This window comes from Lactuca saligna, chromosome 3 (genome assembly GCF_052625555.1).
Source record: "Lactuca saligna cultivar CGN05327 chromosome 3, ASM5262555v1, whole genome shotgun sequence".
Lineage (NCBI taxonomy): Eukaryota > Viridiplantae > Streptophyta > Magnoliopsida > Asterales > Asteraceae > Lactuca > Lactuca saligna.
The window spans coordinates 22,273,177-22,345,265 of NC_136419.1; the positions used below are offsets into that span (position 1 = coordinate 22,273,177).

Below are 72,089 nucleotides of genomic sequence, written 5' to 3' on the forward strand. Positions count from 1 at the left end.
TTTTAGGAACCGGTATGGTCATTATGAGTTTGTGGTGATGCCGTTTGGGCTCAATGCTCTAGCCGCGTTCATGGACCTCATGAACCGCGTATGTAGACCAATGTTGGATCGGTCTGTGACAGTGTTTATCGACGACATCTTGGTCTATTCCAAGACTTAAGACCAGCACGAGGAGCATCTGAGGGAGGTGCTAGAGACTTTGAGAAGGGAGAGACTTTTCGCGAAGTTCTCCAAGTGTGAGTTCTGGTTGCGCGAAGTGCATTTCGGTGGGCACCTCGTCAACCAGAAGGGTATACTAGTAGATCCGGCCAAAATAAAGACCGTGATGCAGTGGGAGGTCCCGAGATCTCTATCTGAGATTCGGAGCTTCCTAGGTTTGGCAGGGTACTAGATGAGGTTCATCCAGGATTTCTCCAAGATAGCAGTTCCGCTCACCCGACTAACTAGGAAGTTGGTAGTGTTTCGCTGGGGGCCTGAGCAGCAGGCAACATTTGAGACCCTTAGACAACGATTATGTGAGGCACCGATTCTTACCCTGCCAGAGGGAGTGGATGACTTTGTAGTCTACTGTGATGCTTCAATCACAGAGATGGGAGCAGTGTCGATGCAGCGAGGGCATGTGATAGCTTATGCCTCTAGACAGTTGAAGCCTCACGAGGCTAACTATCCGACACATGATTTAGAGCTGGGGGCAGTGGTGTTTGCCCTCAAGATTTTGAGACATACGATTCATGGTTTTATTATATAACATTTGATGTTATGGCTCATCAAATAACTGAAAGCAGAGGCCATACTTGAATCAAAGAAGGCCGAGGCGAGACCAGGAACCCTGTAGTAGTAGCGATCCCTCGAGATATATCAGTGTTTTTGACGTTTGATATGATGTGTTTTTAGAATGGTGGTTTTACGCCCTAGACCAGCAGGCGGCAGTTCAGGTGCCGGTGAGGGATCTGGATCAGGCTCGGGGGCCGAGCATTTGGATGAGAAGATGATGGAGTTGTTCTCTTCATAGATTACTCGTATCATACTTGAGAGCAGACTCCTGTGATCTATGGCCTATGGGGTCCGTTGTACCATTTACACGGATCTCAAAAGTTTGAGGTACCTCATGGATAAGCCGAATTTGAACATGAGGCAACGCCGATGGTTAGACGTGGTAAAGGATAATGATTATGAGATCCTTTTTCATACAGGTAAGGCCAACGTAGTGGCTGACGCCCTGAGCCGCAAGGTGGTAGCAGCTCGGATCAAAGATATTTGTTTGAGGATGACGGTGATTACTCTCTTGTTGGAGCAGATTAGATAGGCACAGGTTGAGGGCCTGAAGGAGGAGAGGCAGAAGTGTGAGAGGATTGTGGGCCGAGTAGCTTCCTTTGACTATGACAGTCGAGGATTTTTGACCCTTCATGGGATAGTATGGGTACCGTACTGGGGCGGAGTACGGCAGGTGTTGATGGACGAGGCTCATACATCTCGTTTCTCCATCCACCTAGGGGCGACGAAGATGTATAGAGTTCTTCGACCGACTATTGGTGGCCTTGCATGAAGCGGGACGTAGCTTGGTACGTGGAGAGATGCCTGACCTGCAGGAAGGTCAAGGCGGAGCACCAGAGGCCCCACGACAAGATGCAGCCATTAGACATTCCCGTGTGGAAATGAGAGGATATCACTATGGATTTCATCACTAAGCTTCCCAGGACCGCACGTGGAGTTGATTCGGTTTGGGTCGTGGTGGATCGGCTGACCAAAAGTGTGCATTTCATACTGATTCAGGAGAGTATCTCATCCGAGAAGCTAGCTGATATTTATGTGCACAAGGTAGTGGCACGACATGGAGTGCTTGTATCAGTAGTATCAGATCGAGACGTCCAGTTCACTTCCAGGTTTTGGAAGCGGTTTCATGACGAGATGGGGACTCGTCTTCATTTTAGCATCGCTTTCCACCCCCAGACGGACTGGCAGAGCTAGACGACGATTCAGACTCTCGAGGACATACTTCAGGCATGTGTCCTAGATTTCGGTAGTAGTTGGGATACGTATCTTCCATTAGTGGAATTTTTGTATAACAACAGTTACCACGCTAGTATTGACCGCCCTCCTTTCGAGATGCTCTACGGGAGGAAGTGTAGGACCCCAATTTGTTGGGGCGAGGTCGGTCAGCGAGTCATTGGGAGCACTGAGGTGGTGCTCAAGACCATAGAGTTGATCTAGCAGGTCTGTAGCAGGTTGCAGACTGCGCAGAGTCGACAAAAGAGTTACGCCGACAGGAGGCATTCGGACTTAGAGTTTCAGGTAGGCGATATGGTCCTCCTGAAGGTGTCACCCTGGAAGGGTATTATCAGGTTCCGGAAGCAGGGTAAGCTGGGCCCCACGTTGATTGGTCCCTTTAGGGTTTTAGCCCGGGTGGGTTGGGTTGCCTACCAATTGGGTCTCCCAACAGAGCTTAGCCAGACCCACAACACTTTCCATGTTTCTCAGTTGAGGAAGTGTTTGGTGGACGAGTTAGCAGTTGTACCCTTGGAGGATATTAAGGTTATAGCAGCCTGAATTATATCGAGAGACCAGTTGCAATCTTAGATCGGAAGATAAAGACCTTGAGGAACAAGGTGGTTCAGTTAGTGAAGGTGCAGTGGCAGCACCGAAAGGGTTCAGAGTGGACGTGGGAGACCGAGGAAGAGATGAAAGAGCATTATCCAGAGTTATTTTCAGATTCAGTAGCAACAGACTTCGAGGATGAAGTTTAAGATAAGTGGGAGAGAGTTGTAACGCCCCATTTCTGGTATGTGATTTAAATAAAGTAATTTTCATTTCTTAAGGGGTACTCGACGAGTCTGTAGCACAACTCGTCGAGTAGAGACGGGTTTTGCACGTGGTTTAGGTTGGCTACTCGACGAGTCCATATTCTTGGACTCAGCGAGTCTGCCAGTCTGGATGAAACCCTAATTTCAAGGGTTTGCACCCTATTTAAACAACTATATGCTCCCCAAATCAACATCCATCACCCTCAGAACGTCCCTTACTAAACCCTAGCCTTCCTTTAAGCATTCTTGGAGTATTTCTCATCTCGTGAAGGATTTTGGTGCATTTTGAAGTTAAAAGAAGAAAAGAGAAGAGGGGTTTTCAAGAGGAGCAAAGAAGATCCGAGTTTCTAATGTCATTCCAGTTTCCATTAAGGTATAAAGCTCAAATCTTTGCTTGTTATCATGTAGATCTCCTTAAAAGCTTGCTAGTGTTGTTTTTGAGTCATTTCTAGACATTGATGTCGATTTAAGAGTACTTAAGATGAATGGCTTCAGATCTAAGCATTTCAGAACTCCTTAAGCTCAATGTTGCCACCTTTATTGAGCTAAATTCTCATTCCATACCTAGATCTCCTCTTTTAGCTCATTATTGGGTATTTGAGCTTCTTATAGGTATGCATGCACGTAAAGTTAGAAACTTTACGTGTGTAACCAGTCCTAGGAACCCAGATCTATGAATTGGATGCACTGGAATCGAGCAAAATCGACAGTATAGTAATGGTATGCTTGGGACTCGGTGAGTTGTTCTTCAAACTCGACGAGTCGAGTCGCGAGTCCCTGATTTTTTTCCCCGTTTCTGGTATGTGAAACCATAACATCAAATGTTATATAATAAAACCATGAATCGTATGTCTCAAAATTCCATAGTATATGTATCAATTCAAAACTGAAGTCAATGTTATATCAAAATATCTGAAATAAACTCCCAGGATAAAACTGCAACTGTGGCGTATGCCATGCGATCAACCCGAGCTCTTCCCCTTGCTAGCGGAAGTACTTGAATCCAAAACTGAAACTATAAGCACAAAGCTTAGTGAGCTCCCCCAAACTACCACATACCATACAATAACACATAAAGCACATACCGAGCCTTGCCCACTACATCGGACCGAAATCCGAAAAATGCATCGGACCGAAGTCCGAAAAATGCATCGGACCGAAGTCTGGAACTAACCAGGGCCTTGCCCTCTGCATCGGACCGAAGTCCGAAAAATGCATCAGACCGAAGTCTAGAACTAACCAGGGCCTTGCTCTCTGCATCAGACCGAAGCCCGGAAACTGACTGAACATAACATAACATAATCATAATTACTAGCATAAACACATATACTGCATACTGCATCGGACCGAAGTTTGGAACACTTAACACAAAGACATCAAGCACACTGAACTACCGAAGTCCGGAACTACTGCTAACTAGACGGGCCAGCATTGTGGTCGTAGACCCGTTCCTACTGGAAGGAAAACTCACCTCGTAACGCTAGCTGCTGAGATGCTAACTCTGAAACTGGCTGACTGTTAATCCGAAACTCCCCGGCTACAATCCCATAAACACTAAATCAGATACTGATAACTGTTCTTAGGGTAAAATGACTATTTTACCCCTGGTCAAAGTCAACTTCCTGGTCAAAGTCAACTTTTAGTTGACCGGACTCGTCGAGTTAGGGCGTAGACTCGTCGAGTCCCTCCATTACTAGATCTGATCTCTAACTCACCGAGTCCATTCCCACTCACTAATTCACCCTAAACTCTCAAACGGGGAAAAAATCAGGGACTCACGACTCGACTCGTCGAGTTTGAAGAACAACTCACCGAGTCCCAAGCATACCATTACTATACTGTCGATTTTGCTCGATTCCAGTGCATCCAATTCATAGATCTGGGTTCCTAGGACTGGTTTCACATGTAACGTTTCTAACTTTACATGCATGCATACCTATAAGAAGCTCAAATACCCAATAATGAGCTAAAAGAGGAGATCTAGGTATGGAATGAGAATTTAGCTCAATAAAGGTGGCAACATTGAGCTTAAGGAGTTCTGAAATGCTTAGATCTGAAACCATTCATCTTAAGTACTCTTAAATCGACATCAATGTCTAGAAATGGCTCAAAAACAACACTAGCAAGCTTTTAAGGAGATCTACATGATAACAAGCAAAGATTTGAGCTTTATACCTCAATGGGAACTGGAATGTCACAAGAAACTCGGATCTTCTTTGCTCCTCTTTAAAACCCCTCTTCTCTCTTCTTCTTCTAACTCCAAAATGCACCAAAATCCTTCACAAGATGAGAAATACTCCAAGAATATTTATAGGAAGGCTAGGGTTCAGTAAGGGACGTTCTAAGGGTGATGGAGGCTGATTTGGGGCGCATAGAGTTGTTTAAATAGGGTGAAATCCCTTGAAATTAGGGTTTCATCCGGACTGGCAGACTCGCCGAGTCCAAGAATATGGACTCGCCGAGTCGCCCACTTAAATCGCGTGCAAATCATGTCTCTACTCGACGAGTCAGGCTACAGACTTGTCGAGTACCCCTTAAGAAATGAAAATTACTTTATTTAAATCACATACCAGAAATGGGGCGTTACAGTGACCGTCATCAGCAGCGCAATCGGAGGAGAGGCGATTAGAATTTGTGAAGCTGTAGAAGAGGTAAAATGGAAAGTGGTGGGTTACTATACCGATATATGGATCGGTGGATGTTGAATCGGTAACAGCAATCTTATTTCTATTGGGTGTTTAGGCGGTGGACAGTAACATCGGATAAAGAGGAACACATTAAAAAAATTAAAAAAAAGATTTTGATCGTATAGGAACAAAGAATTGTTCCTTAACAAAGATATGTATATAAATAATTGTGAGTAACATTCAAAGTTCTAACTATGTATCATAACTATAAGCATCATTCTGATGTTATTTATCAACTGGGATTTTTTATTATATAAATTAACACGAGTGCCAATATGGATTTAGATTATTATATAATACAAGACAGAATATACAAAGTGTACATTTGTATATAAATCAAGTTTAATCCTAATAATGAAAGAGAAGTAAAAGTAGCGGCTCTTCTTGCATGGTCCAAGGGGCAAAGCCCCTTACAGTGGGTGGTGATCTATTAAAATGACATGATTCAATGGATTAGCTCTTGGATCACCCATAAACCCATTCATGACATGTGTTTAAATATTTAAAACTAGAAAAGGATCCCCATGCGTCGCATGGGTCAAGAGTTTCCCTATAGATGCTTTGAAAATGATGGCAGCAGTTGGTGTAATTATGACCAAAATGACAATTTTGTCCCTTTTGTTGAATTGTGGGTACTGGATAAGAAGATTTCTGCAGCTATCAACAATGCTCCGCCAATGATTCCATGGGATCACCAACTATGGGGTTTCTTGGTGTATCCAAAGTTTTAAAGAGCTAATATTTTTTAATCGAGTTGGTGAACCCATAAATGTTCAATTAGATGACACACGTACACATCAGCTCTCGCATAAATTCATATGATATCACACACATACTAATCAGATATCAGATTACATACACATACAACCATTAGTTTCAAGCTATGAAGATAAAAGAATAATGGAGCAATTGCAGGGAATATAGATAGAGGTAGACTGTAACCCGTTTTGCATCAATGTTTCTTCTCGTGTTACATCGTTGATTTCTAGACCTGTTGTTTTCTTCCCGCGCATGCCTTATCTGGATTAGGCAATTTTGTAGGTTAGTTGGTTCGAATTTACAACTATAATGAACTACATATGAATGACATCTCTTATATGTTAATGTTAAACTGATTCGTTTGATCTTATTCTCTCCTTATATTTTATGATCTAATTCTTTTTGTTGTTTGGCTGTTTGGTAAATATGAGAAACCTAGGTTAGACTTGAAAAATGAAGTTCAATGCAGCTTCCCTACTCCAAAATAATTGAGTTTTTTTCTCAGGAAGTAAAAGATTAAGGAGATTTCTTTTATCCCTGGTGTTGTAAAATGTAAATTACTTCACTAATAACTTATCCAAGCAAAGGAAATAGTTTTCTTCAGTGTTATCTTTTAGTTTTTGAACATTGTTTGTTTTTCAATCATAGTAATGCCTATACTGTCTGTTTTTCAATCATGCTCATTTACATATATTCCATTTGGAAATCTGAGTCAACATTGTGATTTTTCCCACTTCATTCACTGAAAACCCTCAAGGCAATATCAATTTAGAAACAAATAAAAGATGCTGAATAGAAACAATTAAGAGAAGATGAAAGAAGAACCATAAGAAGATGAAAATGATTTTGCATATATATAACATCAGTTGTCTAAGACTTATAGCCTGACTTTCTTATCATGGAATCGACCACTCTACCAGGAGAAAGAAGCATTAATGGTGTCTCTGATCATGAAATCAACCTCTTCCTTATTCATCGATGTTGTTAAGAGTATCATCATCTTGAAACCATTAACCTGGAACCATCAATTTTACATTGTAAAGATTGAGTGTGAACATCATCAAGATAAAAAAAATTCCCATTTTAACACAATATGAAACCATCATAATAGAGCAAAAGAGACTGATACTCAATTCATAGTTATGTAAAAAGGGTATTTTTGGTAAAGAGAAAGCATACCAGCCGTGTTGCCTTCAATTAGGGCATGATTGTAGAAACCGGCAATAAGAACCGTGGACTTTGAGCTTCTATTCTACTGGAGTTGCTAACACGATCGTGTAGTGTAATTCATAAATGCAACGTAAAACTCAAAGATTAACCTTCAAGATTGATAAATGCAACATAAAACTCAAAGATTAACCTTGACAACCACATAATATAGGTAAAACGATTGTAAGAGTCGATTCGGTAATAAATTACAATTTACATTGAATAAGTTCGTCTGTAGCATAAATTGAAAACCGTACCTTGAACAGGGATTTATCCGGTGGGATGTCGACCCCGGATGGTTGCCAATCGGTTTAGGTGGTGCTGGAAAAGAGGCGGTGGGGAAGAGGGAAACAATACATTAGGGCAACATAGAGCCAACTGTAGGATTCTTGATCGGATATCCAAAGGAAGATGTGGAGAATCGGAATCATAGAGTCGACAAAGTTTTGAGGAACAATACATCGACCCTATGATTGTTGTTGTTCGTCTTCCTAGTCATTGGTGCACCGATGTGGAAGGCAGGTGAAATAGAACGAAGAAGAAAAGATAAGGGTATCGGGAATAAAGGTTGGAGAAGCTGTGAAGAAGTTCAAGAGAGTCGGTGGGAAGCACAATTGAGGAAGACAGATAATCGGTGATAATATTATAACGGAAACACGTATACAAGGCTCTCCAATTCATCGAGCACCATTTCTTTTAGATAGAAAGGTATTCTGACTTTATTGGATCAAATAAGAACCTAAGCCTTCTACTAGTTTGGACAGACTAAGCTCTATTTCATAGATTGGACTCTTTTACTGTGATTCGCCCCTACTAGTAAGAAGCTGTTCGTTCCCTGGATCCACGTGTTCCTAGTCGGGCCTAAATGGATGAATGAAGAAGCGCGCCCGGGTAGACTTCAAGAGCTCTTTCTCTGCGTATCCTCCTACTTCTTATTCTGGGGGTCATAGAAAGATACGAACCGCCTACTCTTTCAAGCCCTACCATTAGATTGAATAAAATGAAAGCTGCTTTCCCACTGTAAAGGGAATCAAAGGATACCCGTTCGGGCAGTGGGATAAGACCAAGAAAGCAAAGACGACAGCAAACAAAATTAAAATGGTTTGGTCTAATCAACAGAAGAACTGTTGAATTGTGAACTTTTTTTATATAAGGGTCGTGTTATTTTTTACCCCTGATTTTATTTTCCTACACCTAGTAATAATGACTTTATTACTAGTTCATTGTTTGTATCATAAGTTTTAACCATGTCAAGTTTGTATAGCTTCAGTTTTTTTTTCCATTGAAGACCTTATTTTTTATTTTTGAAAAATGTATTCCATTAAAAGTCTATGCATTTTGTCGATATTTTATTTTTTTACTTTTTAGCTTTATATCTTTTATACTTACTGCATGCATATATTTGTTTTAATAAAATACATCGTTTTTTGTAAGTTGTTTAATAATTTATGTGTTCTTTATATTTTTTAATAAAAACACCAATTTTATACCTAGTTTTTTAATAGATTACATAAATTTTAGAAATTGTACATATTTAATTTTTGTTAATACATGTTTTTTTATACCTTATAAATTTACATTAATAACCCCTTTGTTTTTAAAATATGACATTGTTTATCCTTATATTTATATTTTTATATATTACATAAACTTTAAAAATTATACGTAATTAATTTTTGGTGTTTTTTTAATAGATTACATAAACTTTAAAAATTATACATACAAAATTTCTAATTTTTGTTGGTATGACCTCAACTTGAACAATCTACGACATTCATTGTTTAAGCCACGGACAATCTACGACGTGTTTCCATCTTTGGAGAGTCCCAAAGAGTTCCAACCCCACCGATCCATTTTATATAAACTAATCAATGAAAATAAAATGATTATAATTAATAAAAAATTTAACAAATTTCTATGTCCACCAACCACCATCTTCAATATTGTCGGTATCTCACTACCACCTTTAACAACCACCCGAAATCACCTGAAACGTTCGCTCGCCACCACTAACCACCATCGGATTCAAGATTGTGTGTGTGTGTGAGTGAGAGAGAGAGAGAGAGAAAGAGAAGGTCATCGGAAACAGAATTAGAGAATAAGAACGAGCATTGGGCAGACTAGCAGTGTCGCTAGAAACAAAACAGTGAGAGAGAGAGAGAGTGGAGCTCGCCGAAAATCACGTGAAGCCATTACCGTTAGAGAAAAAGAGAATGAGAGTGAAACCATTGCACTGTTAGCGACAAAAATCGAGTGAAGGTCACCTGAGGGGCGATGAAATCACCTGAAGGTCAACGAAATCGCCTGAAGCTTGCTACGAAACTTTGATGGAAGCGTTGAAGAGGCTATCTAGTTTTATGATATTACATTTTATAACCTCACACTTATATTTTTTAAATTTCATATTATATGTAAATATCCTCGTAACAATCTTATTAAATACTATTAACTTGTTTTTTGTTTGCTCAATTCCTTTTTCTTTCATATCTGGTTAACCATTTTATTCATAATCATATAATCATATGCATGTTATTTTTCTATACTTTTTTCTAAAATATAAACATTAATTTTAAAATAGATTTTAAATACGTTATCTAAATTTTAAAATATAAAAATAAATTCTAAAAAACATTAATTTTTAACTTTTTTTATTATTTATTATGCGAAATATTAATTTATTATTGTTGTGTCGTATTTTTATGTCAAATAAATTTATTTATATATTTTTATATTAAAAATAGTGTTAATAAGTTATCTATAATAAACTAAATAATAATATAATAAATAGATTTATTTGTGAATTAAAAAAACTATTAATCATAAATTAATTATTAAACTAATGATGATTAGTAAAAATATGTAATCATTAAACTAATTAGTAAAAACAATGATTAGAAAAATGATTAGAGGGTAGGAAGAAGTGGAGGTGGGGTAGAAATAAATGAAGCCTTTATATAATTATATAATACGGTAAAAAATCAATTTCCAATAGAAACGTTTACCATGCAAGGGTAAATTTATTATCTGTCTACGGTCTAATACGATTTATCTTGTATAAAGATGTTGTGTTGAAAGATTTTATCCATTGTAAAGTTGCATACAAAAAACAAATGTGTTTTAAATTGCGGAGATGTTTTTTGAAATTAAGTTAGAAAGATAAATATACAATTTTATTTTATTTTATCTTATCATATAGCAACCCAAGATCACGATACTAATTATCTAAAATTGATTATTTGTTTTATAATTAGACGATAAAGACATAATTTATTTATCCATACACTAAAATTCAATTTATACAAACAGAAATAATAATAACTAGCAGGAATCAAGTGTGCGCCTTTGGCGCTGTGTTGCATTTAAATGATGATAAATATTTATGTGGAAATTGTGAATGGATAGTTTGACGTTATGTCGTGAAGAAAAACGCGAAGTCAAGGACTGTGAAATTGTTGTTTGCAAGAATTTAAAAACTCGATTGTGGAGTTGTTGATGCTCATTTTGCGAAAGTAAAACAATCGAGTGTTTGCATCTGTGAATCAATTTGAAGTCAATTGGGTTAATATTCGCATATGGGTTCAACATATGAATTTTTGATTTCGCAAGTTTAGAGTTCAAGAACTAAACTGTGTTCGCATCTGGAATGAAAATTTTGTGGTTCGCATTTGATTAATTAGGTTAAAATGCGAAGCTTCTTGTAATTTCGTCTGAGCTGCTTCAATAAGATCTGCTAGTAGGTTTTTTGGGACCAGTAGTTTCAATCGATTTTGAAATTGAGTATTGTTCGCATTTGTATGAGTGTAGTCGATGAATCGATAAAGCAAGAACATATGAGTTTTGATTCGCAATTGGATTGATGATTGAGGGATGATTCGTGAAGAAAAACGCGAAGTCAAGGACTGTGAAATTGTTGTTTGCAAGAATTTAAAAAGTCGATTGTGGAGTTGTTGATGCTCATTTTGCGAAAGTAAAACAATCGACTGCATCTGTGAATCAATTTGAAGTCAATTGGGTTAATATTCGCATATGGGTTCAACATATGAATTTTTGATTTCGCAAGTTTAGAGTTCAAGAACTAAACTGTGTTCGCATCTGGAATGAAAATACCAAATTGTTAGGCTGTTACGATTTCACCACCTAAAATATGTATATTTGTATTATAATATATTATCTTGTTAGTATTTCATGAATGCAATCAATAACACTGCTTTGAATGCGAAGTTGGATTTAGCTTTGCTATAAGTTTCAATCGATTTTGAAATTGAGTATTGTTCGCATTTGTATGAGTGTAGTTGATGAATCGATAAAGCAAGAACATATGAGTTTTGATTCGCAATTGGATTGATGATTGATTGATGATTCGTGAAGAAAAACGCGAAGTCAAGGACTGTGAAATTGTTGTTTGCAAGAATTTAAAAACTCGATTGTGGAGTTGTTGATGTTCATTTTGCGAAAGTAAAACAATCGAGTGTATCTGTGAATCAATTTGAAGTCAATTGGGTTAATATTCGCATATGGGTTCAACATATGAATTTTTTATTTCGCAAGTTTAGAGTTCAAGAACTAAACTGTGTTCGCATCTGGAATGAAAATTTTGTGGTTTGCATTTGATTAATTAGGTTAAAATGCGAAGGTGATTAATGCGAATGGATGCCAAGGGTGTAAGAATGAAGATGCGAAGTATTTCACAGTAGAATGCGAATTGGAGAAGAAAACAGATTTTCAAATATTGTCCCTGGAGTTTCGCATTTTTGGAAATAAATATTCAACTTCGCAAATGGGGGTCATAAAATGATGAAATTGCACAATTTTTAAAGAGATACACACAGACATACGTAAGAGAAGCTTGAGGAAGAATTTGCAAATTAATAAACCCCGGTGGGCGAATTTTATAGCGCTAATTGGGTTAATATTCGCATATGGTTCAACATATGAATTTTTTATTTCGCAAGTTTAGAGTTCAAGAACTAAACTGTGTTCGCATCTGGAATGAAAATTTTGTGGTTTGCATTTGATTAATTAGGTTAAAATACGAAGGTGATTAATGCGAATGGATGCGAAGGGTGTAAGAATGAAGATGCGAAGTATTTCACAGTAGAATGCGAATTGGAGAAGAAAACAGATTTTCAAATATTGTCCCTGGAGTTTCGCATTTTTGGAAATAAATATTCAACTTCGCAAATGGGGGTCATAAAATGATGAAATTGCACAATTTTTAAAGAGATACACACAGACATACGTAAGAGAAGCTTGAGGAAGAATTTGCAAATTAATAAACCCCGGTGGGCGAATTTTATAGCGCCAATTGGGTTAATATTCGCATATGGGTTCAACATATGAATTTTTTATTTCGCAAGTTTAGAGTTCAAGAACTAAACTATGTTCGCATCTGGAATGAAAATTTTGTGGTTTGCATTTGATTAATTAGGTTAAAATGCGAAGGTGATTAATGCGAATGGATGCGAAGGGTGTAAGAATGAAGATGCGAAGTATTTCACAGTAGAATGCGAATTGGAGAAGAAAACAGATTTTCAAATATTGTCCCTGGAGTTTCGCATTTTTGGAAATAAATATTCAACTTCGCAAATGGGGGTCATAAAATGATGAAATTGCACAATTTTTAAAGAGATACACACAGACATACGTAAGAGAAGCTTGAGGAAGAATTTGCAAATTAATAAACCCCGGTGGGCGAATTTTATAGCGCCAATTGGGTTAATATTCGCATATGGGTTCAACATATGAATTTTTTATTTCGCAAGTTTAGAGTTCAAGAACTAAACTGTGTTCGCATCTGGAATGAAAATTTTGTGGTTTGCATTTGATTAATTAGGTTAAAATGCGAAGGTGATTAATGCGAATGGATGCGAAGGGTGTAAGAATGAAGATGCGAAGTATTTCACAGTAGAATGCGAATTGGAGAAGAAAACAGATTTTCAAATATTGTCCCTGGAGTTTCGCATTTTTGGAAATAAATATTCAACTTCGCAAATGGGGGTCATAAAATGATGAAATTGCACAATTTTTAAAGAGATACACACAGACATACGTAAGAGAAGCTTGAGGAAGAATTTGCAAATTAATAAACCCCGGTGGGCGAATTTTATAGCGCCAATTGGGTTAATATTCGCATATGGGTTCAACATATGAATTTTTTATTTCGCAAGTTTAGAGTTCAAGAACTAAACTGTGTTCGCATCTGGAATGAAAATTTTGTGGTTTGCATTTGATTAATTAGGTTAAAATGCGAAGGTGATTAATGCGAATGGATGCGAAGGGTGTAAGAATGAAGATGCGAAGTATTTCACAGTAGAATGCGAATTGGAGAAGAAAACAGATTTTCAAATATTGTCCCTGGAGTTTCGCATTTTTGGAAATAAATATTCAACTTCGCAAATGGGGGTCATAAAATGATGAAATTGCACAATTTTTAAAGAGATACACACAGACATACGTAAGAGAAGCTTGAGGAAGAATTTGCAAATTAATAAACCCCGGTGGGCGAATTTTATAGCGCCAAGGAAAAACACCCTTATCTCCTATCAGAAAAATTCCCAATTCTCCCTTTGGTGCTTCGACTCTCGCATAAAGTTCTTGCTTCGACAATTCAAAAGTCGGAGAAAAAATAATAATTTATTATGATGCAATGGATTCATAGTCATGTCTTGCTAAGGTGCTTTATTAAGTATTTTCCAGGCTCCTCGAGGCCATTGAATCTGCTGCAGATGTCATCATAGAAGAAGAAGCTGTTCTTCTTTTTTCTGCATCATGAATGCCCAGTCTTTCTCTGCCGTCAACTCGACGTCGTCGTCACCTGCAAGCCGACGACGAAACCCCTTGTCGGAATTCCAAACGGGAAGTGGAAGGAAGAGCCATGATGCAAAGAGGAAACGAAAAACACACAATACACAACGAAGAACAGAAACAAACCTGAAGAACTGATCGACAGAAAAAGGAAGAAGAGTTGAGAAGCAGCAGGAAGGTTTGACGAATGGTGAAGGAACGTTTGACCTTACGTGGGAAAAACAAATAAAGAAGGAAAGATAAAGGCGGTGGGTGTGTCCAATGTGTTAAATCAGTTAAAGAACAGGGGTTAGAACCGTGTAAAGCAAAAATTAATGTGGTAGATATGTAAAAAGGAGTAATCATGTGGCAAAATTCTAACTTACTAAAAGTTCCTGTTCACCAACCCGTTTGTGAATTAATATATATATATAATTACACGACATTCAAGCACCATATAACTATATTGCAAAAATATATTATATAATATAAATTTGGATATTACGCTTATCAACTTACACTGTATAAGTCCCCGCATATTTATCTTATGGGTAAAAATGTTATAACTAAATCTTATGTTTAAAGTTGGACATAACTTCTTTATTCTATTGATATTGTGGTACTCTTTTTTATATTGGATGTAAAACTGGTTTAATAAATATATGCACCAATGATATTTAAAGAGATTTTTACATTATTAATATAACTTATTGCATTGTATTTGTTTTGTACAAATACAAATGTACATTTCATTTGCAAGTTACAAATGTAATTTAATCGTCAAATACAACTTGAAAAATGTTATTTTTTATTTGTCAGAAGTTATGTTCCAGGTTATCACATATCACATGCGGCATGGCTCACAATTAGATACAAACGAAAAGATGAACATGAGACCAGTCATGGGTTAGCCTCCTCATTGCCCATTTCGAAAAAACTCTGTCCTTTTACACACGGTTAAGCCCAACTATCATAACCCGGGTTTGATCAAGTAATAGTCTCGTTACATTCTATTATATTGTGTATTTGTCAGAAAAAACAATGCTATCTTATTTGTATCGTGTGTATCATAACCCTGGTTTGATCAAGTAATAGTCTCCTTAAATTCTATTTTATTGTGTATTTGTCAGAAAAAAAAAAATTGCTATCTTATTTGTATCGTGTGTATCATAACCCGGGTTTGATCAAGTAATAGTCTCGTTAAATTCTATTTTATTATTTGTCAGAAAAAAATGCTATCTCCTATATATATATATATATATATATATATATATATATATATATATATATATATATATATATATATATATATATATATATATATATATATATATATATAGACTTTATGGTATATTGATCAAATGTCTCCGTCATTTTCCGCATTTCGTCCGCATTCATGCTGAAATCCGATGCACCCAAAGAAGCCTCCCTTCCCTTCCTTTTTGCTTTGTTCATATCCATCGTCCGGACAATTTCTTGTAGCTCGAGTTCGTCCTCCTCATTTAAATCTAGACCGAACCGAGCATCAGAGGATGTTGTGTAACCATTCGAACTCGTTTTTGTTCGCTTTAATTGTTGTGCTGCAAGTATAAAGTCTTACTCATATTTTTTCCACATAGGACTTTTAATCAATATTTTCTAACAATAGTGCCACTTGAATGACTTTCTCACTTCCTAAAAGATAGAAATGCAAAGCTTTCTAAAGTATTTGTTCATCTCTTTAGCTGCTTTTCCGTTGAGTTTTTAGGTTGTTGTGCAACCCATCCAATTTTTAAATGGCCTTTACTATTTCTCGACACTTTGAATTCAATTGATAATTGGTACGGTACTCGTCACCTTTTCCCATCTCCTTGCGAAACCTCTTAAGAATGCGAAACCAAAAATGTTCCCCTGATTGTGCATTTCCCATCGCTAAATCCTCTAAAATGTCAACCTAAGCTTTTACCACAATTATCTCTTCTTGTGGAGTCCATGCCTGCGGCTTCTGTCTTCCTTGTTGTGCGACACCCTCCTTCACTTATTGTTTTCCTTTTCGGCGTTGGGGGGAGGGGTGGTGTGGGTTGAGTTTCACGTAAAATCTATTCATCTGACTCATCGAAGATTTGGTATTGTGGTTGAGGTTGAGAGGGTTGTGTTTGGGTTTGGGTTTGGGTTTGAGATTGAAAGAGTGGGAGTTGATTTTGGGGTTGATTTGGCGAAAGTTGATCGGGAAAAACAACAAAGATTGATAAAATATTTGGGGTATCATTTAAAACTTGCACCGGGTAAAATTGCCTAACATTTTGGTATTGGAATTATATTTGAGATTAAAGGGTAGCATCGAGTTGTGGACGGTAAACTCCTTGAGATGAATCGATAGTGTAACATCCCGAAATGAGGTATAATTGCTATTCTTGAAACTTTCCTTTTATGTCAAAATCAGTCCCTTTATATGATAAGTTGGCAAGTCAGTATGCGGGGTGTACGCATGAGTACGCACAACGTACTCATGCACCATGCAAATCGCGGAGGCCACCTAGTACGCTGGCGTACCAATGGATACGTTGGGCGTTCTAGGCTCAAATGCAAAACCCTAATATCTAATTGATCCCTATATAAACAACATTACAGACTAATTTCAATCCACCCTTATTAGCCTCCAACCCTCTCTAAAACCCTCATTTCGTATGTGTAGCTTGAGTGTGTGTTTTTGCAAGTTTGAATGGTTCTTGACCCTTGAAGAAGAAGAAGGTTATAGAAGAAGAAGAATGTGCCATCCGGTTTAGAGATCTAGAAACTCCCCACATTTGTGCATCATATTCAGGTATAAAGCTTCTTCTTTGGCTAGTATTCTCTTTGATCTCTTTTGGTGTAAGATTTATGAGTTTAAGTCCTCAAGTTTAGACCTTTTTGAGATTGTGGCTCTCCAGGGAGTTTAGGCTGTCCTTTCATGCATTTTAGGGCATCTGGATGGATAAAATTGTTTGCTTAATCTTCCCCGGTGTCTTATGCATGAGTAAAGTAGTTTGAAAGGGGTGAAATGATGTTTTAGCCTGACATAGCCATGCAAAGGCTTAAAGCCCACGACTTTATGGAATAAGAAGCTTAAAATTAATCAGATCTGAAGTTAGGATAATGTATTAACGGATTAAGACATTTGGAGAAGGATTTGGAATTCTAGGGAGTACGTTGTGCGTACTCTTGTCTACGCGCAACGTAGCCTGACTGATCCCTGCCGCATGCTTGATGAGTTGTATGCCTAGCGTTGGGAGTAGTACGCCCAACGTACCCGCTGGGTGTTGACTTTCTGTTAACCTTTGTTGACATTGGATTTTGGTCAAAGTTTAGGGTTTTGGACCTAGGGAGGGGTAAAATGGTACTTTTTTCCCTTAGTAGGGTGGACTTTGGACCCATGAGTGGTTCGGAACTTAATTTTAATTAAGGTTAATTATCTTGTTAACTATGTAGAGTCTAGATCTGACAGTTCGGGTGCTAGGTTTGCATGTCATCAGTATCAAGTGAGTCTCCTCAGTTACTCTTACCTGTGTGGTAGGATAGCTGTAATATTATGACCAGCTGGGTCTAGCTGTTGTGTTATGTTATGCTATATTATGTGCGGATTTGAAATATGTTGTAACTGGGGTTGCTGTTAGCCAATCGGGGGTTGCGGATAACCTCCTGAGCATGTTGTTAGCTCACCGTGACTGCTGATAGTCTCAGGGTTGTTGATAACCCATATATGTTTATTTTATGTTGTGCAGTATGTGGTATCTTAGGGAACTCACTAAACTTCGTGCTTACAGTTATTGATTTGTATGTGGCAGGTACTTCGCATGACCGCGACAAGGTGAAGGTCTAATTGTACACACACACTGGGAATTTATTATATGGACATGATCTTTTGTACTCTGATAACTATGACACTTGTGTTTTGAAATGATTTGTATTCGATCTAGTTGTAAAACTCTGTCTTTAATGTTTTAAAAATATTGGAAAATTTTGGCAAGGCAAATTGCGAGTGCAATGGAGATCCCGTGAGGTAGAGCAGTGTTGGGAGCAGTCTAGAACTAGTATCTAGACGTATGATGACGTTCTATGGAACCAGTAGGCCAAGTTTATAGCTATTATGAAAAGGTAGAGTTCTTGGGGTCTCGAGGGTGCGACCTAAGACGAATATGGATTGGTGTGGAAGGTAGTATTGGGTCTGTACTACTGAAAGGATTGGATATGTACGCGACTCAGGAAATAACCTCGAGGGAATAGAGAGCCTGTAGGGGTGTGAGAGTGGATATTTATGTGTTTAGATTATGCTGATGATTTTCTTATGCATTTCAGTATGGTGGTTACCTGAGGTTCAGGCTCCAGTGACCCTAAGAGGCTGAGTGTCAGTGATGGTGAGATTCGCAGGATGATTTCCATGGAGGTGGCCATCGCAATCTGAGAGGCTATTCAAGTGATGTTTGGGTCTATCAAGACCACGCTGATTGAGACCTTTGATGAGTGCTATGCCGCTGTCTGTGAGGCTGCTGCTGCCGCAGCTCTCACTGTTGCGAGACCGTAAGGAGGTGATTCATTGTGGTATAGGGAGTTCATGAAACATTGCATAAATCATGATCAAAAATTTCATTTTTAATTATTAAATAAACCATAGTTATTAAAATCATTCCATCCAAAAACATAAGTGATAGTATCAAATCAGAGTATCATATCAAAACATCAGAGTGAACATCCCATGCTAAACATCATGGTATGTGCAAGTCAGTCATCCCGAGCTCTTCCCTTTGCTACCAGAACTACCTGAAACCAAAACTTAAAACTGTAAGCATGAAGGATTAAGAAATTTTGAAGGATTAAGAAATTCTGAAGGGTAGTAGATCGAGATCCTGATGGGGGAGTGTTAACCATCTATGGTGAGGGTACTAGATCGGGATCAACTTTATGTTCTGCCGCCAGGGCAAGGTAGAGTCTGCAACATGGGTGTATGGATTTTCTAGCATATGTGGTGGATACTTGGGTTGAGGAAAAGGGATCGACTTCTATTTCTGATGTTCCGGTGGTATCCAATTTCCATGATTTTTTTCCCGAGGAGTTACCTGGTGTGCCTCCTGAGAGGCAAGTGGAGTTCCAGATTGATCTGATTCCGGGTGCGATGCCAATTTCTAAGGCACTATACCATATTGCGCCTCCCTATTGCAAGAATTATCCTCTCAACTGCATGAGATATTAGGGAAAGGGTTCATTAGACCGAGCAGTTCTCTGTGGGGAGCTCCGATCCTTTTCTTCAGGCAGAAGTACGGTTACCATATGTACATTGATTATTGAGAATTGAACAAGCTGACAGTGAAAAACCAATGCACCGACAACGTTCATAGACGACCTTTCGAACTTGTTATGGACATTAAGAATTTGTGGTGATGCCTTTTGGGCTTTCTAATGCACCGACAATGTTCATAGACCTCATTAACCGAGTGTGTAGCCCCATGTTGGATCGATCGATGATCGTTTTTATTGATGGCATTCTGCTATATTAGAAGACCAGGGAACATCATTTGGAGCACCAACGAGATATTCTTGGGGTTTTGAGGGAGAGGTTTTATGCCAAATTCTCCAAGTATCATTTCTGGTTGAGAGAGGTCCAGTTTTTGGGCCACCTCGTCAATCAGAACGGTATTTTGGTCGACCCAACCCAAATTGAAGCGGTGATGCAGTGGGAGGTGTCGGGATCTCCCTCCGAGATTCGGAGTTTCCTGGGTTTGGCAGGGTATTAATGGAGGTTCATTAGAGATTTCTCCAAGATTGCTATTCCTCTCACCAAGTTGACCAGGAAGGATGTTGCCTTTAGTTGGGGGCCTGAGCAGCAGGCATCATTTGAGACTCTACATCAGAGGTTATGTGAGGCCCCATTTCTTTCCCTCCAGGAGGGGGTTGAGGATTTTTTAATCTATGGTGATGCATCCATTGCAGGTCTGGGTACTGTGTTGATGTAGAGAGGGCATGTGATAGCCTACTCTTTGAGGAAGCTGAAGCCTCATGAGACGAGATACCCAAATCATGATTTGGAGTTAAGGGAACTGGTTTTTTCCCTCAAGATCTAGCGCCACTATCTCTATGGTGTTTGGTGTACCATCTACACTGACCATAAGAGCCTAAGATACCTTATGGATCATCCCAATTTGAATATAAGGCAGAGGAGGTAATTGGATGTAGTGAAGGACTACGATTGTGAGATCTTGTATCATCCAGGCAAGTCCAATGTGTTGGCCGATGCCTTGAGCCGGATGACCGTGGGTACCCGAATGCGAGATGTATGTATGAGGATGACTGTGATGACTCCAGTTTTGAAGATCATCAAGAAAGTACAGTTAGAGGCCATAAATGAAGAAAACCGTAAGAGTGACCGGGTGATCGACCAGGTTTTGACTTTTGATATGGATAGTAGAGGGCTTTTGACTCTCCATGGGCGGGTGTGGATACCGTATATGGGTGGGGCCCGACGGATTTTGATGGATGAGGCCCACAAATCGAGGTTTTCTATCCACCCAGGGGCCACAAAGATGTATCTTGATCTGAAACATAATTATTGGTGGGCATGTATGAATATAAATGTGGCATGGTTTGTGGAGAGATGTTTGACCTGCCGAAAGGTTAAGGCGGAGCACTAGCACCCTCATGGCAAGTTGCAGCCTCTGGAGGTTCCCTTATTTGTGACAACCTGAAATTTCTATCTTGTACAACCATTCAATTCAACCAAAGTCAGACTTGTTTTTGCTATCTTTTAGCCTTGTTAAGGGTCTGTTTGAGTGTTCTAAGCCTAGTACCTTCAAGGATAAAGTATTAGGAAGTATATTCTAGAGTTCAGTGAGCAACATACAAGCCGAAAAACTCCAAGGATTTGATGGGTTTTGGTCATAAGACATCCTATGTGCTCATACAAACCCTTATGCTTGGATCTAGGTTTCTTTATTGTACATGCTTTGAATCCAAGACTATAAACCCTAAATTCTAGCATACAAGTAATCATATTAATATGTAATTAGGTTTAAGATCATACCTTGATTGTTATGTAGCAATAACAATCCCAATTCCTCCTTGAATTGACTTTGGAATGCTTAGAGTCACAAGTGTCACTCCTCTAATGGTTCACAAACACCATAAGCAAGAGGATGAAGAGGAGAGAGGTTGGAGGCTGCCAAAAACATGTGTAAACCCTTACAAGAAGCTTAGCCCCATTTTTGAGCCTTAAGGGGTCTTTATATAGTTGGGCTATTTAGGGTTATCTAACAAGGAAACCCTAATTTGGATGCTTAAGCCCTAAACAACCCATAGACTCCTTTTATCAAGCCCATGGACGATTTCCTTATGGGTTTCCCATTAGAATTCGTCCATCCCTTAATACAAGGCAATCCATGGCCCTAATTGCAATTATTTTATAATTACAATTCCAGTCCCTTAAGTTTAATTAATCTCTTTTAGTCACACAACTAATTACCAATTAATTATTGACTAATATTAATTAAACAATATGATTTCTCCTTTAATATATTATTCCCATAATATATTAATAAATCATATTTAATCCTTTCTCTCCATAATTCATCCTATCAAGTTGCTTTGGTGAAGGCAAACCAAAAGGACCATGCACCATCGGGTCAAGTACATACCAAAATAGTTATGGACATAGACACTAATCCAACAGTCTCCCACTTGGATAAGTCTAATAACTATTATGTGTATGACTTCAGATCCTGATCTACAATTGTAGCTTTCCAAAGCCGCTGTCAACTCTGATCCTATCAGATACGCGTGTCCTTAGAAAAGGGATCATATATTCCTCCATTCTTGATAAGGGATCATCCTATCATATAACCTATTTTCGTACACTTAGGTATAAATGACAACAATCAATTTTGTGCTATTACTTAATTTATGTCATTAAACTTTTATTTGTTTATCGTTGTAACAAAAATGCTTTTAACCATAAAACTGATTACTCGATTCGTTGGAAAGTTCATGAAGAGATAAAAATCTTTATGATCGAATAAATCTTTGAAACAGGTATATAAAGAATGTAAAGCAATACTCAAGAATGGATTTGAATATGTCGAATGATTAAACTTTCAATCCTCAGTAGAGCTCGATAAAGAACTTCCACTGTAGAGGATTCTTGGGTTACAAAAAGATAACTTCTATAATTACACCGTAAAACCCTAATCGATCAGTTACGTAAAAGATGCATGCAAGCATCTATAAATACACAACCCTAGTAAACAAGATACGGATGGACAGGCCCATACCGCATAAAGGATGGGCTAAGAAGCGAGCCCAAGACGCAACACCAATAACCCAACAATCTCCCCCTTTGCGTCAATTGAGGCGAGACTTCACTCCAGCTTGCTTGCCCCTGCAGCACTGGCTTTCTTGACTGTCTTGAACAGGCAGGGGATGATGGCAAGAAGGGTTTGATGGAAGTGAATGTACCAGTTTATCATATCATTGAAGTACTTTTTATCACTATCCGTGTTCTGCTTGCAACGATTGATTATACCCAGAAGATGCTCTAGCCAAGTAGTGGTGTAGAGATGTTCGTCAGCCAAAGCAAAGAGGCATTTATGGCCTTCTGTTATAGTGAACATGACTGAGTTCTGTTTCGGGTCAATCTTTCCCATCTTCATTCGGTTTATATCGCTAGCAGAACCGACTGTGGTGATGATGGGTTTCTTCCTCAGGATATTAGCAATCTATTGATCAAGCTTGGCCACCTCCAAAATGTAGCAAACTAACATTCTCTTGAAATGGTCTATGACCGGACCATATTCAGCTTCATTGACAAGAAGAATGTTGTGCAGAACGATCCAATCGTGAGGGTTGAGGTTGGGAAGATCAGCCAGAGAGATAGAGTGCTCAGATTTTTCAGATCCCCTCAAGACCTTGAATCTGATATTAACAAAGTTACCTTCACGAACGGGCTTGAGTACCGGAACGTTGGTTATCTTATGTGCGCTCCAAGTTTGGTACTGAGGTTGAGCAGTCCTCAGGTAATAGTCTATAAGCTCCCTATCCACCTTCGAGTGAGGATGGGGAACTTCAGCTATATGAGCGAACGCATGGAAGATGAAGGCCTTTCGGGTCAGGGGCATGTCGAACTGGGAATCGACTGAGTTGACACGGTCTAGTGAGATGACCGGTTCTAGCCATAGAGTGCAAGGGGACTCAATGGCTTCTTTGATGAGCACCTCGAGGGTCCAAGGAGGAAACAAAGTTTTCTTACTTTCAAGGAGATCATGAGCCTCCTTCATCTTCCTCTCCTTGGCCTCGGCTTCCCTGACTATTCGAGCATTTTCATCCAACTCTCTCTCTCTGGTCTGCTTCCTGACCAAGATGAAAATTGGCTCTTGATCATCACTCTCATCACTGTCGCCGGCGATTTGTTTGGCTTTGGCTTGAGCACTCAAACCTGATGAAGGACCAGATGTTGGTTTGGGTGCTTTTGGAGGGACAAGTGATGAAAGTGGAATTGATTGAGGTAGGGAACTTGGAGGGGTTTTCTGTTGAGCTGTGGACTTCTTCTTTTCTCCCCCTTGTTTCGGATGGTCCTCCTGCTCAGGAATGCCTTCAATACGGCTAAGAAGGGCAAGAGCAGGAGCGAGCTTCTATGCAAGACTTCGTCTCACCGAATAGTTGAGAATCGGATCATGGGCTTCAAGGATATTGGATAAAGCTCCGTGGACATCTGAAACACAACTCCTGACCACAGCTTTCTCAGACCGAAGAGAATCGATTTCCTTCTCGGCCTGGGAGAGCTGATGAGTTGCCAAGGTAAGCTCGGAAGACTTTTGGGCAAGCTCTTCCTTTGTCGTAGATTCGGCGGCTAGAGTGGCTTGGAATGAGAGAAGACGATCCGCAACCGAAGACATAAATGATTGGTTGTCTTCTTTGAGTTTTTGGCGGAAGCTGGCAAATTGATCTTTTTCCGTCTCGAAGGAATGGACCAGCTTCTCCACAACGGTGCGGATCTTCTTAGTGTTTAACTCTGAAGCCGCCTGTAAAGACTCCAGCCAGATCTGGGCGTCTTGAAATAGTTTTTCGACTTTTTCGGTCGCTACCGCACTAGCCTGCGTTGATTTATCAATGGCAGCAGCAGCTGTGCTGATAGATGCTTCATGAGCTTTTGTAAGTGACTCCACCATACTTTGAATAGCAACCTCTGAAAAGTGAGATGTTGAGGAGGAGGAAGAAGCCACAAGATTGTCAATCTTCTCGTGGAGCTCCTTGATGTGCTTTTTGGTGACCGGAGCATCATCATCATCATCACTCTGAAGTTGATAGGGGTTGTAGTAGATGGAGTCAAAAATGGTATCCTCCCCTCCCAAAAAGGTTTCGGTTTCAGCAGATAGAGTGGGAGATAAGGGTGCAGTGGGGGGTTCGGTAGTGATAGTGGGTTCGGGTGCAGATGTAGGTTCGGGTTGTGAAGTAGAAACCCTCGTATCAGATACGTTGGTTAGAACCTCACGGGTGGTAGTGGTGGTGGCTTCTGTAAAAAGTGGTGGGGGGAAGGGTGGTTGATGTGGTTTGAAGAGGAGTAGTTATGGGGGGAATGGAAATAGGATCAGGTATGGAGGGAATGGAAATGGAGGAGGTTATGATGGGAATGGAAGAGGTGGGTATAGGAGAAGGTGAAGGAGGTTTTGATGAAATATGTGCCTCATAATCAGGGGAGTGAGGTGGGGTTTCGCCTCTAGCTGACTCATCGGAGTCAGAGTGGTTCTCTTCTGAGTTGCTGGAAGAAGAGGAGAGAATGAGTTTTCTCTTGGGTTGAACTCTCTTCTTCTTTGCTGGTGGGGAAAGATCTGGTTTTGAGGGTTTTCGGTTCTTAGGAGAAGGACCCTTTGCCCCCTTTGTTGCTTTCTTTATCTTCCCTTGCTCGGTTTTCTTTCCAGGAGCAGCAGGTTTATCTGCATCATTAATGGACTGAACCATTTCAGCAGAAAGCTCCCTTGGGCCCGAAGGACGAAAGTCCTTGTAGGCTTTCATGATGATGCTCTCCTTTGACACCCCGGCGGACATAGAATCCGGAATGGATCCGACGAAGGAAAATTTTGTTGGATCGGTGACAATAATTTTGGTGGTGTGGAAGACGCTGATGTTGGAGAGAAGGGAACCTGCAACAGTAGGAACATGGAGTATATTCATGGCCCACTTGGTGATGAGCGTCCAGAACATGGCGTAGGATACCTCAGTGTGGTGAGAGGAGGAGGCAAGGCTCTGAATGAGTTGCTGCCATAGAACCGAGCCATAGTCTAGGTTAAGGCCATGATAAAGACCATAAAGAATGGTCATAAACAGTTTGCTGGCCCCATCAGAACTAGAACTACGCTCGGAGAGCCCTTTGAAGAGAATGGTGAAGAAACCATTCCATGGGGGAGGGAGACACGATTTCTTAAATTTTGTAACCGTTGTAAGAATCTTCGTGTACCCTATATTGTAGAACATCGAAAATAATTGCCCGACGGTAATGGTGTCGGGATTAACCCTAGATTCATCGGCTTCAAAGCCTAGGAGCCAACAGAATCGTTGCTTAGAGATGGAGGTCTTGTGAGAAAGAAGATCAAAGTAGATGCGATCCACTGATCTGTCATAATGGACTGTGGAGAAGACCTGGGAGAGGCATTCCATTGGTACAAGCTCAACTTTGGAAAGAGCGAGCACTAACGGAGAGTATTTGAGGCACTCCACCATGGGATACATGTAATTTTCGTACGCCTTAGGGTTGAGATCAATCACTAGACTTTGTTGGGCACAGATTGGAAGAATGTTTGTGCGGGAAGAGGTTTCTTGTACTGAAGAAGAATCCGCCATGGTTGAAGGAAGAAGATGATGAACAGTAGATGAGAAATCGTCCGATTTTGCTCTTTTGAGTTTTGAATGTTGTAAATTGGGATCTCGCTGCTTGTTATCCGCAGCATTCACGAGAATTTCATCGAAGATCTTGTAGAGACCAGGGACGTACGAGATAGATCTTTTAACCATCTGATCATCCTCCCATACCCAAAGCGTCTGTTCATGTTTTTCGATAGATCCAATGTAAGTATCGGGCCGGAGAAGGATGTGCTCGAGTTGAGTCTTCTTCTGATAAGTTTCTTCAATGGTTCTCCCGGCTTTGGTGGCGGCAGGTTTGGTAGGTGGTGGGATGTTGTCTGTGGTGCTCGATTGCAGTGGTTGGCGTTTTTCTGTCACCATGGTTGTTCGTGCGTAGAAAGACACACAGAGATGGTGTCTGCAGAGAGAAGGAAAATGCCGGAAATATGAGATGTAGAGGTGGGGAAAGGGGTTTAATGGTGTTGGGTGTAGGTGGTGGTGGATTCAATTGTAAAGGAATCCATAGGAGTGTTTAGGGTTTTGAATTTTGAATTTTGAAATTTGAAATTGTGAGCGGGAAACTTGAAGTTAAACTATTTGAATTCTTGGGAAAAGGGATAATGGAATTCTCTGTAATATTGTTTCTACACTCAGTAAAATATGTTGTACATTATCCTAGTATTTTGCATTTTTTCAAAATAACCTATTTTCGTACACTTAGGTATAAATGACAACAATCAATTTTGTGCTATTACTTAATTTATGTCATTAAACTTTTATTTGTTTATCGTTGTAACAAAAATGCTTTTAACCATAAAACTGATTACTCGATTCGTTGGAAAGTTCATGAAGAGATAAAAATCTTTATGATCGAATAAATCTTTGAAACAGGTATATAAAGAATGTAAAGCAATACTCAAGAATGGATTTGAATATGTCGAATGATTAAACTTTCAATCCTCAGTAGAGCTCGATAAAGAACTTCCACTGTAGAGGATTCTTGGGTTACAAAAAGATAACTTCTATAATTACACCGTAAAACCCTAATCGATCAGTTACGTAAAAGATGCATGCAAGCATCTATAAATACACAAACCCTAGTAAACAAGATACGGATGGACAGGCCCATACCGCATAAAGGATGGGCTAAGAAGCGAGCCCAAGACGCAACACCAATAACCCAACAATTTCCCCCTTTGCATCAATTGAGGCGAGACTTCACTCCAGCTTGCTTGCCCCTGTAGCACTGGCTTTCTTGACTGTCTTGAACAGGCAGGGGATGATGGCAAGAAGGGTTTGACGGAAGTGAATGTACCAGTTTATCATATCATTGAAGTACTTTTTATCACTATCCGTGTTCTGCTTGCAACGATTGATTATACCCAGAAGATGCTCTAGACAAGTAGTGGTGTAGAGATGTTCGTCAGCCAAAGCAAAGAGGCATTTATGGCCTTCTGTTATAGTGAACATGACTGAGTTCTGTTTCGGGTCAATCTTTCCCATCTTCATTCGGTTTATATCGCTAGCAGAACCGACTGGAGTGATGATGGGCTTCTTCCTCAGGATATTAGCAATCTCTTGATCAAGCTTGGCCACCTACAAAATGTAGCAAACTAACATTCTCTTGAAATGGTCTATGACCGGACCATATTCAGCTTCATTGACAAGAAGAATGTTGTGCAGAACGATCCAATCGTGAGGGTTGAGGTTGGGAAGATCAGCCAGAGAGATAGAGTGCTCAGATTTTTCAGATCCCCTCAAGACCTTGAATCTGATATTAACAAAGTTACCTTCATGAACGGGCTTGAGTACCCGAACGTTGGTTATCTTATGTGCGCTCCAAGTTTGGTACTGAGGTTGAGCAGTCCTCAGGTAATAGTCTATAAGCTCCCTATCCACCTTCGGGTGAGGATGGGGAACTTCAGCTATATGAGCGAACGCATGGAAGATGAAGGCCTTTCGGGTCAGGGGCATGTCGAACTGGGAATCGACTGCGTTGACACGGTCTAGTGAGATGATCGGTTCTAGCCATAGAGTGCAAGGGGACTCAATGGCTTCTTTGATGAGCACCTCGAGGGTCCAAGGGGTGTGTTTTTATGCGCAACTATTGGGTGATTATTTGGAGTTTGGAATACTCTTAATCATTCGTTGCTGCTCGGATTGTATGGTCTCACATCCTAGAGCCCAAATTGAAGAGTTATGGAAGAATTGAAGATTGAAGTTCGTTTCGAGATGTGTCACTTTTGAGACTCGAACCGCGTAGTGCTTGATTTTGGAAGATTTGAAGTGGGTTATTCATTCCTAACTTTGAGGGGGAGAATGTTGGGGTGCAAAGTTCTTCATTCGTGACTTTTTAAATGTTTGACTTTTGTAAACCCACATGCATGTGGTTCTTATAAACATCAACACTTTATATATATATATATATATATATATATATATATATATATATATATATATATATGCGCTGCGGTTCGGTTTTTTTGCGGTTTTTGCAAGAGTAGAAACCGCACCGCACCGAGTATTTTCGGTTTTTGCAAAATTAAAAACCGCACCATCGGTTTTCATTTCGGTTTCGGTTTTTCGGTTTCAGTTTATGTGGTTTTTTTGGTTTGCGGTTTGGTTTTTGCTCACCCCTATAAGGAAGTATTCCCAAAGAAGAAAAAAGATTATGACAGAAGTTTCAAACTGATTTGTCACATGAATAAAAAATTTTGATGAAGCTTGAAAAACTTGGGTTTTATCATTCAAAATAAAGGTCCATGTTAACCTAGAATAGTCATCAGCAGTGGTGAGGAAGAAAGACTTCATGTAATAGAATTAGAAGATCTTGTAAGTAGGTGCAGAGTTGGTCCCGGAAAAATTAAAATGCTTTTTTTTTTTTACCCTTTTAATTTCTTCTTTACATCATTTATATTTAAATTAATACTTTTTTAAAACTTGATGGAAGAGTTCCCAAAAAATTTGATGAGAAGGGATAAATGGAGAAAAGGAGTTGGTGATGAGTTTTCCTGTAACTAAAGGTGGTGGTCGGAGAAGACAACCAAACCCAGTTGCTCAAATGGGGGGTGGCAAGAAAAGAGTGATTAGAGATAAACCGATCAAGGGATTTTGGAAGGTGAGTTAGAGATTTTGGGATACCAAATCTTTTTTTTAGCTTTTATACTAAAAATGATATTGTACTTAATTTAAAAAGCTCAAAAAAAAAAAAAAAAAGTTTGAAAGGTAAAACAACCTTTTAACCCCCTTTAACAAATTCAGTTAGGGTCCTACTAATTAGACCCCAGATTTTCTTAGAGGACCTCTCATTAATGATTTTTTAGGCATCAATTTCCGTGCATTTATAATATTAATGGCTTTTATGATTACTAAATTTTTTTTTTTTAAACTCGTATTTATCATTTAATTCCTATAAACTTTTTATTTATTATATATTTTATTCTTTTATAATCAAATAATAATACAAACATGTCAATGTTTTCTATATATTTTAATATTTATATAAACCAAAAAATTAAAATAAAAATAATATTAAATATTTAAATGAAAATTAAGTATTATTATTATATCGTATTTATTATGCTTTCATATAAAAATGATTTTAATAAATTGCACTAAAAACCAAAAATAAATTAAACTTTTTTGTTTAAAATATTTTATTTTGTATATTTGAAAAAAAATAAGTATATTTTTATTTTAATACTTATTTATAAAAATAATATTCTTTTTCTATAAACAAATCTTTTTATTAAGCCATTTTATTATGTAATAATTAGTTTTATTTAAAGTAAAATATAAAATAATCATAAGGGTCTAATATTATGTAATAATAATTAATAAAAAGATAATTATTTGGTAATGATTACCTTATTTTAAGAAAAAAGTTAAAGTAATTATTAAAAGGTCCTTTAAAATTAGTTTTATTTAAAGTAAAATATAAAATAATCATAAAGGTCTAATATTATGTAATAATAATTAATAAAAAGATAATTATTTGGTAATGATTACCTTATTTTAAGAAAAAAGTTAAAGTAATTATTAAGGGTCCTTTAAGAAAATAAAAGGGTACTGTTATTCCTACCCTGAATTTTAAAACCTACCCCTCTTATTATTATTTTTCTGGTGAGAAATTCTCAAATTATTTATTAACCGCAGCTTTATCATATATTTGACCAATAAATGGAAGTTGTTACTTCCATGAAATTGAAAATATACATGCCATCATATATTGAAAAGTGTGCACCACTTAATTCGGATATAAACCATACTTCAGACATAAACCGTCACTTAATTAAAAATAATAGTAATTAGTTAACAATATACAAAAGGGTTGTTTTTAAACAATAAACTAACGTTGGAGACCTTCACCCGCCACTAACCAACACAGTGACAATACGCCACCACTAAACATCGTCGGCAACGCTACCGCCGTCTATATCGAGAAAGAGACAGAATAAGAGGTATATCCGGCTACCGTCGGGCCGCCGACCACCAATCGACATTCAGATCGACCATCAGACTTCACCACTCTGAATATCGTGAATCACTATCGGATCTACAGGTGCACCACTCTGAATCACCCATCGGACTTCACAACCGCTTTTCGCCGCACACGACCAACATCAGCGTCGGCTGTTGCTGGTTTTCCCCCGCGATCATCGGCGAGCACCACACACTAGTTTGAGGATAAGAGAAAAGAGGGATTGGATGATAAGAGAAGAGAGGGAGTCGCGACTATCGTCCTCTACCAACAACCACTGATAAATGCCCTAAACAAGGAGGAACGAGAACGACGCAAGAAAAAACACCGATGGCTCATCTGTTTATCACTCTTTTTCTCTCCATTCAAACATGACGACTAGGGTTTATAACATAATCAATTTCATATCCTCATATTTTAACATTACAGCCTATCAATATCGATAATATTCCATTTACACCTTATAACATTAGATTTCTTTTAATTCATATGTACTTTCATATTGGGAGATTTTTAATGACAAAATTGCAAATTTGGTCCCTGTGGTATGTCCAAACTAGCATGTTTGGTCCAAAATGGGTTTGGCTTGCAAAGATGGTCCAATAGTTTCTATTTGTTGCGAGTTTAGTCCAATGGCTTAACAGCCGTTACCAAGCTCCCGTTAATTTACCCATGCCCCTCTCACTTAAGGGTATTTTAGTCCATTAATCCCTGTAACCGTTCCCGCTAAAGCTCAATAAAAGCAGTTCGTCTCCTCCTCCTCCTCAATAAAGTAGACCGTCGTTCTTTACCAAGATCAATAAAAGCCCTAGACACAAAATCAGTTCTGTTAGTTAAGCTGCGATTTGTAGAGATTATCGGTGGATGAACATAACAATGTGGCACGTAAGGTTGTTAAACACACCCTTCAACCCCAAGGTTGTTTATGGTATGTAATTTGCCCTTTTGCATCTTTTGATTTCTTGATTTTTTTTAAGTAAGTCCAACTGAGGTGTTTTTTTTCTTGTTTTGAAGATGGACACCCAACATTGTTTACCATTAAGTTGTACCATGGAGGTGAGTTCACCAAGTACCCTGATGTTCGTTACATTGATGGAACTGTAAACTATGTTGACATGGTAGACATAGATGAGTTTTCAGTTCATGAGCTCGATGCAATCATGAAGGGTTTTAGATATGGGGTTCCTCCTGTTATATACTACCATTTTCTTGTGCCTGGTGGAGACTTCCACTTTGGTCTTCGCCCTTTAGGAAATGATCAAGATGTTGCAAACTTTTCTCAATATGTCAGTGAGCACAAAGTGATGAAGGTATACACAGAGCATGGTGAAACAAGACTACTCACCTATTTCTTGAATCCTAAGCCTGTTACCAAGGTTACCCTTGTACAGTTAGATGAACCACATGAGGATGTGCAACACATTGATGAAGCTCCTGATGACCAATCAAAGGAAACACCTATGATGACTAAACCTACTGATAATTTAGTTGATGTGGTTCCCACTCAAGCAAACCAACCTGAAATCCAAGTTAATGAAATAGTTCAAGTCGTATCCTTATCACCTGGATATAATAGGAGAAGGGGTATGAGCAAAGACTTTGGTGAGGCAGCTACTGATTTTGATATTGGACTCTACCAACAAATACTACAAAGCAATGTTGATGGAGTCAATGGCACTAACATGCATGATGTCAATGAACCTCAGATGGATGAAGAAATCCAACCTCAAATGGATGAAGAAAACCAAGCTCAGATGGATGAAGAAAACCAACCTCAAATGAATGACTTTTGGGATTTTGACTATCAAACTGATGCTTTTGTCCAAGATGGAAGTGAAAACCAACCTCAGTCTAACATGGATAGTAGTGGAAAAGAAAATGTAAGTGAGGTTGAAAGTAAAGAAAGAAGTGAAACAGAGCAGGAAGATGATAGTGATGATAGTGATTATTGGGTGGATGAAGATAATGTAATTGAAGATATTGAAGTTGATATGAGGGATTTTAACATGAGCATTGATACAGAAGTAGAGTTCTTAGATAAAAGGGCTAGGAATCCTAGACAACATGAGAGTGATGAAGAAGCAGATGAGTTAGATGTCATTGACAATGATGCTTTTGATTCCATGGATGAGGATTCTGACCAGGACAGGAAGAGAAGAGCAGTTTTGAAACAACTAAGTAAGGAAAAAAGTTGTTCTTTAGGTGAGGTTCATAAGTGTCATTTTAAAATAGGTCAAAAGTATAACAGTAAGCAGGAGTTGAAAGAGAAAATCAAAATGCATGCATTGGAAACAAAAAAGAATATTGCATTTAAAAAAAATGACAAATCCAGATTGAGGGCCATATGTAATGGAGTTGTGGCATTTACTAATGATGGAGTTGGTGGACCTACCCAAGCTGAAAAAAGTAAAGGGAAAATTAAAGGGAAAAGTAAAGAAAAGGACAAACAAGGTGGTACAAGTCAGGAAAAAGCAGATTCTTCTTGTCCTTGGATGTTACATGCCTCGAGGTCTACAGATGCAAACAGCTGGTACATTAAAACATATGAAGACAAACACACTTGTATGAATACAAGGAAGGTGAGAGCTGCAACAACGAATTTTATGTCCAAACAAATCATGGATCAAGTAGAATCCAACCCTACTATCCCAATTAAAGCTCTCCAAGAACAATTACAGAAGAAGTATGGAGTGGGCTTCTCAATCCATAAAGTTTTTAGAGCTAAAGCAGATGCAAAAAAGATTGTAGTGGGTGATTACAAAAAACGGTATGAAGTTCTGAGAGACTATATCCTTGAGTTGCAGTCAACCAATCCTGATACCACAGTCAAATTAGAACTTGGAGATGTTTCAGAATCTAATTTGGTGAATTGCACTTCAAGATGTTTCAAAAGAATTTATGTTTGTCTAGGGGGGATGAAGAAGGGATTCAAAGCTTGTTTAAGAGATTTCTTGGGGCTAGATGGGGCTCATATGAAAGGCCCTTATCCAGGCCACATCTTAACTGCAGTTGGATTAGATTCCAACAATGGCATATACCCACTTGCATATGCCGTCGTAGAGATTGAAAACTGCGAATCTTGGAAGTGGTTCCTTGAATGTCTTGGTGATGACTTGGATCTACATGCTATGTCTAATTTCACTTTTGTTAGTGACAGACAAAAGGTAATGGTTGTTTATTTATTATTTTTAATGTTTATTTTGTTAATCATGTGTAATTTGTTGCCAGGGTTTGCTACAAGCAGTTAGTCAACTGTTCCCATGTGTTGAGCATAGGTTCTGTCTCAGACATATACATGAGAACATGAAGAAACAATGGAGAACTAAGGAATATAAAGATCACCTTTGGGATTGTGCCACAGCTACAACAGTGCCAGAGTTTAACCATTTCATGCACCAATTCAGTTTATATGACAAATCAGCATATGAATGGTTGAAGTCAATACCACCACAACATTGGGCAAGAAGCCATTTCACAGGTAAGCTATTATGACCCTTTTACCCTTTTACCATTTTACCCTTCACATAACATTATGACACTTTTACCCTTTTCTATACAGGGAGAGCAACCACAGACATGCTGTTAAACAACCTTTGTGAGGTGTTTAATGGCAAGCTAGTTGATGGGAGAGACAAACCAATTATTAGCTGCTTGGAGTTTATTAGGGAATATATGATGAAGATGACATGCAATGTCCTCAAGGTGCAACAAAAGTGTTTAGGCCCACTCACCCCAACAGCAACAAAGATCATGGAGAAGAATGAAGCAGCTGCTACTCAGTACATTGCAGAATGGTGTGGTGATGAAAAATACCAAGTCAAAGGCCCATGGAATGATCAACATGTTGTTGATATGCATGAAAGGGTATGCAGCTGCAGGAAATGGGAATTAACAGGTATCCCTTGCAGACATGTGATTTCTGTGTTGTATAACAAAGCAGATCATGGTGAGTGTGTACAAGAGCTCCATACTTATGTCCATAAGGTGCACTGGCTACAAACTTTGAAAACTGCATATGGGTACAAGGTGGAACCAATTAAAGGTCGGGCACTGTGCCCTAGAAGTGAGTGTCCAATGCAGATCACACCTCCCCCACACCGTAATCAACCTGGGAGACCCAAGAGGAAGAGAAGGCAATCCATGGAGGAGAAAAGTCAAAGCAAGAGTCAAAGTCAGAATCAAAGGTCAGATGTTGGTCCCAGTGAGATTCATGGTCATGGTCCACATGGTAGTGGGAAACTAACAAGAAAGTTTGTTAGTGTGACTTGTAGTAAGTGTGGAAACAAAGGGCACAACTCCAGGACATGCAAAGGTCAGGGAGGGACTTGATGGTCTATGTTGGTTTTATCTTTTGGTTTGACTGTATTGAACAACTTTGGTTTGATTCCTAGATGCAGGATGTCTTTTGTTGCAATAACTTTGTTTTCAATTAACTTATGACATGTATTTTGAAGATGGTAATAGGTATTATGTCTTTAGTATGCTTTTATGTTAACTACATATGGATGCATTATATGTTATCTTTAAAAGGTTATGTATGAACAATAGAACAAATCCATAATTGGTCAATAGATACCAAATTTTCATTAACCATTACTTTGCATTACAACAATGTTCCACATTAGCAAAAAAATACTCAAACCAGACACATATACCCCTATCCTATTACAAATGATAACCACAATCAACCTGTGGACTTACAACAAGAACAACAACACAACAACAAAAAAAATCCAACTATAGACTAGGTAATACTTCAACATAGTTGCTTGTTCTTTGATCTTCTCCATTGCTTTTTCATGCTTGCTTGCTTGTTCTTTTATATCATCCATTGCTTTTCGTAGCTTATTGATTGTCCTAAGCAGCCCTGGTATTATAACTTTGGAACGAGCACACATGGGTTCATCATACCACCCAATAAACCCACATGATGAATTCTTGAAAAAAAGAAGAAAGAAACATTAGATCATCAGGGAGTAGTCTTCAAAATAAAGTTTAACACACTTACCGGGTCAGGACATCCCCAAAATCGACGCCCTGGGTTGTTATCTGTCCACGATGTCCGAACTATTGCCCACTTTCTGCAGACGCACATCACCATTGTCGATGGAGAAGATGAAATCACAGGGGGGTGATCGATGGAGAAGATGAAATCAGAGAGGGAGTGATAGTTAGGGCTTGTTGCTGGAGACGAGAATAGAGACGTTGTAGTCTCTTTATGGACTAAATAATAATAAAATAATAAAGGGGCTAGATGAATGGACTAAAATACCCTTAAGTGAGAGGGGTATGGGTAAATTAACGGGAGCTTGGTAACGGCTGTTAAGCCATTGGACTAAACTCGCAACAAATAGAAACTATTGGACCATCTTTGCAAGCCAAACCCATTTTGGACCAAACATGCTAGTTTGGACATACCACAGGGACCAAATTTGCAATTTTGTCATTTTTAATACACGAACACAAATAAATCACATAAGTTATGATTATTATTAATATTTATGAGTTTATAGATACGATGTCATGTGATATATTTTTAACATTTATTTTTATTCATTATTATAAATTTTGAATTAAATTTTATAATACCAAATCAATATAAATTATGTTTTATTGGTAAATAAGCTAAATAAAATATAAAATACATTTTATGTATATATTTTAGAATATAAAAAGTATTTTACTAATTAGATTTAAAAATTATATATATATATATATATATATATATATATATATATATATATATATATATATATATTAATCATTATATACTAATAACTATAAGTAAAAGGTTAAAAGATCCTATGCAATCATAAACTAATAATTAAGAACAATAATTAGAGGGTAGGGATAAGCAAGAAATGGGTATGAATAAATGAAGCCAAATAAAAAGGGTCAGAGAAAGGAATCTACGAAATATATAAACTTCATAAGTACTTGCATGCATGTCCATTGTCAAACACAATGATTAACTACACAAAGCATAAATTTTCCAACCATTTCCTACAAACTAAAATCCATTACAACTACTCACTCACTCGTCATCATCGAACTCAGAATCCTCAGTTGCATCATCGTCATCTTCATCCTCTTCCTCGGAATCACTCAACACATACGTCATCTTCTTTCTGTTCTCCCTCACTGGCCGAGCTTTCGCCGCCGCCGCCACCGCCACCTCCACCACCCCACTACTCTCCGCCACCACCATCTCCTCCTCCTCATCCTCATCGTCATCATCCTTATTCATCCGCCCCAACACCGACCCACTTTTCTTGTTAAACGGCGACGGCCTCATCTTCCTCACCTTGTTCTCCGGCGACGCCTCCGCCACCACAACAGGCTTCAACACCTCCGTAATCAACTTCTGCCCACCAGCTGCTGGTTGACTTTTCTTCGCAGGTCCTCTTTTCTTCGTTGCTCCCGCTGGTGGTTTTGCCGCCAGCTTCCTCCCCCTCTTCTTCTCCTCCGACGGCGGTTTCACAATTTCAAAATCAGAATCATCGCTCAGTTCAATTTCGTCCTCATCTTCGTCTTCATCATCGGAAATAATCGTCGTCGCCTTTTTCCTCGCCGCTGCAGCTCTTTTCGCCGGTTGTTTCTTTTTCGGCACCACTACCATTTTTCAATTAAAAAAATTAATCATCACAAAATAAACACAATATGAAAATAAAAATAGAAATTAACAAATTAACAAACTACCTTCTGCTGTATCAGGAGATGATTCGATGTTATGTCTAGCCAATCGATCTTCAAGTTCAACAATGTCATCATTATCAACACCTTGCACACTATTCAAACTACTCTTCGCCATACGTTGAGCCAACGAAGGTATTTCCTCTTCTTCTTCTTCATCGATCAAAACCGATTTCCCCTTGCTCTTCGCCGGAGCTTTCTTTTGCGCCGCTGCTTTTCCCCTCCCCTTCGCCGGAGCCGGAGCAGGAGCAATACCATTACCAGTCTCAGCTGGAGAACCACCTGATGTTTCCATCGGTTCCGCCTTGGCGACAGCGGGTTTCTTCGGCGCCGGTGCCCTTCTCACCGGCTTCCTAGCATTCCGGCCACCGGGACCTTTAGCTCTTGCTTTTTCTTGCTGTTTCTTTCTTTCCGCTTCATCTTTCGCATCTCTCTTGTCTTGTTCCTAAGCACACACAAAAAAAAAAAAAAAAAAAAAAAAAATCAATTTTTAACAAAACCCAAAAATAAACAATTTTTTTCCACAAAACTTACATCGAGCTGTTTATCAAGATCATCAAGATCTTTCAACCATAAAGATCTAGAAGGAGTGTTCGTAAGTTCATCAAACTCAGCCTTCTTCTCATCTCTCTCCTTCCACAACTGTTTCATTTTCTCATAAGTCAAACTCGCAATCGCCATCGAAAGCAGATAATCATATTCCGTTCCCGGAATCGTCTTACTGACGGCAGCCGCCGCCGCTTCCACATTGATCGGCACGTCGGAAGTTTCCTCCTCTTCGGTCTCTTCACTTCCTTCAACATGGTCAACAGCCCCTGCAATTGACGCTTCGATAACAGCTTCTTTTGGTAGCGGCGTGTACTTTTTCTTTGCCAGCTCAGCATACAGGTCAGCTTTCTTTCTGTTGCTCACGACAAGTGTCCCTTCCACAACCTCTTTGATAAACCTCACTTTGTTTTCCAGCGTCAATGATATCTTCCCAAGCTCACGAAGCAACGCTGTCTGTAATTAACACACGTGTCAAAAACTTATACATTTCTACGCATACAAAGATGTAATTTCAAAAACTTGCCTTCCTTCTTTCATAATAGTCAAGACGAAGGGGAAAGAAATCTTCGACAACTGTAAGCACAAAGGGTAAAACAGTCAATAAACCAAAACAGAATAGGTATTGATTGAAAAATGTCATAATCTTACTTTGTTCTGGAGTGTCATACTTCTTTATCACGCCATTTGCATCAAACAAGTGCATGTTACTTGTGCTTAAAGTAGTAGTGAGTTTAAATTTCTTCAACAGCCCTTCTTGTCTTGCTTTGTTCATTTGATCAGCAGTCATTATTATTTGAAAATTCACTGTTGTGTCGTCATTATGAGCATTGTATTCCTAAAAATTTAAAACCAAAAAATAAAAAAAAAACATCAATATTAAGTTCAAAAGATATTGTAATTATGTATAAAGTACAATCTACCTCTATGAAAGGTTCTTTGTCTTTTCCAGCAGTTGAAGCAACCTCCAAAAACTCCTTGTATTCCTGTGTCCACCTTCTAACTGGCAACTCAGTGATTCTAAGGGTATTTTCGTCCTCATCTTCATCAACAATTCCAGTGGTTGTGTATCCTGTGTCTTTCGATGCTGTTTTCTGAATTGTTCCTCTGAACCATTTATACCATGGATCCATTGGCACCATTTCTTCCCCATTCAAAAGACGTTTCAAGTTAGCAATAATATCCCTTGGGTTATAATTTGGCACAAATGTACTCCACCCTGTCCCTATTCCTTCACTTCCATTCACCAAAACCATGGGTATAATTGGAAGATACCATGTAGGCTCAATGGATTGTCCATCTTCACTCAAGTAGTTGAGAAGAAGCTCATCTGCCTTGTTGAAAATATGACGTGTTATGGGTGTAAGCTTAGTGTAAATATACCTTCCACTTGCATGATCTTTTCCACCCTGTACACAGATTTTTAAATATGTAGATAAAGATAAAGGAACAATAATTTATATGTAGATAAAGAAAAAGGAAAAATATTTTATTTAACTTACCATCTGACGTGTACCAAATTGGCCACTTGGGTAAAGAAGGTTGATGTTATTGCTGCCAACAAAGTTTTGAGCCATGCCAATGATGGTCCCCACAAGACTTGCTTCACCATGGTGATAAGCTGAGTGTTCAGAGACATAACCACTGAATTGAGCCACTTTTACTTCTTGGAAAATGGGTTTCTTGAAAGCACAAAAAAGAATCTTTCTTTGCCCTGGTTTTAACCCATCCACCATTGATGGGATTGATCTTTGAAGATCAGCCATTGAAAACAAGATAAGCTCTTTGTTGATGAAATCACGATATGGGATATGTTTCTCATTTGAATCAAAATACGTCCCAGCCTGTGTGAAAAAGAACATAAATTACGATTAGTAAATGAATGTACACTTGCATTATAAATAAAGTAATAAAATTTCATACCTGAAGTGCTCTAAGCCATGTCTTTCTGGCTTCAATCTTTTTCTTACTGAAGGCCAACTCTATGGCATCACCATCTTCATCATTATCCCAAACAAAATCTTTCTTATGCTTATCAAGATCAGCAAAATACTCTGCTCCTTCTTTACCATTACTTGTTCCCAACCCCTAAATGTAACAAATTATTAGCCAACAGTTTGTTTTTTTCTAACTTAAGCATTATAGTATTGAAATTTGAAAAAGAATACAAAGAAACAAACCTTATAGTATTTTATTTTGAAATTTTTCACTCTGCACCCTAGACTTTCCTTCCATGCCTCATACTCAGGCATATTGTAAAAGGATATAACATTGTTACTATTCTTTTGAGTAGCCTTAACAATTGGAGTGATGAACTCCAGTACAAACTCAGGGACTTTTAGTAAAGATGGCCAGAATGAGTGCAAGAAGTTGATCAACAGTCCTTTGATATGTGATCCATCATGATCCTATAAAAAAAATTGAATCTTTTCAATAAAATGGCATTTCTTGAATTTTTAATATGTGTTGTGTAAAGATGAAGGAAAATTACCTGATCAGCCATTATCATCAAGTGACCATATCTCAAAGATTTGACATTGTCATACTCTTTACCATGTTGGAGTCCAAGAATCTTTTTAATGTTCTGAATTTCAGCATTTTCTTGCAACTGTTTGGGACTTGCTTCCCTCACATTCAGCAATTTACCTTTTAATGGAAACACACCATAGTAATCTTGTCCCACAACAGACAATCCAGACATCTGAAATAACATAAAAGAAAAGTGAGTATTGTGCAAATGAAGGTAGGAAGTTAGAATAATAAGCACAAAAACTTACTGCTAAAGCTTTGGCTGAATCTCCTTCAGTCAATATCAAAGTACAATTGTCTGAATTATTTGTAGCAGCAAAATTAGCCTCTTCAAGTTTAGGAATGTTGAGTTTTCCCCTCTTGTTTCCATCAGTTTTCTTAAGATCATTATGCTGTTTAAACTGAACCCATGAGAGAACTTTTTTCACAATATCAGATTTCGCCACTGCAAAAACAAATCAAAAAGTTAGAACTTGCTTTATTGAATCCATTAAATCCTGAAATGAAAACTGGGTGTGTTTAATTTGCATACCTTTCTTTAAAAACTCTGGTGTGAGTTCACATGTGGAGCCAAAACTGCTTTGTTTGATTGTTAATGTTTCTTTTGTTTGTGAATCAAATGCAGGATTGTCAATAAGAGCATTGACAAATACCCATAAGTAATTCTTTACATTGTGGGCCTTGAGGGTTGCATGTTTGTTCTGTTTCTTGACAACAGCCACAAGATGATTGGCTATCTGATTGGTTATGTAATCAACATGTGTCCCTCCCTTTATTGTAGCTATATTGTTCACAAAACTCACCTGTTTAATACAAAAAATCAAGAGTTTAGTGTTAAATACATAAGCTGAAGTTGAATGCTTAATACAAAAGACAAGAAAAAGCACCTGTTCAAAATGCCCATCAGCCATACTAACACAAATCTCCCATCTTTCATTAACTTTCTCGTAAATCCTATAAATTAAAATGACTATTAGTATCTATCCATAAGCTACCAATTAAATTAAAAAGAAATAATTGATAATTGTGATTGATTTTAATCAAGTACCTTAGGGGTTCTTGAGATGATTGTAGATAAAGTTTGACATAGTCTTCAAATGTTTTAGGAGGAACACGCTTTCCATCAAGTTCAACTTTCACACTCTTTCCTAGGCATCCTGCTAAATCAACTACACGCTTCTTCATCAAAGCAACAACATCTGCTTCAAGGCATTCCATGCCAAATTTTGTTAAATCAGGCTTAAATGAAACCATTGTCCAGTTTTCACCACTCTTGCACTTTGTTATGGTTGGCTCAGATTTCTTCCCCATGTTGTTTGAGAACACCTAAACCAGAGACAAATGGAACAGATTTAGCATATAAAATTACTCTAATGAAACAACGATATAAAAGCTTGAATAACCCTAAACAGGAACTCTTATCATAAGAAAAAATCAATTCGATTTTGGTATCTCTTTGAATTTTGTGTCTGATGTTTTATGCATTGGAAGCCCTAGCTTGGGAAACAACAAAGTGTTGATGTACAGTAGATCTATGTCTAACCGATCATGAAAATTTCAGTAAAAGCCTAAATCGTTAGTTTTATGCATTAGAAGCCCTAGTTCAGGAAACAACAAGGAAATGATGATGTATGACAGATCTGCACCTAACCGATCGTAACAATTTCATTAAAAGCCCAAACCTTTTAAGACTATAAAAACCCTAAATCTCATGAAAGCTCGCAATCAGATCTGTAGTAGATATAGATCTGGTATCATGTATAGTTGAGATGATACCTGTTTATAACGTCTGTTACGCTTCCCATCTGCAGTCTCGAGTGTAAACTCGGTAGAGAAGATGTTAGCAAGCTTCGCACCATAACCATTTCTCCCACCAGTAGTCTTCTTGATGGAATCGTCGTAATTACTACTCGTCAGTAGATGACCAAAAATCATTTCAGGCACATAAACACCTTCCTCTTGATGAATCTCAACCGGAATTCCATCACCGTTATTATACACGCTAATCAAATTCTTCTCGACATCGATCGTGACCTTAACAGAGTCCATCTTAGGATCTCGCTGCTTGTTATCCGCAGCATTCACGAGAATTTCGTCGAAGATCTTGTAGAGACCAGGGACGTACGAGATAGATCTTTTAACCATCTGATCATCCTCCCATACCCAAAGCGTCTGTTCATGTTTTTCGATAGATCCAATGTAAGTATCGGGCCGGAGAAGGATGTGCTCGAGTTGAGTCTTCTTCTGATAAGTTTCTTCAATGGTTCTCCCGGCTTTGGTGGCGGCAGGTTTGGTAGGCGGTGGGATGTTGTCTGTGGTGCTCGATTGCAGTGGTTGGCGTTTTTCTGTCACCATTGGTTGTTCGTGCGTAGAGAGAGACACAGAGATGGTGTCTGCAGAGAGAAAGAAGATGCCCGAAATATGAGATGTAGAGGTGGGGAAAGGGGTTTAACGGTGTTGGGTGCAGGTGGTGGTGGTGGATTCAATTGTAAAGGAATCCAGGAGTGTTTAGGATTTTGAATTTTGAATTTTGAATTTTGAAAGCGTGAGCGGAAAAGTGAAGTTAAACTATTTGAATTCTTGGGAAAAGGGATAATGGAATTGTCGGTAATATTGTTTCTTACGCTCAGTAAAATATGTTGTGCATTATCCTAGTATTTTGCATTTTTTACAAAATAATCTATTTTCGTAAACTTGGGGCTGTTTGTTTACCTCTTACTTGAAAAATTAAGAGGCTACCTTTTAAAAATTCAGATATACCATGTTTGGTAGCATCTTATAAAAAACCTCTTAATTGAAAAATTACCTCTTAAAAATTCAGATATCTACCCGTATCTGAAAAAGAAAGAAAGACCTGTATGCCCCTTGATAAAGCACGCCTCCTCTTGTTCTCATACGTACATATCCTATTTTTCTTGAAGCCATAACCACTTCATTATCCTCCCCCCTCTCCACGCAGATCGTCGCCTCCTTCTTCCCCTCGTACTCCGACCGCCGCCGCCGCCGCCTCCTTCTTCCCCTCGCACTCCGACCGCCTCCGCCTGTTCCATTAAAAAAAAATATATATATATTAAGTGCTTAACGTTTTTTAGAATATTGATTTTAGTTTTAAATTTAATATAAATGTAGCACATAGAATTGGTTTCACCTCCATCACCTGATTCTGCGGTTTCAACCTTTGATGTGGTGGGCCCCGTTTGCGAGTCAGCTGATTTCTTGGGGAAGGACAGGGACCTTCCTTCTCCTGCCAGTGTACATTCTACCTCCGTTGTTCTTTATTAATATAATTTTTTTTTTAGCATTTTGATTTTCTGTATAATAATGATTAATGATGAGAATTTGATGTTTACAGGGTTCTGGGCTTGTAGTTCATGATGCAGGTGCATACTGCATGAGCATGGCATCAACTTACAACCTCAAGATGCGTCCACCTGAGTATTGGGTATGTTTTTTCATCTTTGACTTTTCAAGTCAAACACCATATTTTAATTTGTAATTGTTTATTTTTCACCTAGAGTTTGCATCTATTTGTTTGATGGAAGGAAGGGATAAAGATGAGAATTTTGGATTTGAACAATGCACAATTTGACTATTGAAAGTCAACATGAATTGATTTTTTGTGAATGTTGTTAATGAAGGTTGATGAAGATGGATCTGTGGCGAAAATTAGGCATGGGGAGACATTTGAAGATCATATGAGATACTTTGAGGGACTCTAGATCTTAATCTAACTTTGATGGAAGGCCTTCATCTTTTACTCTGTTTTTGTATCTCGGATTCATGAATTTTAAGGTTTCAAGTTCTGGTAATGTCGAATTCCTTTTTTTTTTTTTTTTTTTTTTGCGATGTTTTGAAGTTGTAGTGTAATTCACTTGTGGGTTTTTAAGTTGGAGTCTGAATTCACATGTTATCGTATTATCAACATGGTATTTGATGTGAATTTTAAGTATAAGTTTATATTTATAAGTATAATTAATTTTTAGATTTTATATGATCCTTAAAATGTTTTTTGTTGTAGACTTAGGTGTTGTTTGTTTTTTTTTTTGTGACAAAATGTCTGCAGTCTGTGGACCACATCAGTAGATCTCTGCAATAGAAGAGGTGGACCAAACGTCTGCAGTTTGGAAAAAGAAGACCGTTTGTTTTTTAACATCTGCGGACTAATAAACTGAAATCTAAATAAAATGTTTTTATTTTTATAATTATGGTGTTTATATTTATTTTTATATGGTGTTTATATTTTATGTTTAATTTGGATTTTATATGGTGTTTATATTTATTTTTATAATTATTTAAGAAGTTGATTTGGCTATTTATTTATAAAACAGAACATTGAATTCAACAAAAATTAATACATAAGGGTAAAATGGTCATTTTATAGTTTAGCACAAAAATTAAGAAGTTCCAACCAAACAGCATGTTAAAAATTCAGATCTTAATAATTCAGATAATAATTCAGATTCTAACAAACAGCCCCTTAGGTATAAATGATATTTTGTGCTACTACTTAATTTATGTCATTAAACTTTTATTTGTTTATCGTTGTAACAAATGCTTTTGACCATAAAACAGATTACTCCATCGTTGGAAACTTCATAAATTAAAAATAGTTGTTTTGTATATATTAATGGATGCTATTTTGTTATGTAATTCATGAGTGTTAATTAAAAATACAATGGTCTATCATGAGATATTAAAATTTGATAGGCCAAATAAAGATAAACCGGGAAGTTATCGTGAAAGCCAAAGACAAAAGCAGTATCAGACAGAACTCTAAACATGTTACCGTTCATAAGTCATATGTATTTTAATTGTGTATATATATATATATATATATATATATATATATATATATATATATATATATATATATATATATATATATAGGCTTAGGTTGTTTTGTTTTTACTGAGTATTGTGTGACAAAATGCACAAATCTGGACCAATGGATGAAATTAATCAATGAACATGATTTGAGGGTGTATGATATTACATTGGGGTAACATGTAGCATATAATCACACAATTTTAAGCAAAAGGGTATTTTAGACAATTAACTACATTTATAAAAGGAAATTTTCGGATTTTTAGGGATGATTAATTTTCCTAATTTAAAAAAAATCTGAATTTTTTAATTAATTCAATTTCAAATGTTTACCGATTTTATTCTGTCAGAATATTATTTGTTAGAATGATGCTCTTTCAGAATTTTATTCTAATTGAATATTATTTTGTTAGAATGATGCTCTTTCAGAATTTTATTCTAATATAATATTATTGAAGAAAAACAAAATTTTTGGATCGAATGTTGAAAAATAACAACATTCTAATATATTCTTATACATCCAAACTTAAATACAAATTCATACATATTCTTATAGACTAAAATCTTTATACATTTTAATATAATTATACATATTCTAAAAGAATATCAAGGTCTTCAACGCCTTCTTCCAGTCATTCCTATCACAAATACAACAAAAACTAATAATTGTTAAAAAAAACATGTTACTTACAATTAACTATCACTTAATATATTCTGATAGAATACATAGAATATGATATAATGCTCAATTATCCATTCGCATCTTGGTCTCAATTATTTTCGCATATGAGATCAAAATAAATTGAGTTCGCATCTGGGTTTCAAAACTAATTTCGCATTTGGATTAATTGGATTAAGAATGCGAATGTGATTAAGGTTGAAATTCAGTTCGCATTTGGTTGATTGGGGTTAAAAATGCGAAGTCACATGTGAAGAGTGAATATGCGAAGTGAATATGCGAAGTTCGGAAAGACAACATATTAATGCAAAGTTTTTTCATTTTTTTTATAGAGTAAATTACTGAAATCGTCCTTGTGGTTTGGTCAAAATTGTACGTTTGGTCCCTAACTTTTTTTTTGCACTCGGATTGTCCCTGTGGTTTGATTTTGTTGCGTTTTTCGTCCCTATTGTTTGGTAAAAATTGCATGTTTGGTCCCTAACTTTATGTATGTAAGGGACGAAAAATGCAACAAAATCAAACCACGGGGATGGAAAAACGCAACAAAATCAAACCATAGGGACGATCCGAGTGCAAAAAAAAAGTTAGGGACCAAACGTGCAATTTTGAGCAAACCACAGGGACGATTTCAGTAATTTACTCTTTTTTATATGAAAGTTTAATTGTCTTATATTTTTTGGAAGCCATCTAAACTACGTGTATGTATTATGAATTGCATCATAATTAGTTTCATCTTATTTATAACTGGTTCTTGTTTGAAAAAAATAACTAAAAAACCGGGACCGAAACCGGCGGTCTGGTTCCCGATTATTACGATATTGCAATACTGGTTCCGGTTCCGTTTCGGTTCCAAAGATTATCTCTAGCCAATCTTATAAGCTACTTGACATATAAAAAAGAAACAAATGGCAACACATGCTTCGTGAACCAATAAAGTTGTACACAACTAAAAGGAAACAATACAGCCCCTAATGGGTCATTCATACAAATTATGATCCACATATATCAACTAAAATTCACTTATATTCAACCGCATAACATATAGCACACAATCGCCAGTCATATATCATTTCTAATGCATATTGCATATCAATTCAATTGCACAACATAAAACAATTCGACCACATAAGTTACATATAACAAAATCATATCGCCTATATTGCATATATCATGTATCATTCAAGAACTTATTGTAAATCTTTTCAACCTCTTGTGTGTGCGTGTGTGTGTGTGTATATATATATATATATATATATATATATATATATATATATATATCATTTCAACCGATTATTACATATATCTTCTATTATAACGATTATTTTATGTTGGTTCATTTCAAAATTTTATTATATAAAATTTCAATTCAACTTATTGTTGTATATAATTACCATTCAACCAGTTATCTAATTTAGGGTTTCATAGTATTACCTAACATAATGTTTATCTTGTTCACTGCTCTTGTACTCTTGTGCTCTACCAATAAATTTCTCTTTGTGGCTCATAACTTCCACCCAAAACTTCCATTTTTGATACTCCGACTTGCAAGTATAATGACTTGCGATGTCGTTCAACATCGATACCAACGATGCCAATTTTACTGATACACCTCATCATTCCACGTAATGATTGATAACGTCTATTTTATGCATATATTTATGACGTTTTCTTATTATTTTGTACTATGTTTTTATGTTATTTATAACTAAAAGATACTTAATATGCTTTGAAATATTCAATTATAGTTAAAGTGGGAACTAGAATGCAAAAGGAAGAGAATGGAGCTGAAAATATGCAAAAAGGATATTGCTGGCAGATTGACCCCTCTTCAGTGTTTCGGGTATATCTGATGAGTCATAAGTCCAATTGATGAGATTCAATATGTTCTAAAAACTAGACAAAATTTCCTACGAATTATGTGATAGATCCTTTTTGCTAATTCGACATTTATCATATCCAAAATCGGCCTTGAAGATGAAGCATCAAAGTTGGACAGAAATTCCCTCCAAGTTACTTATTCCCCAAGCACCACTTACCTTATTTTTATTTGCTTAATCCCAAAGCCATCATTAGTTTTCTTATTCCAATCCAACTCTAATATTTCATATTAATTCCATCTCCATTCAACTATAAATACCCCATATCATTCCACCATTTTTATCATCTATGATATTCCACTTCGACTTGTGTAACAAGAAAACTTTATAGCTGCCGTTTTGAGGGTCTGGAAGGCGGCCAGAGGGCCGTTAAGCTGATATGGAGCAAAGATCTAAGGGATTGGAGAGCAGATTCATGTCATTAATCATGTGGTTTGTTATCGTGACCATGTTTAACATTCCATTGTGATTCCATTATGTGTTTACGAGAAAAAATACGAGAAATGGTTTTCGGACCATCCTCACGATGTGAGACATAAGGTGTCACGATGTGAAACCTGTTCCAGCCCAAACCTGTGATCTTTTCGGGTTTCCTTTGTATTTCCCTTCTAAGTCAATTTTTAGGGTTCATTATCATCCTCTAACACCCTTTTTCCTAAAAAAAAAATACCTAACCCTAATTCCCTTGGTGATTATTGGACTTTGGGAGAATTTATTGGCTTGAAGAAGAAGAGAAGAAGGTGTTCTGTTGGTGGAGCTTGCAAAAAAACATCATCATTATCATCATCATAATCATCATCTCATGGCCTTTGTAAGTGTCAAAGGATCAAAATTTATTGATTAAAGTGGTTAGATCTAAGTTGTTGACCCATGTATTTCATGCTTAAGCAATTTTGAATGGAAGAAAAACATAAAGTTGGAAACTTTATGTGACATCCCCAAAATCTCGGCCAGAAAAGACCGATTTCATTTATGCTTTTTAAACATTTTCAGAGTAAATCTTTTTAGTTTTAAAAGAGATGCGGAATTTGTTCCCAAAAACAAAACATGATAAAATAGATATTTATCAAAACATTTCATAAAGAAATATGAATTCATTTCATAATCAAAAGTCGGGATGTCATGTTCCGATACAGATCATAAAGCATAAACGATAGCATTACAAGTCATTCAACAAATATATACATATACAGACTTGCAAACAAAACAACTTGATAATTCGCCCATCTTAAGCTCTTGCGCCACTTCCTGTAAAACAAATCAACTGAGTGGGTCAGGCTTGGGAGCCTGGTGAGCATGTAGGGTTTTCAACCCACAATAAATAATTATATTTGATTCAACAATCAACAATAAACCCGATTACCCATTCCCGTTATCCTCACTTTACGTTCCTAAAAATAACGTCTATTATAAGGAACCTATTTCAGGATTTTTCATCGGGACGGACATCACTGCAGAGGGGCTTCCTCAACAATAAGTGTCCTAAAGGCAACCATGTTGGGGATAGAGTACACAGGTGAACACGTCGTTCACAACACCTACAGGTAATGAGCCTGCTAGTGTTCCACAGGACAGTCTAGAATAGTCCGTGATCGTCATCCATACTCTGCTGAATGACTAGAATAACACCAATAACACTGAGGCCTCTCATCTGTTTATTACACACCAATTATCTACCCATGTTCTACCCAACATATTAGTAGATAAAAATATACATTTTTATACATAGTTTAAAAACCTGTATAACATGTTTTAATCAATACATATTCCACATAACAGATGAGGCATACACACATAACACGTATTTCATAGAGAATACATCAGATCTATAAGATAGAAGAGAGTGAATATGCACTCACACGTATAACAACCAAATATATACACCTAACACGTATTTTATATGAAATACTTCATAATATTGCGTTGGAATGAAAATAACTACACACTCACTTGATCAGAAGATGATCGGGCAGCACTACGGCTTGCAGAAGAGGTGTTTCTCCGTAGATCTGGAAGATCTTCACAAAATCGGGCTCTTCGCGGGCAGCGTTTCAGCTCGGGAATAATGCTCTTCGGGATCCTCGAGGCTTCGGATCTTGCTTCGGGGCTCGGGAATATTACCGGGGCTTCGGGGTACAAACGGCACGCAAAACGAGGCAAAACTTAGAGAGGGAAGAGTTCGAACAAGAGAAAATGGCTGAATTCGAGTTCTATTTATAGGCTGAGGGTCTGGGATTACGCGAGGCGTAATCTCAAGTTACGCGGGGCGTACTCGGGTTACGCGGGGCGTACTTTTACGTCACTGCGTGCGTCGACTGGTGGCATTCGAGTATCGGTCAGGCAAGTTGCATCCGACTGAGTACGCGGGGCGTAATTGACTTGTCGAACTTCTAAATTGCGTAACTTTCGCATACGAGCTCCGTTTTCGACGTTCTTTATATCCACGCGAAGGTCAGACCATACTCTACAACTTTCATTTAGACTCCGTCGGCTAATTTTGACTTTTATTTTTATTATTTATTTTTAGAAGGCCGGGACAGAAAAAAACTTCGTTATAAATTCATAACTTCTTCGTCTGACGTCCGTTCTCGCCTAACTTTTCATCGTTTCACTACTAACAATGAGATCTTCGATTCTCTTTTAGATTGTTTCGGCTAAAAACCGCTCGATCTCAAATCGAGTATTCGGGTTGCATACTGCCACGTCGAAACTTCAGAAAATCATAACTTCCTCATACGAAGTCAGATTTGGGCGTTCCTTTTATGCACGCTCTCGGTTTAACGAAATCTACGACTTTCATTTAGATCGCTAAGGCTAAATATCGATCTATCTTAAATTCATATTTTACGTCACTCGGCGTCGTGCCGGTTCTGTCTCGAAACTTCGACAGGTCATAACTTCTTCGTTATAACTCGGATTTTGGCATTCCTTATATCTCCGGAATCCTTGTTTCAACCACTACAACTTTATGCAAAGATGTCGGGCTTATCTCGCACTTGAATTTTGACGCTTATTTTATTCTTAATTCATTAAATTATAAAAGTTAAGAAAATACACACATAAATCACATAATTCAAATAATTCACAAATAATACATTCTTATTATTTCAAGTTGAGTTACAAGGTTAACCTAGACTATTACATTGCTAAAAATGGCAAGCCCAGAAACACGGGCGTTACACTTTATGCATTCTAAGGGTCCCTTCAATATGATAATGTTCAGATCTAGAAGTTGGTTGGTTATTGGATCTATGCATGTGCGTGTTGATTTACTGTTTTCATTTTTTTGACCTATAATGGATAGAGGACATGCATAACGCATGCATGCCCATAAATTAATCATTTTTATGGACATATGGAGTCCCCTTTTGCTTCTGGAAGAGTTAGGGTGAAAGACTTAATGGATTAAGGACTTAAATCTTTGGATTTATGCTTCAGACTGTAGTCACGACGTAACACAAGGTGTGTCATGATGTGACCATGAAAGAACCCATATCTGTTGAAGTATTTGGGGGCTCATGACGTGACATACGGATGTTGTGTCACACCCTCGAACCGTCAAACGAACGGCGGAAACGTTCGGAGGTGGATGACGTCATATGTAGTATCACAACAATTGCATCATAGTAACCAGAGTAAACACAACCATTACAATACAATAAGAATAATTACATTTGTTGTCTGGTACAAGTTTGTATACATCAAAAGTAGCAAAAGATAAAGACGAGACTCCAAAACACTCCATCTTCTCCAAAAGTCGGCTAGTGTACCTGTCTACAGTTGTCTTGAGAATACAAGCGGTTTTGAAAACATATCACCATAAAGCTGGTGAGTTCATAAGCATGTTTTGTTTTGAAAACTAGTCACTAAATTTGTATAAAGGTTTGATTTCACTTATATGTAAAGCATGTTTCGCTTTGAAAACTAGTCACTGAATTTGTATAAATGTTTGATTGCTTATCCAAAAAATCCAATATATTCTATCATGTTTGTTTGTAACTGTATGTAAAGTATGATCTGTTTGAAAACCCTGGTTACCATCAATATGTAAAGTAGTTTTATTACTTAAAATAAAACCAAACGTTGTATTCCTGGATTACCCTCCAGTATAGTATGTAGGTAGTCTTATTAATTAAAATAAAACTGATGAGAATTGTTATCGAGAATTTTGAACAGAAAAGATAGATTTGAATGATTTAAGATGAAGAACACAGAGAGTAAATATTAATCAGATCTTATATTGATAAAGACTGATTACAATGTTAAGCAGAAGTAAGTTCAAGCATCCTACTTCAACTTCTAGCAAGTCCCTATTTATAGGGAACAATCAAAAAGTATACTAAGTCTATACATTTTAACTTCGCACAAAAGATGACTTAGTAAAATAACACAAAATGCGAAACTATACAAAACACTCTTCGACTTTTACAATATACATCAACATTCTCCCCCTTTGTAAACAGTCGATACAATTCAACTCTTAAGCTTTTGAATTGCAGAGAAAATTGCCTTTCGCACCTCTCCATACCAGGAGATCACCTTCTTCAAATCTTTCTTGTCTCCTTCGTTATTTTTCTTGCAATTGTTCATACGTACAATGAAGTGCGTATATTGCGAAGAATTATATCTTTCAATCTCTGAGACCTTGAACAAAAATTTCTTCGGATTGCCTTTTGTGTCTCTGCCTGAAAACACCATACCAAATGGTTTTAGGCAGATTTCTCCAACAGCATACTTTGACAAAGCAGATTGTGTCAAAGTTTCCTCCCATGGAACTTTCACTTCCCTTCCCACAACATGTGCTAATTCATCATCAGTAAGGGCTAGACAATCGAAGTAATTGTCTATGAAAATCTTCACATGTGCGAAGCCAGCTTTGAACACATCTGTATCAGAGCCTTTGAGATTGTTTTCTTCCATATGCTTCAAGATCAGTGCTACTTGAATTAAGTCATTGCAGTTCATCAAAGGAAAGTCAGCAACTGTGAAGTCATATTGTTTGTTATCAGCTCTGATAACAAAGTATCTGAAATTCTGTAACATCTCTTCAAACATAATATCTTTCTTTATCGACACAACCTTCTTGATCTTCATTAATGACCAAACTTCATCAGGATTCTTCCCCAAGACAGCATGAAATCTGATTTTCATTTGAGTATAATCATCTGGATTATCAAATTTCTCACTAATCTTGTATTGTGCATTGATGAATAGCATTTCATTAATTGGGAAGTCCAACTGGCAATGATCTGAGTTCGCAATATCATAACTTCTCTTAGGCTTCTTCTCGAACTCATACATCTCCCTACACACAACTTTTGACTCTATGGTTTCGTAAGAGTAAAGTTTTGCAGGATCTCCTTTGTTCATGGAGGGAGGATCACTTGCCCTTTGCCTGATAATGCTCTGAACTTGCCTCATCTTCTCTATCTCAGCCTCAGCCTCTGCTTTCAACTCTTCTTTTGATTTTTCATATAAAATTCCTTTTCCTCTTCCTACAACATCATGTTGGGGTTTTGAGCTTGAACCACCTTCATTTCTTCCAATAACAATACCTTTGGTAATTGTTCTTGTAGTGATTGTTGTTGCAGAAATCGGTTTTGAAGGAATTGGAAGAGTAGCAACAAGTTGAGTCGATATCACTTTTCCCACAGTTTTCGCATCCTCTTCTTTGCTTCGTCCTTCTTCTCCCCCTTGCACCCCTGTGGAAACAGGCGGAGCACTCTTTGGAAGTAAAGAAGTGAAATTTGTGAGTGGAGTAAGAGCTTTATAAATAGCTTGTTCTAAAGTATTAATCTTTAGAGACAAGAATTCAGGAGTAAGAATTTGAGAGGATGAAGAATGCGAAAGAGCTGTTATTAGATCAGTGACCAACTGGTTGAGCTGATCAAACTTCATCATTATTTCTGCTTTGTGATCGGCAAGAACAGGAATCTCATGTAGCTTTTGAAGCTGAGAAGAAATATCCACAATTTGCTGTTGAACTGTGTCTTGTTTGTTGTGGACATCGTGAAGATCCTTCGCAAGTTCAGACTTCAACTCCTGAATTTTGAAGTTGACGTCCTCACGAACCTTTTTAACATCTTGTACAAAAAGAACATGACGTTCTTTTGTAACTGCGCGAAGATCTTGAACTACAGAATTAAAATTATTGCCTTGAGACATAATTCTGAGCTCATTGTTTTTATCAGACTGAGCAATTTTCTCCATTATTCGTTTTTCTGCTCCTTTAATCATGATATCCACCTCCATGGCAGATATTGACGACATTCGACCTGAATCAGCCTGTGATTGAATTATGGTCTTCAACTTTTGATTCAGTATTTTAAACTGTTTTCCTGTCATCAGCATATGATCAGGAATATCTTCTTCATCTGAATCAAAAGGAATATCATCAAGTATTCCACCAAAGACACCTCCTTCGACTTCTGGATCAGACATTGGTTGCGAAGGTTGAGGAATTTCAGGTGATTGCGAAGGGAAAAGTGTGGTTAAAGGGTTTTGAAGAGCATGGTCAAAAATGTTTGAAGTGGTAGATAAAGTAGTAACAGGTAATGAAATGGGTAAGGTTGTTTGAATAGATGGAGAAACACTCAGGATAGGTGCCCCCGTATCAGATACGTTGACAACCATATCAGAAATAGGAACCTCCTCAGTAACTGATTCGGTAAGAACTATTTCGAGTGGTTTGGTTTGGGAGAGAGTGGTAGAAATTTGCGAAGTGTGAATGATAGGTAAAGAAATATGTACCATTGTGGTGACAGGTGGAGTTTCTGGGACAATTTCTTCCTCAGATGATTCATTGCGAATCACCATCTTCCTTCGCTTTACCATTGTACGTTGCATATTTTTCGCAACGTCTTCAGCTCTTTGTCGCTTCGTTGTGGGAGATACTGGCGCTGGAATATTGCGAATAGTAACACCTTTACTACTCACTTCCGCTTTGCGAATCTGCTTCACTACCCTAGACTTGGAAGGTAAGAGTTCCTTCTTCGACTTCTTTGAAGGTTCCTCAGTTGGGATGACTTCAGCTGGTACTGATGATGATGAACCCTTCGCAAGTTTCTTTCTAGCCTTCTTTGTTTTAGATGGAGTTGCAACATCTAATAAAACTCCAGTTGGCTCATTTGTATCAACAGTTCGCAAATATCTCACCAAAATTTTGTGAGTGGGAGAGACTTTGCGAAGCATCGCGTCTGGAATACGAGCCACATGTGTAAAGATCTCTTCATCATCTTCTACAGCTTTGGGAAATTGATAGAAAGAAAATTCAGCAACTTCAACATTTGACTGCATCGGAATTTCTTCTTTCTCATACACGTGTTCAAGAATCAAACTCCAGAATCTTGCACACGAAATTCCCTTTTCCGAATTTGTATGGTCTAAACTTTTGACAAATTCCTTCCACATCTGTGTTGCGTAATCAACACTAATGTCATAGTATATGCCCATCACCATGGCATATACTTCCATTCTTCCTCTATCCAACCCAACTACTCTTCCTGTAAGACATCGGAGAAAGATTCCAAAAAGAAAATTCCACATACACGGCAACCCAGATTTTCTGAAATCACTGATTTTTGTTAACTCTGGTTGATGCCCCATTTCATTAAACATATGAATAACCTGGGAGTTGACAGGTTTGAGAAAGGGAGGGTTGTTTGGAATTTGTAGAATTTCCACAAACAATTTCTTCGATAGTTTAACTCTTTTGTTGTTGATGAGATTGAAAGTAATCACATCCGTTCTATGATTGTATGAAGCCGTGGAAGCAGCACGTGATAACCATACCATTGGAACCGGAGAGGAACTGAACATGGCAGTTGCTAAAGATGAACGTTTCAGAGCAACAATCAGCATCTTTAACTCTTCTGGATAAGCAGAAACTTTCGGATTAACTTGGTAGTTAGTGCTTTGAATCTTCATCAGAGACTGAGAAAGAACCTCATCAGTGTTGGAAGTAGTAGCCGCCATTGTTAGGGTTTGGAAAAGGATTTAATCATGAAAGTGTTTTGAGAGTTCTTGTTTGCGTAACCTTACACAGTGTTCTTTAACCCCCTTTTATAGGCTGCTCAAAATTGATTTGAAATTGAAGCGGGATACATTTAATGTTATCCGACGTGGCACCTTAAAAGTCGGATCATGACCGCAAAAGGTAACAACATTCCAAAAAGTAACTGTCACATCTCCTCGAAAACCGGACAGAATACCAACGATTTTGAGTATACAGCCTGTCAAGTATCCGTTATAGAACCCGAACCCTTCGCATGGAAGCAAGGCTCATTCACTTTTGGGATTTAAAGTGAAGTCATATGCCAGACTTGCGAAATCATCAGTCTGAGTTGGTTGTACTCAGAACCTCAAGGATTTCGTGTGTGCATTGTGTCGAACGAAATGAGATAAGAAACAAAGATATTTGGAATGTTATGATGTCAACAATTCAATGACATAAATGCAGTAAAACCCCGGGCAAAGGTTGCTTCGCTAATTATCAAGAGAGATAATCAACTGCTTGTATAGTTTCCCGTGAATTACAATCGAATACTTGTAGAAAAGTATCAAAGGGCTTCCTTTTAAAAGTCATTTTGGGTTGGTTTGAAATTTCATTACATATCAACCTTAACATAAGGTGAGAAATTGTAAATGAAATGACTTGTTTGACCAGTGTAGTCAGTGACAAGTTGGCTTTGGAAAATATTTAACATGACAAGAATTTGCGAATGAAACTTACACTGATCATATTCAAAAGAAAAGTTTGTTCTGGATCTTGTTGGGTAACTAACATTCTAGGTTCGGAATATTTGTGCAAGACCACACATGCGAATTGAATATGATTTGAAGTTACGAAATTTTGATAATGAAACAAAGCTTTCGTAAAAATCTGGAACAAAGTTCCCCGTCAATTCCTTAAGGTTTATGATGTTTGGGTTTCACTTTCATCACGGACTCATGATGATAGATCATTAACACAGAGTTGTGATTTGTCTAGGTTTTGATTGGTTTGATCAAAAACCTCAAGGACAAATCTGTTCAAAAAAAAATTTTGGATTGACAGAATTGTTTGATTGAAAAAGATTGGATAAGAATCGAAGTGTACCTCTGTTATAATGGACAAAACAGAAAACTCCCAACTCATTTGAGAAGAGTAAGGTAGCTCATGTCCACTTATGCGAATATAAGCCTTTTTGGGAAGAAATTATCATGTGATAATGTCATTAAGGCTTTCTTTGCACACATAGTCATGTTGAGGCTTTTGGTCTACATACAGCAGCATGCTTCTAGGGACATCCTATCGAGTCTTAAAAAAATTTAATACCTTCCCATAGAAACAAAATGTATGACCACTTCGCATTTTAGCCCTGCATTAAATTCTCAGCACACAATTGAAAAAAAAGATCTTTTTGGATTTTTGATTTTTCAAAAGAAAATACAAAGAAATGAAAATCTTTTTGTATTTTTGAATTTTTTCAAAAGAAAATACAAAGAAATGAAAATCTTTTTGTATTTTTGAATTTTTCAAAAGAAAATACAAAGAAATGAAAATCTTTTTGTATTTTTTAAATTTTTTCAAAAGAAAATACAAAGAAATGAAAATCTTTTTGTATTTTTGAATTTTTTTCAAAAGAAAAGAAAGTAACATGTAAAACGTTCCTAAGTTGATATACCCACAGATGCGAAATGATATGGATGCGAAGCCATGCGACGCCTCTGAATGAACAGTAACTTCTGAATATCGTGAACACATCTGCTGAACAAAACATTTATTCTTATTTCAATGAAACTGAATTCGCATTAAGCATCCCCAAACCTGCTAAAATTCTAACAAATGATTTTTCATCAAAAGGTTTTGTAAAAATATCAGCAAGTTGTTCAGTTGTTTTGACAAAGTGAATTTCAATTTTCCCATCTTCCACATGATCTTTGATAAAATGATATCGAAGAGCAATGTGTTTTGTCTTTGAATGTTGTACTGGATTATGACAAATGCGAATCGCACTTTGTGAATCACAATACAAAGGAATCTTTTTCATGTTGATTGCATAATCACGAAGTTGACTCTGAATCCATATAATTTGCGAAGTGCAAGCAGCCGCAGAGATGTATTCTGCCTCAGCAGTTGATATAGCCACACAAGTTTGTTTCTTTGATTGCCAGCTCACCAACTTTCCATCCAATAATTGACACCCACCAGTCGTACTTTTTCTGTCCAAGGTACATCCTCCTAAATCAGAATCTGAAAAAGCTTGAATGAAAAATCCTGTTTTCGCAGGATACCAGAGGCCTAAAGAAACAGTTCCCTTTAAATATCGAAAGATATTCTTCACTGCCATCAAATGTGGTTCTCTTGGATTTGCTTGATATCTAGCACAACAAACCGAAAACATAATATCAGGTCTACTCGCAATTAAGTACAATAAAGACCCTATCATGCTACGATACACTGTTAAATCAACAGCAGGAGTGTCTAACGAAGGAGTTAGTCGTGTTCCTACTGCCATAGGGACTCTGAGCTTCGTGCTATTAAGCATTCCAAACTTTTCAAGCAAGTTCTTTGTATATTTTTCTTGATTATTGAAAATTCCTTGTCTGTTCTGTTTTATGTTTAAACCAAGAAAATTATTAATTTTTCCCATCATGCTCATTTCAAACTGACTTTTCATTAAATTTTCAAATTCAAGTGACTATGCTGGATCAGTTGAACCAAAGATAATATCATCAACATAAATTTGAACAAGCATTAGATGACACCCAAGTTTCTTGCGAAATAATGTGGGGTCGACTGATCCTTGTTTAAATTTAGATTGTTTCAAGAAATTTGTAAGTGTTGCGTACCAGGCCCTTGGTGCTTCTTTTAACCCATAGACAGCTTTATCTAAAATATAAACATGATCAGGATGTTCAGTGTTTACAAAACCTGGTGGTTGTTCAACATACACTGTTTCTTCAAGTTTTCCATTTAAGAATGCACATTTAACATCCATTTGATAAACATCAAAGTCTTTGTGAGCTGCATAAGCTAAAAATATGCGAACTGCTTCAAGTCTTGCACTTAGATATTTCTTTCCTTTCCCTTCAAACCAATTATTGATCATATTTAGATCAGTCTTTCCTTTGATGTATGAAAGTTTGGTTTTTGTTGATATTGAAGGATTTGGAAATTTTGGTTGTTGTGGTGAAAATTTCGCTTTGACTTGATTTGATTTCTTCAAACTTGATGAATTATTCGTGAATTTGTCAACAGTTGGAAACTTTTGATTATTTGCAAATTTTTGCGAGATCTCAAATTTTCTATTGTTGTCATATTTGCGAATATATGAAACTTTGTCAACAGAATTTATGTTTATGAAAACTCGAAGTTGTGTGAGTGTTGTTATTTTGAAATTTTGACGATCTTTTTGAAATTTGTTCTTTTTGATTATTCATAACTCGCCAAAATATTGCTTTTCTCGCTTGTCTTTTGGAAACATTATTTTCTTTTGAATAATTTCCAACCATCAATTTGAATTCTTGAGAATTTAATTTCACTTCAACTTTTGAGTTTTCAGCTTTTTCAAAAGATTTGTTTGATTTTTCACCTTTAACCACCCATTTTTGTAATGATTTTTGTTTTTGAAACACATAAGAATTTTGAGTTAATTTGTTTTCTACTGTGTTTTGATTTGCGAAGAAACCTTCAGGTGTTGACTTTTGATGATCTTTTTCAATCATTTTATTGAACTCAGGATGAATTTTCTCAGCATTTCCAGTAGTGACAAAAACTTGATTTGGAAAAATAGTTTTATCAGTACATACAAAATTTGGATATACCACTGTGTTGGTTTCCAAATAATGTGCGCCTTTGTCATTTAAAATTTTGTCAAATTCTTTTGTGTTTTCAAACACTTGATCAACCACAACCCTTTGATGTGTTTCAGTTGAATTTTTCTTTTCTTCTTTATTTTCATTAGTATCATCAGATTTCCAGCTTTCAACTTCCACATTATCAAACTTACAATGTTGCGAAGTTGAAGATTTATCAACTTTATCCTCTACGATTGAATCAACTATTATTTCTTTACCTTTGATCTTAGATGTGATATTAATGATCGACAATTGAGAACAATCAATCTCTTCTTCTTCTTCAATTTCACTGATTTCACTCACATTATCAGAATTTTCATCAATATCAGCATAATTGAATTGCGAAGTAAGAGTTGAATTTTCGGTTTTCTTTTAAGATTTTCATTTGTTCACTTTTTGTCAAACTTTCATTTACAATGTCAACCAACTCATCAGCATTCAGAAATTCATCAATTTTGATAATACCATATGAATATCTATTATCATGTATTTTGTCAAACTGAGCAATTGTACTTTCGCAATCATAAGAAACAACATCAACTTTTTCACGCTCATACTCAAGAAAGGGTAAAAGTTTCCTATGTTGTTCTTTGCTAATATCAGAAGAATGATGTAAAACAGTTAATTTTGCATACAATCTTTTAGCTGAATTACAATAGATGTTTCTTTGTGCTAGTAACAATCTAACTTCATTTGAAAGATTATTCCTATCACAATCTATATTTTTGATTTGCATTTCTATATTTTCAACTCTGCTCTTCTTTGTTTCTAATTCCTTTCGTGTCTCACTAAGTTGCACATTTAATTTCTTAGCTTCATTACTAGCAGACACAATAACATAATCAAAATAAGCCACAGTATCATCAAACGAAACAATTTCAGCATCATAAGAAGATAAAGGAATATTAAAAGATTCAAGAATTGCACGTACCTTGGTTGTCATGGGAGATTTGTCTGTGGATTTAGACAAAACATTTCCCAAATATGTTCTCTTCGCAATCCTCAAAACTTGCGAACATTGCTCCATGTGTGGGATGCCTCATTTCTTCATCATCAGATCCTGAAGACCAGATCTGATAAGTTCCACTTTCTTCTTCATCAGATTCTCCCTTAGCAACCAAAGACACTCCTTTGTTCTTTGCACGTAACTCTTCAATCTTTTCCGAATAGTAAGCTTCATCTTTGACTTTTTCTTTCTTTTCCTGAATCACCCTTCAACTTTTTCTCTTCATTCCCATTTTTCTGTTTTCCATCTGTTTTCTCCATTTTCTTCTTCTCTTCTCCTCCGGTTCTTGTTACATCATTTTTCACATCACTATTCTTTCCTTTTGGATTAAAAGGCTTTTTGAAAAACTTTTTAACTTTGTTGTTTGAATAGTATGCTACTGCTTCATCATCGGAGTTCATCAAAAATCCTTCTACATCTGAACCCTCTTTTTCATCAGTTTCCGTTACTTTTGAAACAAGAGCCAAAGGACCACCAATAGCTTGTTTTGATTCTTCATACATTTCTGTGACCTCACATTCATGTGTTTTCAGTTGATTGTAAAGATCATTCAATGTAGTTGTATCAAAACATTGTTGATTCTTTATCATCATGCTCACACCGCGCCATTCCTTGCGAAGACTCATAATGAAAGTTAAATTGAACTCCATGGTTGATCTAGTAATTCCATACCTATTGCAGCGAAACATAAGCTCATTCAGACGATCATAACTGATGGGTTTTAGCCATAAGAACTTTCCTATGTGCGCATGCAAAACCCTAATGCTTGGATCTAGGCTTTCTAATAAACATGCTTTTGAATCCAAGACTTATAATGGCTAATTAGGTTAAATAACAATATTGAAACAGATCTAGAATCATACCTTTGAATTCCTTGTTGATCTTGTTTGTCTTGGAGCTTCTAGAGTCACAATTGTCACTCCTCTAATGGCTTACAAACACCAATAGCAAGCAAGATGATTTAGGAGAGAGGAGAGGGGAGGAATTCGACCAGAGGTTCCTTGCTTAAGGTTATGTGTCGAACTCCCTCATCCATAGGGTCTATTACACTATCAGACTCCTTAAGGGTTTCACCTTAAACCCTAATTGGATAATCCTCTCTTAAGGCTATCCAAATCCATTCCATAGATAACCCTATGGACGATTTGAGCTATCCTAAAGCTCTTAGAATCCGTCCAAGGTATATCTTAATGGATTTACAGTCTAAATTTTAACTATCAAACAATTGACAGTTTATACCCTCTTATTTAATTAATCTCTTTAAGTCAGCAAATTAATACCAATTAATTTATGACTTATATTAATCAAATAGCTAAATATTATTCCTTATAATGTTTACTCTCTCTTAATAAATCATCCTTCAAGTTGCTATGGTGAAGGCAACCCAAAAGGACCATGCACCACCGAATATAGTTATAGCCTTAGACACTATTCCAACAGTCTCCCACTTGGATAAGTCTAGTAACTATACAAGTACAATACAGTTTGCAATCGTAGCTCTCAAAGACGCTGTCAACTCTGATCTAATCAATCTTGTCCTTTAGATAAGGGATCGTACAGTCCTCTGTTAGATATCATGCTGACAATCCTATGGAATGGTTAGTCTAGCATTTAGATTTCTCGATCTCCGATTTATTTGACATAGAACTTAATCGAACACATCAATTCAGTTCTGACCGGGCCCGGCACATAAGTCAAATCAAATCATCGAGTGGCCAAGATATCTCTTCTATCCTCTTAGGATAAAATTTACAGATAAACTTCGACTTATATGCATTTACTTATTCATTAACCAACTATACACAACAATGCGTATTATAACATCAAGTTACTGATGCGTTTTCGCATTATCAATGCACAATCAATTAACAAATAATAAACCATATATCTAGGTTTTAAGACTATATGATATAATCGTCTCGCGATCACCTTTTATATCGTATTCCATAAGGTGATTCCAGCAAGCGCAGGTTTATTCCAATGCTCAAAACCAGTTCATAAGCACTCATGAACGTTGCAGCAACCCTTGCTATGTCTAACACCATTTAGACACTCTACACACCAATTCATGACAATCTTCATTCATATCTACTCCCAACATATGAATGATTGTGGACCATTTGAATAATTCAATTATTCCTAATAAACTCAATTATTCTGGAAGTCAAAACATGCAAAGTGAAACAATAGTTAAACAATTAACATGTGACAGTAACTTTACTTATAAATAAAACTCCTTTATTTAATCATCAAATGTCAATTACATTTATCTATTATACGTTTCTAATACTATCTAATCTATGCTAATATCATCCTTCAGCCCAATACTCCTAGCATGCTGCAAGTGCTTAACCCTACTCAGTCCCTTCGTAAGCGGATCTGTTGGGTTATCTTCTGATGATATCCTCTTCACTACGAGTTGTCCTTCTTCTACGCGATGTCTAATGAAGTGATATTTTCTGTCGATATGTCGAGATCTACCATGATCCCTCGGTTCCTTGGTCAAGGCAACCGCACCTTCGTTATCACAGAAAATCTCCATGGGCTCCTTTATGGCCGGCAAAACTCCAAGATCACCGATGAAGTTCTTCAGCCATATTGCCTCCTTTGACGCTTCGCTCGCTGCGATGTACTCTGATTCGCACGTTGAATCAGCTACGGTTTCTTGCTTGGAACTTTTCCATGTCACTGCTCCTCCATTTAGGGTAAAGACCCAGCCCGACTGCGAACGGTAGTTGTCCCTGTCGGTCTGAAAGCTGGCGTCACTATACCCTCGCACCTTCAAGTCATCACTCCCTCCAAGGACTAAGAACCATTCCTTCGTCCTCCGAAGGTACTTAAGGATGTTCTTCACTGCAATCCAATGTGCTTTGCAAGGGTTCCCTTGATATCTGCTAACCATGCTCAAAGCGAAGGCTACATCAGGGCGAGTACAAGTCATAGCGTACATGATTGAGCCAACTGCGGAAGCGTATGGTACTCGGCTCATTTCTGCTATCTCAGCTTCGGTACTCGGACTTTGAGTCTTACTCAACTTGGCATTTCCTTGTATCGGTAGTTCTCCCTTCTTTGAGTTTTCCATACTAAAACGTTTTAGTACCTTCTCCAAGTAAGTATTCTGACTAAGTCCAATTAGTTTCTTACTTCTTTCTCTTACTATCCTTATTCCCAAAATGTAAGAAGCCTGAATCAGCTGCGAAATGATTCGCACCATTGCAGTAGTGGCAATAAATTCCTGAATCTCCCTTTAACTTCTTCTCTTCATTCGCATTCTTCTGTTTTCCATTTGTTTTCTCCATTTTCTTCTTCTCTTCTCCTCCAGTTCTTGTTACTTCACTTTTCACATCACTATTCTTTCCTTTTGGATTAAAAGGCTTTTTGAAAAACTTTTTAACTTTGTTGTTCGAATAGTATGCTACTGCTTCATCATCAGAGTTCATCAAAAATCCTTCTATATCAGAACCATCTTTTTCATCTGTGTTTGTTACTTTTGAAACAAGAGCTAAAGGACCACCAATAGCTTGTTTTGATTCTTCATACATTTCAGTGACCTCACATTCATGTGTTTTCAGTTGATTGTACAGATCATTCAATGTTGTTGTATCAAAACATTGTTGATTCTTTATCATCATGCTTACACCGCGCCATTCTTTGCGAAGACTCATAATGAAAGTGAGATTGAACTCCATGGTAGATCTAGTAATTCCATACCTGTTGCAGCGAAATATAAGCTCGTTCAGACGATCATAACAACTTTCTAAAGTTTCTGAATCCTTTTGTCTGAATTCCTTCAGTTCAACGAGACACTGCTTCACAGAGTTGATCTTCATCTTTTCACTTCCTTGATATTTTTCTTTTAGAGTATTCCAGATCTCTTTAGCTGTTTTACAACTACGAATGTAATTGTAAACCACAGGAGGTAGAGCACCTCTTAGTTCTCTCATGCATCTCTTTTCATTTTTCTTCAATCGATTGCGTTGTTCTTCAACTTCAGTAGATGCAGCAGATGTCCAATTGGTTGAACATTAGCAGGAGCTAGTACTGTTCCATCAATACACTTCCAAAGTTCTTCATCAATTCCATTTAAGTAATCTTCCATTCTATCAGCCCACTGATCATAGTATTCTGGAATTAACATCGGAATTTTGGTTGATGAACCAAGCAAGTGAGAGAAAGAAGTCATTGAATTCATGTTAAAGTTCGCCATTGATGAACACATAAAATATCTGAAAACTTGAAAACTTGATGAATTTCAGAATTTATCAAACGAATTGATCACAAATCACTAATCGATTACTCGAATTAACAATTCAAATGCAGAATCAATTCAAATCTGAAGATCAAAAGTGATTTTCAAAATCAAAAATGCGCGGAAAATTTTGAGTAATATCCGTAACTCAAAAAGCAAATGATTCTTATATGAAAATCAGATCTAAGCAGTTTGAATCCTGCTTTGATACCAATTGATGAGAATTGTTATCGAGAATTTATAACAGAAATGATAGATTTGTATGAATTAAGATGAAGAACACAAAGAGTAAATATTAATCAGATCTTATATTGATAAAGTCTGATTACAGAGTTAAGCAGAAGTGAGTTCAAGCATTCGTACTACAACTTCTAGCCTAAGTCCCTATTTATAGGGAAACGTCAAAAAGTATACTAAGTCTATACATTTTATCTTTGCATAAAAATGACTTAGTAAAATAACATAAAATGCGAAACTATACAAAACACTCTATTCGACTTTTACAATATACATCAACAGAATTATGTTCAATCGATCTATTCCACAAAGTAAAGATCATAGACAAACATAGTGTGCATACTTGGTGTATGGCGTGACTAGTGTTCAGGAAAAAATAGTGTACATGCTTGGAGCTTGGGACAACCATTGTTTTCATTCAAGTATAAAGTTGATAATTTGAAACAGTATGCAATGAATAATGTGTAATCAATATGGTGATAAATAAAAGGTATTCTATTTATATTCATAAGTTCTGAGACCATATTGGATTCGATTATTCTTGTGTTTCACTTTGCATGTTTTGACTTCCAGGATAGCTAGGTTATTCTTTCCGAATGACTAAGTTATTTAAACTCTCCACAGTCAGTCATATGTTGGAAGTAGGTATGAATTAAGACTGTCAAGAATCGGGTTTGTAGATGTCTAAGATGTTAGACATAGTAAGAGTTGCTACAACATTCATGAGTACTCATAAGTTCTGAGTATTGGATTAAACCCACATTCATTTGACTCACTTCATGGATTTTATAACGAGTGATCATGAGATGATAATATCTTATATTCTTCAAACCTAGAGATATGAGTTGTTGACTATGAGTTGGTTACACATTGATTGTACGAAAACGCATTGGTAACTCGATGTTATAAAACGTGCATTGTGTATGATTCAACAAGTAGTAGAACAAGCATGAGAGTTGAAGTTTATCTATGCCTTTTACCGTTGAAGGGATAAAAGTGATATATGTGGGCCCCTCGATGATTTAGTGATGACACCCCAAAGTGCTTGGCCAAGCCTGGACTGATTTGATTTGTTTAATTAGTCGGTCATCATAAATTGTAAATCCGGAAACAACAAATGGACAGAGAGAATGATTATAATCCATGTCTCAGCCCATGTGATATCTAGAATGGAGGAATATATGATCACTTATCTAATGGACGCGTCATTGATTTGTTAAAAGTTAGGCAGCAGATTTTAAGAGCTACGATTGTTGGTCAGGTTGGAGTTGTACTTGCAATAATAGTTATTAGACTTATCCAAGCGGAAGACTGTTGGATTGGTGTCTAAGTCTATAACTATAATTGGTATATACTTGACCCAACCCGGCATGGTCCATCTGGGTTGCCTGGCATCGGAACATTTGGGTAGACCTTTTGTGAGAAGAGGATATTTGTGAAATATTAATATATTATAAGTTCTAATATATTAATATGAAATAATATTGTTTAATTATATTGATCAAGAATTCATTTGGAATTAATTTATTAATCAAAAGAGACTAATTAAATATATGAGGATTGATTGTGTAAATCATTCATTCTTATATATATGGGCTTATGATCCATGATTCCTTATGTTGGGTTTAACCCATGTGGTGACCCATGGATACTCCATGGAGGTTAAAACCCATGGAGCATAAGGAATGGGTAAAGTCGTGAGTTACATGGTGTAACCCTAATAGCCACACTATATAAAGACCTTATTGGTTGGTGAAAATTGGCACTAATGTATACACAACAGGGCAATCCGATTTCTAGAGTCCATGTATCTCTTCTCATGGTTATTCCAAATGTTGGTGATATTGTGTGAGCCATTTGAGGTGTCACACTTGGGGCACTAGGCTCTTGAGCTCAATGGAATCAAGCTACATAAAAAAGGTATGTATTCCATCTAGTTCTGTTATACTAGTACTTATGATTGTATGCTAGTTAGGGTAATACCTTGGAAACTTCAAGTTTGCATGTATAATAGAAAAAACATAGATCCAATGTATTTAGGGTAGCATGTACACCATATGAGTGTTAGAATGCTCAAAACCCAACAGTTTTCATGTTTAGCTTATATGTTGGTATGTATGGTTTGATTGGTAGTTAGTGAAGACCATGTAGGGGTTCCCATGGCAGTGAGCTAAGACCCTGGAGGGTTTCCAGGGAACCTAGTGTAAGACCTTGGAGGGTATCTAGGGCTTCCCTATATGTTTATATGCATGGCTGATGTAGTTGATATGATTGATGTGAGTATATGAATAAGACCTCTGAGGGTTTCCATGACATCTTTATATGCGTATATGCATGTTTATGCGATTGTTACAGTTTATGTAGCTGTTATAGCTGATAAGGATTATGTGGTTATGTGGATTGTGTGGGGTATGCTCTGGGGAACTCACTAAGCTTCGTGCTTATAGTTTTGTTTATGGTTTCAGGTATCATGGTTTTGGAAAAGAAGGGCTCGGATTGATCACAGTGCACACACCTATGATTTCCGCAATGAATGATTTTGGGATAAACTCTAATATATATTTTACTTAATGATGATTTGAAATGTTTGAAATAAATGGTATCAATGTTTTAGCTATACTAAAAATAAAATTTTTACCCTTGATTTTTGGGTCGTTACAAAAAAGCTTAGGTTTGGTGTTGGGCTTTATTAAGTCATGCTAGGTCATAAAGTCAGGAACTTTATGACTTTAGACATTCATTAGGCTTTAACTTGAGGATTTGGTCTTTTGGCCTTAAAGGAATAAGACCTAAAAATGGAGTTAAGGTTTGAGCATCGTACGATAGGCGTATTGAGGTGGTACACAGGAAGTATGCACCGATGTGCCTTAATGGGCCTTTTAGGGTTTTCGGCCGTCAGTTGTTGGGTCGGATGTGGGAAGGGTAAAATAGTCTTTTACCCATAGATATGATAGAGTATGAATTGGACTTTAGACTATGGAAATTTCCTTAATTATTGATTAGGGATAATTTGGATGTGTTCAGTGTGAAGTGCTGGGAAGCAGCACTGAATGTGATTTGTTATCTTTAGACTGAGGTGACTTTCCTTCACTGTACTCGTGGGTCAAAGGCACCAATTCCGGTTAAAAGATATCGAAGGGGGGTGAAATAGACCCAACTATGCGTTAACTGTTATGTATGTATGATATGGGGTATTTTGGGAAAGCTCACTAAACTTTGTGTTTACAGTTTTCAGTTTATGTTTCAGGTATTTCTAGCTCAAAAGGGAAGGGTCTGACTTGATCGCACAACAATCGCCCATGTTTTCTGCATTAAGTGATTTTGAAATTTTGTACTCTAATGTTATTTCACTATGATACACTTTTAGTTGTTTTGACATGTTTGTTGGATGTTTTGAAATGAAATAAAAATAACATTTTTGTCTGAAATTTTGGGATATTACAATAAGTCAACATTTATCTCCAAAAATCATTCTAGTCAATAACGAGCTTTGAGGGCAATCCAAAATGATTTTGCTTTTAATTCAAGTATATACCAATTTAAGGGCATGAACTTCTTACTTGCATACACGACTCATAAAATGGTTGCTTAATTGGTATTTGTTATTGGATGTGTTTTGTTGGGAAAAGTGGGTTAACATTTGAAATGTTATTTTCTATGTTAAAACCCATGTACTCACGAGACAATTTTATCTCACTAGAGCTGATAATGGTCGACCTGAATTGGGTTCGGGTTGAACCCATTTATTAAATGAGTTGAAGAACTCAATCTAATTTAACATGTTTACTTAAACGAGTTGAGATTTAAAACCCAACCTATTAGATATATGAGTTGGCGCCAGGTTGACTCGTTTATCTATTTTGATCTAATTCGTGGTTGAGCCGCATGAGGTGTGATTGAGAAGTGATTTTCACAATGTAGTGTTATTAACACCATGCTTAAATATATGAATTACATTTATATTTTTTAAAACATAAATAGTAATATAACATTATAACTAAAGTGATATATATATATATATATATATATATATATATATATATATAAGGGATAATGATTTAAAAGGGTAACGAACTTTCGATTTTTATCACATTTAGTCACTAAACTTTTTTTCGTTATCTATTTGTCATTGAACTATTAAAATTGTTCACATTTTACCCTTATGACCGGCTGTTACCGGTCATAAGGGTAAAATGTTAACAGTTTCAATAGTTTAGTGGCAAATAGATAACGAAAAAAAGTTTAGTGACTAAATGTGAACAAAATCGAAAGTTTGTTTCCCTCTAAAAAGTTCAATGACTAAATGTGAACAAATTTCCTATTGTATTATGTTTTAGCAAAATTATTTATTTTTGTTTAATTGTAGCAACATTTGTTGATAAATAAATCTATGAAATAAAAAAACAAAATGCAACATCCGGATTTCCAGGTATCATAATTTAAGTATTTTTCTTTTGAGTTAAGAAGAGAGACTCGGCGAGTTGACGCCTCAACTCGTCGAGTAAGGTCGCGACTGATGACTCGGATTAATGAATGGACTCGACAAGTCGGTGAGGCGACTCGACGAGTCTGCGCTGTCGGCAGAAACCCTAAATCTTTGGGCCCGAGCCATATTTAAAGGCACTTATGGCCTTCAATTGCCACTACCTTTCCCATAAGTGAGAACCCTAGCGAGCTTGAGTGTGTAGAGTGAGAGGAAGAGCTATCTTGAGCTTTTTGGTGTGATAGATCTGGACCCTTCTAGGTTCAGAGAGCCAAGAATATAAAGCTTTAGTAGAGTAAACCTTGGGGTTCGAAGTTAGGAAGCATTTATGGGATTTTTATGGTAGATATGGTTACTTTCATCTTACACATAGATATGAAGTATTTTATATAAATTACGTGCTATGTGTGCATATTATTTGAATACTTGCTGTCCATGTTGGATGAATGATTTTATACATGTTTTAAAAGATTTAAACGGTATATTTATTTTATATCTACAAATATGTTGCGGATGAAACATGGGTAGATGAAATAGTTGGTGTGTGATGAAATAAAATGATTAGAGATATGTGATGATAGAAAGGTGATGATAATTAGGTATATAGATGATGATGAATATGTGATGTAGGATGAAAGGAGATACCATAACCTTAACCAGCAATGTGGCGATGTAGTTATCTACCAAAGTATAGATGGCGATCACGGACTATTCTAGACAACACAATGGAAACATCAGCATGCCCATAACCTGTAGGTGATGAATTACGAGTTCAGGTGATGTTGTAACTACGTATTCATGCGATGATACTCTAACCCCTTACTATGAATTACGAGTTCAGACGATGTTGTAACTACATATTCATGGGATGTCACAAATTTCGCATGCCAAACCAATGGTCATAATTCACATCAGTGAGAATGGTTCATTTTTTTGTAAAACCAAAATCAGATTGGAAATTTTGATTTTTTATTTTGGAAAATGTCAAACCATTGGTTTTGTATTTCGGTTTTGGTTTTTTGTTTTTTTTAAATATATTTTCAGGGTTTTGTTTTTTTGTTTTTTTGTTTTTTTTCTATTTCATAGATTTCTTCATCAACAAATGTTGCTACAATTTAATAAAAATAAATAATTTGCTAAAACATAATACAAGAGGAAGTTTGTTCACATTTAGTCATTGAACTTTTTAGAGGGAAACAAACTTTCAATTTTGTTCATATTTTTTCGTTATATAGAATTAGGTTCAAATGTTTTTAGCAACTATTGTGTGCCTAAATGCACCAATAAGAATTCAAGAAAAATAAATAAATCATTAATGTAAAAAAAGGGTAGATGGGTCATTTTGTTTTTATAAACTAAAAATAAATTCTTATATATTTGGTATATCCCTTAAATCACGTCTACTACTGTTTTGCTTATTTAAAATCATCATATCCACAACCCTAAATGCACAAAGAGGGGACGCGTCTTCTTCAACAGATCGGGAATAAGGAACGATCGAATGGGAGCAGTCAAAAATCAAGGGCACTAGTGAGGGTCAAATAGATTTGTAGGGTGGGCTGAGAAAGGGACTTCGGTCCTCATCATCGTCTTCATCAAATCGAGAAGGCATCAAACAATTCAGGGAAGTCGAATGGTGGTCCCTTAAATCACGTGTGCAGTTTTTTTTATAAACCTTATCATTTTCAAGTCTCCAAATAATTAACCCTATGCCGTCGTCGACATTTTCTTCATCATCTTCATATACTACATGCAACACAGTCATCATCTTCACGGCATATGATTGATTTTTCTACAAAGATTAGTAACGAGACACATGGCACACACCATCGATCAGATCCGGGTAACTTTTCTTTTTTGTTAAAAAATGTCATATTTAGATAGTAAGTTCTTTAGTTATGTAGAATTGAAAATATTCCAACTTGCTGTCTTAGTGAACTGTTGGTGGAATTGAAAATATTCCGATTTGCACACCAATTGTTTGTTAAAATGTCTCAGTGAACTTCAGTTACTTATTCCAAAATTTGTTCTTTCTTGCTTAATGAGTCACTTTCAGTTAGAAGGAAGCATAGAAAAAGATGTTAGTTCGTATGGTTCCAGCTCTTGTATCAGGGCCTTATAATGTAAGTAACATTCTTTATTCATGTGTTCAAGTTGATGAGTTTCAATTTCTTTTATGTGGATGCTCTTCTTTCTTACAAAATAATGTTTTCAAATCTTATATGAAAACCACGTTTCTATGCTTTAATGGGTCTGCCATATATTTTGTTTTTCTTTCGGTTACGGAATACAATTCTAGGTTGTTTGTGCCTTTTTATTTTTCATCAACACAAATTAATTTACTCTTTGAACCTTGTGGTATGCATTCTAAATCATGTTGCTGGAAATTATGTTTATATGTAAACTATTGCAAGTAAATCAAATATGGTTTTTGGCTTGTTCGATGATAATGTCTAACAAGTGTTTGTTGAAATGTCTGAAAGAGTATTTAAAGAATTTAACCTTGTGGCATGCATTCTGTCGGAATTACTAGCTGTAAATATAATACCTTTGAATGTATTCTATATATTC

General features: G+C 36.9%; 2 protein-coding genes and 2 long non-coding RNA genes across 8 annotated transcripts in view; 2 read left to right on the forward strand and 2 right to left on the reverse strand.

The window, feature by feature from the left end:
• Positions 1 to 3,647: 3,647 nt before the first annotated feature.
• LOC145034741 (uncharacterized) lies at positions 3,648 to 8,578 on the reverse strand. Of its 5 annotated transcripts, XR_013678196.1 has the most exons (8): positions 7,714 to 8,576; positions 7,427 to 7,566; positions 7,165 to 7,262; positions 5,372 to 6,508; positions 4,977 to 5,054; positions 4,273 to 4,338; positions 3,887 to 4,083; positions 3,653 to 3,816 (listed from the first exon to the last, which is right to left on the reverse strand). It is a non-coding gene; the product is annotated as an uncharacterized LOC145034741 (long non-coding RNA). The 5 variants fall into 5 exon arrangements; XR_013678197.1 differs by having other exon boundaries at positions 3,650 to 3,816; positions 3,887 to 4,338; positions 4,614 to 5,054; positions 7,714 to 8,578; XR_013678198.1 differs by lacking the exon at positions 4,273 to 4,338.
• A 27,876-nt stretch (positions 8,579 to 36,454) lies between these two features.
• On the reverse strand, positions 36,455 to 42,851 carry LOC145034742 (DNA topoisomerase 2-like). Its single transcript, XM_078983248.1, has 15 exons — positions 42,099 to 42,851; positions 41,371 to 41,648; positions 41,210 to 41,276; positions 40,855 to 41,125; positions 40,571 to 40,767; positions 40,285 to 40,494; positions 39,974 to 40,201; positions 39,717 to 39,881; positions 39,296 to 39,637; positions 38,717 to 39,202; positions 38,445 to 38,631; positions 38,320 to 38,369; positions 37,782 to 38,249; positions 37,254 to 37,692; positions 36,455 to 37,166 (listed from the first exon to the last, which is right to left on the reverse strand). Exons 1-15 carry the CDS (start codon positions 42,675 to 42,677, stop codon positions 36,589 to 36,591), a joined length of 4,545 nt encoding a protein of 1,514 aa, XP_078839374.1. The 5' UTR covers positions 42,678 to 42,851; the 3' UTR covers positions 36,455 to 36,588.
• On the forward strand, positions 42,744 to 44,311 carry LOC145035254 (diaminopimelate decarboxylase 1, chloroplastic-like). Its single transcript, XM_078983828.1, has 6 exons — positions 42,744 to 42,810; positions 43,144 to 43,178; positions 43,282 to 43,365; positions 43,452 to 43,574; positions 43,675 to 43,764; positions 43,961 to 44,311. Exons 1-6 carry the CDS (start codon positions 42,744 to 42,746, stop codon positions 44,039 to 44,041), a joined length of 480 nt encoding a protein of 159 aa, XP_078839954.1. The 3' UTR covers positions 44,042 to 44,311.
• A 26,611-nt stretch (positions 44,312 to 70,922) lies between these two features.
• Positions 70,923 to 72,089, forward strand: part of LOC145034743 (uncharacterized) — a 1,978-nt gene continuing 811 nt past the window's right edge. Inside the window, exons 1-2 of the long non-coding RNA XR_013678199.1 lie at positions 70,923 to 71,361; positions 71,575 to 71,641. This is a non-coding gene — a long non-coding RNA (uncharacterized LOC145034743). The remainder of the gene's footprint in view (positions 71,362 to 71,574; positions 71,642 to 72,089) is intronic.

Excerpts from the sequence above, each read along its gene's own strand:
- LOC145034742 (XM_078983248.1), bottom strand. The coding sequence starts at position 42,677 with ATGGTGACAGAAAAACGCCAACCACTGCAATCGAGCACCACAGACAAC. Across the intron at positions 40,202-40,284 it reads TGATGATAATGGCTGATCAG|GATCATGATGGATCACATAT; the intron begins GTAATTTTCCTT and ends TTTTTTTTATAG. Across the intron at positions 39,203-39,295 it reads AATTTGGTACACGTCAGATG|GGTGGAAAAGATCATGCAAG; the intron begins GTAAGTTAAATA and ends ATCTGTGTACAG.
- LOC145035254 (XM_078983828.1), top strand. The coding sequence starts at position 42,744 with ATGAGATGTAGAGGTGGGGAAAGGGGTTTAACGGTGTTGGGTGCAGGT. Across the intron at positions 42,811-43,143 it reads TGGTGGTGGTGGATTCAATT|ATATCTACCCGTATCTGAAA; the intron begins GTAAAGGAATCC and ends TTAAAAATTCAG. Across the intron at positions 43,575-43,674 it reads ACCTTCCTTCTCCTGCCAGT|GGTTCTGGGCTTGTAGTTCA; the intron begins GTACATTCTACC and ends TGATGTTTACAG.